At 36.7% G+C, this 71,325-nt stretch overlaps 6 protein-coding genes and 1 non-coding gene across 7 annotated transcripts; 5 read left to right on the top strand and 2 right to left on the bottom strand.

The window, feature by feature from the left end:
- Positions 1-14,762: 14,762 nt before the first annotated feature.
- Positions 14,763-22,195, bottom strand: LOC103945881 (cellulose synthase A catalytic subunit 3 [UDP-forming]). Its single transcript, XM_009356472.3, has 15 exons — positions 21,831-22,195; positions 21,398-21,551; positions 20,537-20,732; positions 20,032-20,252; positions 19,827-19,941; positions 19,537-19,735; positions 18,679-18,945; positions 18,198-18,543; positions 17,973-18,110; positions 17,697-17,822; positions 17,387-17,599; positions 17,017-17,281; positions 16,622-16,824; positions 15,900-16,250; positions 14,763-15,593 (listed from the first exon to the last, which is right to left on the bottom strand). Exons 2-15 carry the CDS (start codon positions 21,419-21,421, stop codon positions 15,009-15,011), a joined length of 3,249 nt encoding a protein of 1,082 aa, XP_009354747.1. The 5' UTR covers positions 21,422-21,551; positions 21,831-22,195; the 3' UTR covers positions 14,763-15,008.
- Positions 22,196-26,051: 3,856 nt separating this feature from the next.
- On the top strand, positions 26,052-37,906 carry LOC103945883 (protein FRA10AC1). Its single transcript, XM_009356474.3, has 11 exons — positions 26,052-26,333; positions 26,425-26,492; positions 27,427-27,508; positions 27,600-27,683; positions 27,802-27,841; positions 28,307-28,352; positions 29,102-29,160; positions 30,002-30,069; positions 36,875-36,958; positions 37,051-37,109; positions 37,404-37,906. The coding sequence occupies exons 1-11, from the start codon at positions 26,278-26,280 to the stop codon at positions 37,499-37,501; spliced, it is 744 nt and encodes a 247-aa protein (XP_009354749.2). The 5' UTR covers positions 26,052-26,277; the 3' UTR covers positions 37,502-37,906.
- Positions 29,529-29,664, top strand: LOC125478406. Its single transcript, XR_007259232.1, has one exon. It is a non-coding gene; the product is annotated as a small nucleolar RNA snoR137 (small nucleolar RNA).
- Positions 37,907-41,750: 3,844 nt separating the features above from the next.
- Positions 41,751-47,685, top strand: LOC103945884 (nuclear transcription factor Y subunit A-1). Its single transcript, XM_009356479.3, has 7 exons — positions 41,751-41,908; positions 44,385-44,641; positions 44,845-44,960; positions 45,141-45,212; positions 45,922-46,086; positions 46,776-47,173; positions 47,268-47,685. The coding sequence occupies exons 2-6, from the start codon at positions 44,398-44,400 to the stop codon at positions 47,157-47,159; spliced, it is 981 nt and encodes a 326-aa protein (XP_009354754.2). The 5' UTR covers positions 41,751-41,908; positions 44,385-44,397; the 3' UTR covers positions 47,160-47,173; positions 47,268-47,685.
- Positions 47,686-48,709: 1,024 nt separating this feature from the next.
- On the top strand, positions 48,710-51,332 carry LOC103945886 (UDP-galactose/UDP-glucose transporter 3). Its single transcript, XM_009356480.3, is given in 8 exon segments — positions 48,710-48,996; positions 49,146-49,243; positions 49,357-49,487; positions 49,945-49,975; positions 50,146-50,249; positions 50,416-50,537; positions 50,826-51,118; positions 51,121-51,332. Coding segments are annotated over 8 exon segments (996 nt in total). The 5' UTR covers positions 48,710-48,892; the 3' UTR covers positions 51,234-51,332.
- Positions 51,333-51,694: 362 nt separating this feature from the next.
- On the bottom strand, positions 51,695-57,927 carry LOC103945885 (carotenoid 9,10(9',10')-cleavage dioxygenase 1). Its single transcript, XM_018647118.2, is given in 15 exon segments — positions 51,695-51,931; positions 52,141-52,252; positions 52,562-52,813; positions 53,364-53,465; positions 53,541-53,658; positions 54,795-54,933; positions 55,331-55,515; positions 55,596-55,706; positions 56,080-56,142; positions 56,477-56,576; positions 56,653-56,729; positions 56,732-56,763; positions 57,399-57,413; positions 57,525-57,595; positions 57,676-57,927. Coding segments are annotated over 15 exon segments (1,644 nt in total). The 5' UTR covers positions 57,913-57,927; the 3' UTR covers positions 51,695-51,901.
- Positions 57,928-63,863: 5,936 nt separating this feature from the next.
- On the top strand, positions 63,864-67,802 carry LOC103945932 (polygalacturonase). Its single transcript, XM_009356531.3, has 9 exons — positions 63,864-64,109; positions 64,325-64,456; positions 64,857-65,021; positions 65,538-65,558; positions 65,733-65,940; positions 66,610-66,691; positions 66,787-66,895; positions 67,064-67,180; positions 67,421-67,802. The coding sequence occupies exons 1-9, from the start codon at positions 63,864-63,866 to the stop codon at positions 67,646-67,648; spliced, it is 1,308 nt and encodes a 435-aa protein (XP_009354806.3). The 3' UTR covers positions 67,649-67,802.
- Positions 67,803-71,325: the final 3,523 nt, after the last annotated feature.

Genomic DNA, 71,325 nt, shown 5'->3' with positions numbered 1-71,325 from the left:
ACAAAAACTAAAAACAATTTTAATTATTTTTTATAAGCCCAATATAATAATAAAATGAATATTCGACACATCCATTGAAAAAGAAGAAGATTTAACATTTGTATTCAATGGACCATATCAGCCATCAAATAAAATTTTAACATATTAGATTTCACATCTCATTTTGAAGATGCTCTATGTAACATCCGACATCGACCAAGGAGAGAGGGTGATGTGCCTTATATGTACTTGTCCACATCCATATAGCACGAGGTCTTTTGGGAGCTCACTGGCTTCGGGTTCCGTAGGAACTCCGAAGTTAAGCGAGTTTGCGTGAGAGCAATCCCAAGATGGGTGACCCTAGTTCGGGCTGGGATGTGACAAATTGGTATCAGAGCCTAACCTTGGCCGTGGCGTGCCGACGAGGACGTCGGGCCCCTAAAGGGGGTGGATTGTGACATCCCACATCGCCCAGGGGAGTGATCCTTAAATGTATATTCTCATCTCTACCTAACACGAGGCCTTTTGGGAGCTTACTGGCTTCGAATTCCGTAAGAACTTCGAAGTTAAGCAAGAAAGGGGCTAGAGAAATCCCATGATGAGTGACTCACTGGGAAGTTTCTCGTGAGTTCCCAAAAACAAAACCGTGAGGGAATGGTAAGCTCAAAGTGGACAATATTGTGCTATGGTGGTGGAACGGGTCTGGGAAGTGGTCCGTCTCGGGCTGGGATGTGACAGTGACCCACTAGGAAGTTCTCGTGTGAGTTCCCAGAAACAAAATCGTGAAGACGTGGTCTGGGCTCAAAGCGGACAATATCGTGCTACGGTGGAGTCAAGCTTGGAATGTGGTGGGACCCAGGCCAGGATGTGACAATTTGGTATTAGAGCCACTCTGCCATGTGGTGCGAGTGTGTCAACTAGGACGTCAGGCTCTAAGGGGGTGGATTGTAACATCCCACATCGACCAATGGAGAGGGGCTGATGTGCCTATATTTTCCCTCACGGTTTTGTGTTTGGGAACTCACGAGCAACTTCCCAGTGGGTCACCCATCATGGGATTACTCTAGCCCCCTTCTCGCTTAACTTCGGAGTTCCTACGGAACCCGAAGCCAGTGAGCTCCCAAAAGGCCTCGTGTTAGGTAGGGATGGGAATATACATTGAAGGATTACTCTCCTGGGCGATGTGGGATGTCACAATCCACCCCCCTTAGGGGCCCAACGTCCTCGTCGGCACACTTCTGGCCAGGGATTGGCTCTGATACCAAATTGTCACATCCCGGCCCGCGACGGATCACTTCCCGGGCCCGCTCCACCACCTAGCACAATATTGTCCGCTTTGGACCCCGACCACGCCCTCACGGTTTTGTTTCTGGGAACTCACACGAGAACTTCCCGATGGGTCACCCATCCTGGGAATGCTCTCGCGCGCTACTCGCTTAACTTTGGAGTTCTCATGGAACCCGAAGCTAGTGAGCTCCCAAAAAGCCTCGTGTTAGGTAGGGATGGGAATATACATATAAGGATCACTCCCCTGGGCGATGTGGGATGTCACAACCTCCATATAGCACGAGGCCTTTTGGGAGCTCACTAGCTTCGGGTTCCGTAGGAACTCCGAAGTTAAGCGAGTTCGCGCAAGAGCAATCCCAAGATGGGTGATCCACTGGGAAGTTCTCGTGTGAGTTCCTAGAAACAAAACCATGAGGGCGTGGTTGGGACCCAAAACGGACAATATCATGTTACGGTAAAATCGAGCCCGGTATATGGTGGGGGCTCGGATCGGGATGTGACACTCTAAGAGACTAAAAATATTGTGGGAAAATCACTTCCCAATAAATTAAATATGGGTGTGCATAAGAGCATATGTAATGAGAAGTGTAAAATGCCTTCAAATGCGTATTTTACATTTTTTTTTTGTTAGCCTTGGAAAACACTCCGATTGAGAAATGTAAATTATATGTTTTGAAAACTTCAATTTACATCTTTTATATCTTTTGATAGTGGGTTCAATCAATTAATGAGAGAAAATTAAATAGTATCTCAAATTTACAACTATTTCATTGATGTAGAACTCTTATTTACATATCATGAAATGTAAAATGAGATATAAACATGGTTTTTTCATCCCAAATTTGCATCTCCTAATTGGAGATGCTCTAAGAAGAAAAAAGTTGTGCACATATCATGTGTATTCAATCGAGATTTAAAGGTTCTTAAAGAGTTATAAATTCGCGAAGTTTGATAGAGCTCTAGTGGAGTTTTATAGACTCCATGTGAATTCAGTCAAAATCTTAGAGAAAGAGGCTTGATTTCCTAAATCCTTAAATACACTATAAAATTCTTCAAAATTCTTAATTTTTAAAATACTTTAACAATCAACTTATAGTTGAATACATATGGGGTTTAATAGACTTTTTTAAAATCTTGATTACATACATGCAAATTTCTACGTGGTTTTATGAACTCTTTTAAATTTTTAATTGAATACCTATGGACTTCCATTCATCCATCCATTTAAAATTTTGATTGAATCCCTTGACTTTGTAAACTCTTTTAAAACTTTTAAACTCCAAGTTGAATACAACCCCAAGTTATTTGGTTTAACTTAATAAATAATTTCATATATTGTGATAAGTTAATAAGCATTTAATTTTCTAGCATAGGTCAGTTGAAGCAACTCTTAGCTTCAATTAAGGTAAATAAAAACTATTTTTCTCTAAAACATAAGTCAATAACACTTGCTTAAATTTCTATTCATTGACCGCTTCTTGAAAAAACATAGGTCAACAACACTTGCAAAAGTTCCTATTCATTGACCGCTCCTTAAAAACACAAAATCTTAATTGATTCAAATTGTAATTGCATTTGACTCAATATTTGGGTCATTTTATCAATAATTCTTCAAACAAAAAAGAGTATTGCCACGCTAATAATTTATTTGTATTATCTTTCTAATATAGGTAGGGCAACTACCACATTTGAGTTCTATCTCTATTAAGAATATAGTACAAATGGTATTAATAGATAATATAAATAAAATGAGCATAAATGGTTTACTACTTAAAGTGGGTACAAACTTCCTTGTTAAGAAAATGATGGAAACTATATATAATTAACAAAATCAGATACAAACTCCACTACTTGCCACACACCCCAGATAACAATTCGTGTATTATATAAAGTGGGGACAAATTGCCTTGTTAAGAAAATGATAGAAACTATATATTATTAACAGAATCAGATACAATCTCCACTACTTGGGCACACCCCAGATACCAACTAATACACCTCCAAATCCAAAACAAACACATCTCTAATCGCCGCCCTTTCCACCTCACAATATTTAGCATTAATCATTTTCTACAACCAATTAAAAAAATGAAAAAAATTGCACCCTTGTTCTTCTTCTACATGGTTGAGGTAATTAAGCCAAAACCAACATGCCTGTCGACGCTGACGAAATATATGATGCCGCTGGAGTCTGCATTGGTGTCGTCGCCATAATCATACTCATATACTGGATCTCTTACTGCAAGCGGAGACAATCTCCGGTTGACCCGTCGGACCATGACGAGAGCTCCGCAACCATAGAACAAGGGCTTGATGAAGCTACAATATGCAGCTACCCGAAACTACCCTATTCCGAGGCCAAGCTTCAAATGGTTGGTTCAGTTTCATCACCTTCTTGCTGTTCTATATGCTTAGCAGATTTTGATGACACAGATACATTGAGAAGTGTGCCTAACTGTGGCCATTTTTTTCACCAAATTTGTGTGGATAAATGGTTGCAGCTCCACCCCACTTGCCCGATCTGCAGAACGTCGCCTCTGGATCCATCTGTGGGATCGATGAATACTTCCGAGGTGTAATTAGTTGCTGATTAGATGGATTTTGAAGTTTACGATTAGTTCATTTTCTTTGATGAGTCAATATACTCATGTATTTGTAAACAATTTCAAGAGTTATTTTGTATCAAGAAACACTGATAAAAATTTAATTGCCATTTGCCTTTTTTTTTTTTTTTTTTTTTTAATTTGTTATTTGAAATTATTACAATAATTAAAGAGAATAAGGAGTTTAGATACTCAATAATCTATACGCTAAGAGATGGACCACAAGCATTTACCGATTAATTTAGATCAAATTATGCACCTTTAATTTAGTCGCATCTCTCTTTTCTTGTTGATTCGATCACAATGTTGATTTGATATTCCATGAACTCGGGTATTTTTTTTAATAAAAGGCTAAAAAGATGGAGTGGAGAAGTAAAGGTTTTTTATTATTATTAAAATAAAATAAAAAAGATTTATGCATACATTTGTTTGTTTTTGTAAATTTATTCATTTTTTTGTTCATTCAATTCAAATGCCAAGTTGCCCAAAAGTAGACATGAATCAGGAACTCAGGAGTGTGCATGGGAAGGTATTTCTCTCCACGACTAAAAGGTTTTAAATTTGACTCTCATGACTCTTGAATTTGATACAAAATTATTATTGCTAAGCATGTTTTTGTTATACCAAATTATAATGAAAATTACTAAGTCAAGCGCAAACCATCTGTTGAAGATCAACACCAGACCAATTGGTGTTGAATGGTAATCTTACCTTAGCCCAAAACAAGTGATCCAACCCAAAATCAATGCATGCAAATGCTAGAAAATTCTAGCAATCTTTGTCGGCAAAAGTAGCTGGAAAATTCTAGCAATCTAAGTTGGTTATCCACCTAAATATCTAAGCTAAAGAATATACTAGAAGGTAGTGTATGAATATTGCAAAAGCCCATGTCAATGGGCTGATTGTAGAAAGCCTAGAACCATCACAAATGTGTGACTATTATGTAATGCCCATGTCGGTGGGCAATTGGAGTCAGCAAAACACCACCTATAAATAGGTGTGTGATGTTGTGAAATTAGTGTACCCAACCAAGTAAACTTGTAATCAAGCAAGCAAGCAAGCAACCAAGTAGCTAAGAAGATAGCTAAGTAAGAGAGTGAGAAGCAAGAGTAATCTTGTAGGAGTGTGAGTGCTCTAGGGTTTGTCTCTAGAAAGTGAGTGAGTGTCATTGCTTCTAGAGTGTCTTTGAGAGTTTGTATGTTGTAATATTTTGTTTGTGTAATACAAGTAATTTGTTTACTTGTATTGTCTCTCCAACACTTGTGTTAAAGTTGTGTACTCTAAAGTTTTTCCCAACACCATCGAGCCAAGCTGAAGCCTAATTCGAGCTAGTTTGTTCTAAAATTATAATTGCTCGACCATCTTAGAGCCTCTAGAGAGAGAAACGCAAGATCCTCATGTTAGTCATTAGGCATCAAATCTTCACCCATATCCTCCACATTCAGCTTTGGTGACATACCAAAATTAGAAGTAGAAAAATCTTCGATTGAATTATTTTCTCAAAATTGCTACCCAAATCGTCTGAATCACCTTCTACCACCTTATCTTTTTCCTGGAATACCGGTGCTCTCATAATTGAAGTGTGAAGTCTGGAAGTGAAATGCTTAATCCAGTTGGTGGTGTCTCGACCTAGTAATAAGATGTTGATAATTAAGCGAGTCCTAGAGGACTTGAAATATTATAAGATCAGATTGTGATGACAGTTCGGTGGAGTCCTGGATAAGTTAGGACTACTGAGGATTGAGGTGTTTTCTTATGAGGTTCAAAATACTCTAAGGATCAAAGAAAATGGCAGGTGGGATATGGAATGAATTAAAAGCATAATGGGACTAGATTCAAAATTCTGGCACACGTCAAACTTGGCCGTAGCAGTGTGTTGATCGAAGAAGGCTAACAAGGATAATATTGAGTGTAGTCGGATAAACCGGGGACTTTTTGTCCGAGTATGATTCTACTTTGGCAAACTTGGCCATCACAAAATTCACCTCTATAAATAGAAGTGTTTTGCAACGTAAAGAGGACATTTAACTCAAACACAAATTAACGTTTTATGCAAAACCTTCTCATACATAAGAAATGCTAACTGCTCCACTAACACATCAATACATATTCAGTTTGGTTGAACATCACTTGTTTAACTACCTACACAAGTTGAGTTTGGTTAAACATCATTGGAGCCATAGAATCAGCTTTGTCTAAGAGTTTCTTTAGTTGGTTAAACAAACACTTGCTCTTTTTTTTTTACTAGTTATCCATCTCAAGTCTCAATCGATGAAGAGTCTCTGGTTGTTTTGTCGAAAGAGGTCACTTCATCAACGTTCTCGGTAAAGTGAGGTGTTCTATGATCGATTATTCACAAGTATCATTCAGAGGTTAGGCATTCAGACTGCCGATTCAGTGCATCTATATTTTCACAAATATAGTTAAAGTTGCCAACTCTAGTGCAGAAGATTGAACTTCGTAGACAGAAGGCATAACCTTATATTTAGGTTTTAGAGCTCAAGGCCGATGGTGTTTCTTCCTTAGTCGAAGTCACTCAGTGTAGAAATTGGCAACGCGTTTCATAATCACACCACCACATCCATCTTATTTGCCTAACTGAGCTCGATAACGAATTGACACGTCGCATCAGCAATCATCCATAAAATGAGATAGTTAGCTAGTAGATCACTTCGGCCTAGTACGTGTAATTTTTAGGATCACAGATCCCTCACACTCTACATCTTGATGATCAAGTTTCCCACACATAGAACATGTGTTTGGCAACATTTCATACCTTAAATTCACCCATTCTCTATCCTCATTGCCACCTAAGAACTTTATCTTCATCCCTCGCAGTAGCTGTTTAGACACATCCAATCCACCCAATTTTGTAGCATACTTCCCAAACAATGTCATCCCATGCTACAATCAATAGTGATATATACCCAAAGATCTCCCAATCTCCTCCTCCATTGCTGGTATCATTAAAACCAGTGGCAGCCTTCCAGAATTCCTGCGTGACAAGTGGAATTTTGTTCGAATTTTCCAGGTTACTAGCCTCTGACCTAGAATAGGGGCAATGTGAAGAACAAATGGAATCAATTAACAAGACAACTTAAACATCTCTGACTAAAATCTAGAGGCTATTCTGGTATAATTCGACAATTTCTCATCCTTAATTTGATAAATGCATTACCATTAGTATGGGAACAAAAGGCTTTCCATAGGTTTAAAATTTAATACCTGGTACTAGAGTAAAGTGGTACTTCAGATATCGTGATCAGTACTAAGTTTGGGAGGTGACGTTGTTTCGAATCAACGTCACCAAGGGGCCTTTTGAGTTATGTCCTTAGCCTACAACCTTACTCATGTTTCGCCTTAGAACTCCTTACTTCGAAGTTAGCTTACATTGGAAAGAGTGATGGATTAATCTATATTCCATGATTAGTAAGCAAAGCATAAAAAGTTCCAAGTGTTTACCTCTAACAGGCTTAATGAATTCAGTAAAATAAACTTAGTAGTATATTTCTAAGGCATCTAAGTCTTTCCAGGAATATGCAGGTGTAATCCGCCTCGCATCTAGCTTTTGAGCTATGCATCCGGCACTCTAAGGTTTACAATATGGTTTGGACCTCAGAAAGATCAAACAGTTGAAAGACGAACAAGTGGGACTAGACGGACTTGGCCAGCTTTGGATCAACGAGAAGTTCGAAGGTCATTCCAATGTGTATTCTGAAGAAATTATTTTGGGATAATTCACTTATTGTAGGACCATGATTTTCTGAGCCCATATTGGTGGCAAGAAAAATCGAAATACACGAAACCCATTTAGCATAGTCCTATGAGTTAGGCTTAAGACCTATTAAATATTACTTATCTTTTAAGGAAACTCTAATTAAGGCAAAATTATGATATTTTAGGGATTAAGCAACGTAATCATGATTCTAGGAAGATCGGGTATCTTATCCTAGATTTCCTCCTAGATAGTCCCCTGATTTGATGAAGATTACTTTCCTTACAAGAACTCTCAAAGATCCTCATAAATACACTAGCATGGGTATTTATCGGGTGTACACATCTATCTCTCTCCAAACTTCTACACACATATTCTCTCTATGCCTAACAGAGATTCTTACGTCGCCATCTCTATTAGGGAAAAACTTAGAGTACACAAATCTAACACAAGTGTTGGAGAGACAACACAAGTAAACAAATTACTTGTATTAACTTACAAAATATTACAACACTCACAAGGACACAACTTTAGAAGCAATGATACTCACTCACTTTCTAGAGACAAATTCTCGATTACTCATACTCCTACAAGACTATTCTTGCTTCTCACTCTCACTTGGTTGCCTACTACTACTTCTTGATTTCTTGAATGGTTGGTTACAAATGGTGTGAATGCGTTCTCCTTTTATAGGCATGGATGGAACCTTGGAGAAGTATGGAAACATCATGCTAGAGATATCTAGATAATTCCACTAACTTCCTAAGCTAGAATTATCTACACAAATCTTGCATGTTGGTGGAAACCTCACCATTCGTCTAGATTCTTCCACCAACTTGAACTTTACTAGAATTCTCTAGCATGTGTATGAATCTTTCTTTGTCCATGGGCTGGATCCATCTTGGGCCAAGGCAAGATTACACTTCAACATAAACACCAATTGGGCTGGTGTTGATCTTCAACAGCCCTCTACTGCAGAGGTGCTTGAATTTAGTTCCAACAAGTTTGATTATGATGAGGCATTCAGTCTGATTGCTAGCCTGCCGCTATCCATCTTGTTCTCAATTTAACAGTCACTTATAGGGGTTCATTCACAAACTGGACGTCAAAAATGTCTTCCTACATGACTACTTACAGGAGGATGTCTTTATGGTCCAACCACAGGATTTTGTGGATCATCACCGCCTTCATCAAGTTTGTAAACTGCACAAGGCGTTTTATGGTCTGACATAAGCTCCCCGGGCTTGGTTTCAGCGCTTCGTTACATTCATCAGTCGTCAAGGCTTTGTACAGAGTCTTGCCGACCTCTGATTCTTCACTTTTCATCGTGGTATGACCCCTCATATTTTATTGCTTTATGTAGATAGTATTGTGTTAACTGGAAATAATTCGGTTTGCTCTTCGGCGTTTTATGGATCCCTTGCCACATGAATTTGAGATTAAAGATCTTGGTCTTTTTTCATTACTTTCTGGATCTTGAGATTCGTCCTACCTCAGTTGGCCTTCATATATCCCAAATCAAGTATGCTATTGATTTACTCAAGAGGACAAATATGACTGATTGTATGCCATGCAGCACTCCTATTGCCTCTCGTGCTCAGTTATCTAATCAGGATGGCACACCACCTTCTGATCCTGCGGAATTCCGTCACCTCTTGGGTTCTCTCCAATACCTTACTTTGACTCTCTCGGATATTGCCTATGCGGTTCATCGTATATCTTAGTTCATGTCTCGTCCCACAGACTTCGCTCATTACTCCTAAACGCTCTACGGTACGTTAAGGGTCCCTGGACCATGGGATTTCCTTCTGTCGCTACTCCGATCCTCCTTTTCACCGTGGCTATTATGATGCTGAATTTGATCTCCTAAAGCTCCACTAAACAGCTGACAGTCTCTCGATCTACTGAGGAATCCAAATACCGTGCATTGGCTCATACTTGTGCCGAATCCATTTGGTTGTCCTATGTTCTGCTCGAGCTTCGTTTTCCTGTTACTTCGCCCAGTTTCTTGCTTTGTGATGATCTCATTACGCATATGGCCTCATACGGAACGTATCGAGCTTGACTATCATTTTGTTCGTAAATAGGTGAAGTTGAGTACTCAGTACAAAGTCGAGTTTATTCCTTCTGTTGACAGGACCTACAGATGCTCTCACTAAGGACTTTCCAATCCTCGCTTTGAAATTCTACGGTCCGAACTTGTTGCTCTAGGATCGCCATCTGCTCGTGTAAGAAAATCCTTATTGGATTCTCATGGGCTAGATTTTGTAAATTCCTATGGGCTTAGAATTACTTGTTTTCCAAGTCACATGACTGTATATATTTGTAACTTTGTAAGATCAATTATATCAATACAATTATAATTCTACAAAAAGGCCATATGCTCATGGGTCTAATGCTTCAATTGATGTCAGGTCAGAAACTTCAATAGAAATTGAAGCATTTTATCAGAAAAAAAGTAAATTACATGTAGTCTACTTAAACACCAGCTGTGTTCTCGCTTGATTAATTACACACTCGTCAATCTCCAAAGAAGTTGGAGAACTAAAATAACTTTAAAAAACAAAAGTACTCAGAGAGAGAAAAAAAAAAAAACCTAATTACATCAAAGATTAGTTGATTTATTGGATTTTCCTTTTCCCATAACATACTGCTTAACAAGTTGCTTCGGTCCCTTCTTCTTATTCTTAATCACATCAATTTGAGTCCTCTCAATCTCACTGGTATCAATCTTCTCCTCTTTCTCACTCCTCCTGATCATCTCCTCACTCTCTTTCTCACTCCTCTTGATCATCTCCGCCTCGTCATCTCTCTTCTTTTCGGCACTACTCTCCATGAACTCCTCCTCCAGTTGCACGCACAGCTTCAGCACGCGGTCCTCAACGTGATCCAGCCGCTCGATCAGCGACCCCTTGGCGTCGGTCTCCATCATCACGTGCTCAATCGGACGGCAGTGCTTCTCTAGGCTCTCGGGAGAGATCAACTCCACGGATGAGGGCAAGTTCCCTCCCTCGCTCGTGAGCGTCCCGCTTGTCCTCGAGGGTGTGGACGTAAGCGAGCTACTCTTGGGCGTATGAGTATGTGAATGTGAATGCGACTGCGACTGCAAGCGGCGGATTTCCTCCAACTGCCTCAGAATTGTATCGAGTCGGTCCATCCTGAACAAAATTGGTTCCTCGGTCGTGTTGGCCATCGTCATTGCCACCATTATTTTCCCGGGAAACAAACACTCCTTTGATTCTTTTTTGTTATTTTTCTTCGCTGTTTGAAGATAGCAGACAAAGATAGAATCGAGATGACGAAGGTTGCAACCTGCTTATTTAACGAGACTGATACGTTGGACAGGTGTTAGAATTGCGATACATGTGTTGGATGACTGCTGATAAAATGTGTCGGCCGTATGAGCTACGAATAGTTGCGGCGCATGCAGAGACTAAGCTTAGCCACGTGTGCCGTTAGTGGTGCAGGGCCGTGTCGCGATCCTGCGCCGGCCATCGTCAGATGACGGTGTGGATTGGACTTATGTGGATTGGAGGACGACGGAGATAGATATATCATCATATCTCGGCCGATATTTCTTGAACGGACGTGTGACATTCGCATCCACTCCTCAACGACGTCAACGTCATAAAAATAAGGATTATCGTTATGAAAATCTAATTGTCTCCCACTTACAATTAATTTTGTCGTACAAATATTATAATTGGAAGTGTTAATGTTTTTAGCATATAAACGTTAAATTAAAACACTTTATTTTTGTTATCATCTAATTAAAGATCATATTTGTAAGGAGATCTTTCAATTTGAAAGTGGTATGGTTACGAATATGCATAAAACAATGAACAGATAATTGTGATGATGTTACTTGTATTTTTAATCACATTATTGCTAGTTCATTGTGAAACTAAACTCACACTTTCTCTCTTAATGTAGATAACATTATTTCTTAAAAAAAATGTTCATTTGGAGATAATTTTACAAATTATTTTTTGAACTAGAAATTTGTCATCTAAATGTAAACAAATCGACATTGTAAGTATAATTAACATATTTAAAATAAATTGTTTATTTATTTGATACACTTGATAAACAAATTACTCAATGTTATGATATACATTCTCATACATGTGTGATTGTGTAAATTCTTATTGAATTAAGGACTCAATTCTGATTAAACCTTTTGCTTTGTCTCCAAAAAAAAAAAAAGCATAATGGGCTAGGGGTTATATTAGGCATTCTATATGCCTGGGCGGCAGCGGATGAGAGAAAAAGGAGACAGCTCCAATTAGTGAGAAAAGGAGTTGCTGCTCCCCTTTTGTTAGTAATTACTCGGTCAAAGATATTGGTGTTGGATTTTGTGGCTTTTGGGAGAAAAGGGATTTTTTCCATCTTTTTCATTTGTTCTTTGCAAGGGATTTGATATATGTTTCCATCTTCTTTATTGTACGAGTGAGAGCTTTGGGTGTACGTGGGTTTAGGGATTTGAGAGTGAAACTGAATTTGTAATCTTCATTTTGATTATTAGTAGAATTTCCTCGTCGTCTCCGAATTAGACGTAGGCTTACACCGAATTAGTATAAATCCTTAAGATTTATACTAATTATTCACAAATCTCACATTTCTCCTTAAGATTTTGAATCTATCTCCTACTGTAGTCCTGCTAAACCGTAGAAACAACTTACCTACCTAACACTTCATTTTTAGCGTATAAACGTTAAATTAAAACACTTAATTTTTTGTTATCAGTCTAATTAAAGATCATATTTGTAAGGAGATCTTTCAATTTGAAAATGGTATGGTTATGAATATGTATAAAACAATGAACAGTTAATTGTGATGATGTTACTTGTATTTTTAATCACATTATTGCTAGTTTATTGTAAAACTAAACTCATTCTCTCCCTCTTAATGTAGATAACATTATTTGTTCAAAAAAATGTTCATTTGGAGATAATTTTACAAATTATTTTTTAAACTTGAAATTTGTCATCTAAATGTAAACAAATCGATATTGTAAGTATAATTAACATATTTAAAATAAACTGTTTATTTAGTTAATATTACTTAATAAAAAAAATTACTCAATAGTAAGATATACATTCTAATACATATGTGATTGTGTAAATTCTTATTGAATTAATGGCTCAATTCTGATTGAGCCTTTTTGCTTTGTCTAAAGCCCAATGTTTGGTTGTTTAATAGCCCAGAATGGGCATAAGAGGCATTCCCTATGCCTTTTGGTTTGGGCGGCAGCAGATAAGAGAAAAAGGAGCCGTCTGCCGACAGCTCCAATTAGTGAGAAAAGGAGCAGCTGCTCCCCTTTTGTTAGTAATCATTCGGTCAAAGATATTGGTGCTAAGTTTTGTGGCTTTTGGGAGAAAAGAGATTTGGTATATGTTTTCATCTTTTCTATTTGTTCTTTGTATAAGTGAGTTTTGGGTGTACGTGTGTTTAGGGATTTGAGAGTGAAACTAAATTTGTAATCTCCATTTTGATTATAGGCTTATGCTGAATCTGTATAAATCATTGTCATTTTGGGTTGTTTGTCTTGGCATATTTTACCGTATTAGTTTATTGGTTTCATATTTGACACTTCCGCACAACAATCCTAAGTAGATAGATTAAGAATCATTTTGGATCCAGAATATCTTTTCTATTAAACTTTGTATTACTTGAAGAGTAAGTTTCTCTCATCTTTATTCTTATAAATAAAGGAGGTCGGGGAATTAACACTCAGATGTTCTCAAGCCTATTCTCCATCTCTCTTTCTCTCTTCATGTGTTCCTTCTCCCTCTCCTCATTTAAATATAGGCTACAACACTCAAATTATTATAAAATAATAATTAAAATTTGAACGGTTACAATTATACATATATCTGTCAAGCTGGAGGCAAGTATAATCATATCGCCAAAACTTTTTGATCAAGCAAGTTGCTTGTAAACACAAAATTCTTGCAACAAATCAAACAAAAACACATGTACAAAATAAAGAATTTGTATTAGTGAGTGTTTAGTGTTACAATCTCTGTTTACAAAGTTGAATCCTCTGATTCGATCTCTGGGGTGTAGAGTATGTGGTTAATCCAGGTATCGTGATGACTTGATCTTGCATGAACAGATGTCGTGAGATTTATGCTCTTGGCAATGAAGGTATAGGCATGTGTAAGGTGCTTGGTGGTTCACGAGAGTGACGAAGAGCGCAATGAGTTTTTTGAGTCTTCTGGATGTTTAAGACTAGTTAAGGCTTGAGAGTTTGAGCGTCTGGGAGAGGATAAACTTTTGACTCTTTTTTGTCTTGGAGCCTCATATTTATATGCTCTCCAAGTCTTGCATACGGTTGAATTTGGTCTTGATATTGGACTTGATTAATTGACGAAAGGACCAGGACTTGAATTTAGGCTTGGTTCGTGATTTGACTTCATCAAATAATCAATCACATTAAATTTAAATCAACTAATTTTTATGATTTAAATCAAAATTAATCAAATATTAATAAAATTAATTCCTTATTCGCCAAATTTCAACATGTGTCACTCCGAATGACTTGTTTATGTGTACAATTTGTGAGACGCATAATGTATGTCATGTAAGCCCTGACATGTTGAAATTTAATATGTTGGTGAACATTTATTTCACCAAAATTTCGATGTCTACATTGCTCTTTCTTCGCTTCACACCTATTTTTTCTGGAATATAAGTTGAATTATTTTTCAAAAAAAGATGGGAATATAAGCAATTATATATTGACATATCTCAATCGAGTAACTAGGCAAGTTAATTGATTTGGTTCGAGTTCGCCAGTTAAAACCGTACACATGATTGCATGAGGATTGGTGAATCTGGTGATGCTGACCACCCTGTTAATTGCGGTCATTAATTTAACTTAATCGGTTCACCACACAAATTTCAAAATTCAAACTCGATCACACAATCATCTAACTTCAAAATTCAAACTCGATCACACAAATTTCAAAATTCAAACTCGATCATCTAACGCCAATCAATGAACTAGTTCATCATCATCACTTAATAGGTGACCAGCAAAACTATTCACATAACTGAAATAGTCGCTAGTTAGAAACTTAGAATATGATTGTACGAGTATAGGAGAAAGGTTTCCATGTAGGGTTTAAAAGTGTGATAAATTACTGTTTCAACTTTCAGTGACGGTTTTCAGCTCTCATAAATAAGTTGGCTATTTAATTTCAAATTTTACATGAAATTCAACCCTTATACATTACAACAAAACATATTCTTCTTTCACCTCGTACCATCTACAAACAGTGCATTCTTCGAAGGGACAAACCAGTTCACAGAAACAAACATCAGAACAAAGTATAATTAACTCCCACCTCTCGAGCTTTAGTTGGGCGAACGAACAAAGTAAATTTGAATGTGAATAAGTAACATTGTCGTTTCTCTGTCTAGCAGTTGATTCCACACTCCTCGATATCTGGACCGGTGACTGTCGTGGTGAAGGGATCGACCCTCACCCACAACAATGAGAAAATTGAAGCAAGGAGAATCGACCACACGATTACAATGGTGGGCGTACGGTTCTGGCGCCCCATGAGACCTTTGAGGAATGGATACAAATGGACAATCACCCAAAAGGCAAAGAAGAGCTTACCAAAGAGGGGACCCCATGATTGGTAACCACTGTTGATGGCATACGATATACCTGCAACAACCCCCACCAAGTTTATGACGAGGAGAGTTGTTGGTGGGATCAGAAGGGTTGTCCATTTAAACATGTAGAGTTCATTAAAGTCCCCGTCTTCGTCTGATGCCTTGGAGGTGACAGTGAAGTTGGTGTCAATACCAGCAAGTACTTTGAGGAGACCTTGGACAACCGCAAACAGATGGGCAGAAACACCACCAATAACCCAAAACTGTTCATTTCTCCACCACTCATCGATTCCAACGCCACTCCACCTCATCTCTAGAATACCAGTTGCAAAGATGGAAAGAAAGAGGGTGATAAACCATATACTCGCAAGGTTGCTAATCTGCAGCCAGAATGAGCCAACAAATTTAGTCTATACACAAATCTGCATGAACTAAGGGAAAAATTATATATTTTATCAATGTAAAGATATTCTATGTCATGGTTTACAGGTAAAGTATATTTATTATGGTGAATTGAGAGGCTCCTCAATTCATAAAACCAAGAAAATTTATCACTGCCTTCCGAAACTATTAAAACAGCAGGTTTTGCAAAACGATCAATAGAAGCAGTGCTCTATAAGGCCACAAGAAAATATTAAAGACACAGAAGAGTATGCACAAAGGGCAATTATTGTGATGTAACGAACCTGTGGAATGATAAATTTGTTGGTAAGAAGACAGACAGCCGGCAGTGTACAGTACATGAGAAGAGGTATGGAAGTGATTGGGTAAATTGTAGTGTTCACATACGCAAATCTCTCCAACCATTTTAGCCTCCCACTGTAACCATACCAGATGGGACAATGCCGACTAAGAAGAATTTCCACAGATCCCAAAGCCCATCGAAGCACTTGGTTCAGACGATCTGAAAGATTAATAGGAGCAGACCCTTTAAAGGCTGGGAGCTTAGGCATGCAGTATATAGACCTCCACCCACGGGCATGCATCTTGAATCCTGTAAGAATATCTTCTGTGACAGAACCATAGATCCATCCAATCTGTGGGAGACAAATAATCATCCTCTTAAGAGTGAAAAAAAATGACAACAGGGAACAGAAAATAAAAGTAGGCCACCTAAGTCCAATCTAAACCAATGACTGCTACTGAAAATCCTTGGAAAGTACATATAAAAGCAGGGGGGAGAATCAGAATTTATATGAAAGTTGATGAAATTTGAAGTGTCAAAGAGACTCACAGTCAGTGGCATATTTCAACCACACAAAATTACACTAGGTAGCTTAATTTTCTAAATGTCTAGACAAACGAATTTCAAGGTGATACTAAGCAACATTTGCTATTCTTTCCTCGTTGCATTGGAAATAAAAGGATACTGCATAAAGTAACAGAAGCATTAAAAATAATGGCATACCTCGTTTCCCCAATCAGATTTGTCTTCATATCCACAGCTGATAACATGAATAGCTTCTTTAAGTAGAGTTTCTGATGTCGCAGATTGAGGAACACCGCCATTCTCCATCAGTGTAGAGGCAACAAAAACAGAAGACTGGCCAAACCTCTTTTCTAGGCTCATTTGTGACATCAATAATGACTTCTCATCATCAAATCCAGCACCTGATGTTGAATAAAATGTACGTTGAGTGTTCCAACTTATAAAATTAATAACAGGAAGAGAAGAAAAATCTCCTGCATTGACTCATTATTCATGCCACCTGGAAGTAGGCATTATATGTATTGTACTCTGCCTCCATAATATACAAATGAAATATGAACAAACTAAAGATACAAAACGGAGATTCAAATTACCTTCCACCCCCTCTTCAATATCCTCTAGACTGAAAATTGGCACAGTAGGATCGACATTCTTATTTGATTTCTTTTTGTCAGATCCCTTTTTACTTGATTTTGAACCCTTCTTCCGTGATCCACCACAAAGTGAAGATAGAACTCCAGTTTTCTTATGCTTAGGTTTGACAGGAGGTTCGTAACCATACAAAGCTGTTCTATTGAAGACACATCCAGTACCCACATAAACAGGCCCTTGAATACCATCTAAACCTCTCAAGTTAATCTGAAATCCAGAAGGAAACGGACAACATATTAATCAGTCTATGCAAGCCCATGGTGAAATAAGTAACTGTCTGTTCTGTGGTTACTGCAAGGATAGAGAACTTACATCAAAGAAAACAGTGTTACGATTGGCATATCGATCGTTTCTATCAATACCATCAAACCTCTGTGGGAACTGAACATAACACACATTTTTCCCAAGGTTAGGATCCATTAGAAAGCACATAGCTTCCCTCAAGGCCTTACTGTTGTTGATGTAATGATCACAATCAAGATTCAACAGGAAAGGTCCATTGGTGAGGACTGCAGATACTCGAACCTGCAAGAGAGTCATTGGCATCAGACAGAAAAAAACCTAATTCTACAGAGATAAAGTGATAAACCAACTCTAGAACATAAAAATACTAAATACTCACAAGTGCATTCATAGCACCAGCCTTCTTGTGATGTTGGAAACCTGGACGCTTTTCACGAGAAACATAGACTAAACGTGGCAGTTCATTACCATCAGTATCGAGCCCTCCACTTTGGCCTAAGAAAACCTGAAAGTGGAAAGATAAATACAGTTCTTAGTACAAAAAGTAATATATTAACTCAGCTTCAGCATTCCAAACAAGCGTCAATTAGTCAGTATCAACTTCAATAACTATCTCCCATAGCTTAAATAGATCTGTCACGTAAGATATATCCACCTGAATCATTCCTGGATGGTCTCTAGTATTATTTCCAGGCCATGGGGTACCATCTTGCATGATCCATCCTTCTTCGGGTATTTTTGTGGCCTTTGCAACAAGCCCGTTAACACGAACTTTAAATTCTTCGTATTCTCTCTGAAACCAAAAAGGAAAGACTACGAGTGAGGAGGAGCACTTTTGTAATGGGGCAGAGTGTTTTAGATGTTTACGCTAAGGGCCTACCTTCATTGCTCTACGCTCTTTGACGAATGATGGTTGAACTTTATCCTTTAAGTAATCAATCTTCTGTGAAAAGTACCATTCAGGAGCCCGAGGCTCAATAGCATACTTCTTGCAGAAAGGGACCCATTTCCTAGCAAATTCTGAAGTTTCAGACAGAGCTTCGAACGTCAACATTGCAGCTCCATCATCAGAAACATAGCAAGAAACCTTGTCAACTGGGTAGTCAACTGCAAGAATAGATAGCACAGTATTTGCTGTCACCATAGGAGGCTCCTTCAATGGATCGACAGTACTGACAAAGATGTCAACAGCAGCTAAGTTTGACGGTTCTCCTTCTCGGTCATATCTGCAACTCAAATGAAATAGGAATTAAACTCAAAATACATGGGCAAACAAATCTGAAATGACACTGCTAATTGACATTTTCAAACGAATTTAATCATTTATGTAACGAAGGGTATTCGCAAAGAAATTTTCCCACCTCAAAGAAAGTCTGTCAAGATATGTTTCACGATTTACAGGGAGCCACTTTGGGAACTGATCGAGAATCCAGGAAATAGCAAACCAAATCTCACAAATGACTGATATCAGCCACAGAGCATAGGCATTGGGCACAGGATTTGTTATTCGATAGTGCAAGAAAATGCACAGAATAATAAGCCGCAGAACAATGACCATTCTGTAAGGATTTATTCTAGAAGATGGAATCGAGACCTTTCTGGAGAGAGGCTGCCTAGCTTCATCATTCCTGCAAAACAGAAAGAGCATCCACATGAAAATCAACTCTTGCTACAATGTAATTTGAAAACAAAGAAAAAAAATGTCAATCGAATTTAAGTGACAGAAAACAACAGTGCTACAGAGCAATACGTAGTATGTTCATAACTATTGCTATAACAAAGGTTTGCCTTATACCAGCCTAGCCTCACCATAGTTTTAGATTTTGACTTTTCTAGTAGCAGGAAAGCTTATGTAAACAAGATAAGTCGCAACTTTTAAGGTTCTAAGCCATGCTAAAAACTGTCAACAAAGAGTAAAAAGAAACTTTGCAGTTTAATCAAGAGAAAACCCACAATAATGAGTAGTTGACAACCAGATCATTGCTGGTGTTAATAAAGTGTTCGACTTTGAGCATTATGTGCACAAATACTGCTGTAGTGAAGGTTTTCCCAGCCTCTCCATATATTATTAGATTTTAAACTGTCTCGTGGCAGTAGCACTTATGCCACCAAGACAAGAAGCAAAGTTTAAATTTCTCTAATTTGACAATCAAACTATTAACAAAACCAGATACAAAAGCAGGCTAACTCAACCACAAAGAAAATGAGGCAGAACCTACAATAAAGAGTCATCCACAATCACATCAGATCTGGCATCAATATCTCCACCGCCTCTTTCTGAAGTGGCTTGGCCAGTGCTCATTGGAATGACATTCTTCTCTTGCTTCATTTTCCAGCCATCCACTCTCTCTTTCCATGCTACATTTCCTATCCCGGGAGAACCAAACTCCCTCACAGGATCCACAACCCTTATATTAGCTGCAGAAAGAATATAAATGACGTTGAGACAATACTGGCAGGAACACATATAGAGACTGAGAACATGTCACAAATGTGCAGAGAGACATACGGGATTGATTAACATCTGATCCATAAGAATGATGATGGGCACGCTTTCCAGGACCAACTCCAGGAGATGCCATTGAAAGGCGCTCTGGTGAAGCGGCAGACAGTTCTCCGGAAACCTAAAAATTGGCAATTTACAGAGGGTAAGTAATTCCAGAAACGCTCTTCATAAAGCATGAAAGTAGCTTTCCAAAAGTATTTTGGCCTACCTCTTGGCCACTAGCGAGTAGAGGGATGTGATTGTGAGAAACCTCTTTATCATAATTTGGAGCTGAAACATCCTCTCCCCGGCCATATGTCATATGCCAGCTCAGCATGCGTTCTGCAATCTTTTGCTTCTCGTTTTGATTTTCTGAAGTATAGTTGAAATCACTGGTACCATCATCAGCAACAGCATCCTCTTCTCTATCACCAAGAATTGCAGGGCTTCCTGAAAACAACCATGCAAAAATAAGAAGTGATTACATACATTAAGTGTTTGATAAAAACAATCAAGGTCTTGCAACATTGCACAAATTCAAGTTCTGATGAAAATTTCTTTCCCATAAACTAGCCAAAGAGAATTACCAACATTTTATAAAACTCAAGTAATGTGGCCTTTTTTAGACATACTTGTGATTGCAATATTTATAAGCAAATAAAGATTAGCTGACAACTTCACTAAATGATGATATTGAAAGTAATGAAATTAAAGTAATTACAAGTCTTAAAAACCTTTGTGCCTCTTGTATCTGGTTTTGCATTGAGGGCAAGACTGATTTCCATCCTTCCTCTCGTACTCATAGCATGGCCTGCAAACAGGAAAGGCACAGACATCGCAGGCAATGAATGGTTCCCCATCTGCAGTCTTCCCAACATTATCCCCACAGATCTGGCAGACCTTACCCCCGATGCTCTTCATGGGCTTTGCCTAAGTAGTTAATCATTCATATAGACATAGTTTAGTAATATGCATTGACAATGGCTGCAATGACAGGTGTTGTGGAGCACGTGCTAATCGTGATAGTGCAGTGAACAACCAAACTTAATTACAACATCAATTTGAAAAACTCAAAATCCCCCATCCTCCCCCCAAAAAAAGACAAGGTCACTGCCCAGGAAATAGTCAAAATCTTTAGGGTATGTTTGGGTGACGGACTCTCAAATTCTATGGGTTTTAGGTAAAGTGATGAAAAAATGGATCACAAAAGGTTAGATAAGATAGATTAGAAATGCATCACATGAGTATTACAAAAGCATGTGTGAGTGATCTAAGGGTTTCATGTTGTGCATTTCTAATCACTCCTATCTAACTTTTTGTGATCCATTTCTTCACCACTTTGCCTAAATCCATTAGAATTTGGAGGCCCCTCACGCAAACATACCCTTGATGAATCTAATGCCCCATTTGTTTGCTAGGAAAATGTGCTGAAGACAGACAGAAACTTTCAAAGCTTTCATCACTCGGGAACTGAAATTGCAACACTACCCACTCAAGTATTTCACTCAGAAAGGGAACATCTATCACTTTCGCCCAATTTCTTATCAAACAAAGGGAAAATTGTAAAAAACCAATAGAATGCTTATGATGCTTACCGCAGTTTCTCCTTCTGACTCCATTGCCACCTTCTCCTTTGCTCAGATGTGAACAATGGCTCAAAATTCTTGTTCAAGCTCAACAAGATCTATGCATGTCTAAGATCGCAGTAACTTTTTTCCACTCCAAAATCCCAAGATCTGGATTATGCACCTGGAAAAGGGAAGGTAAAGAAAAATCAGATTTTACCACCTTTCAGCAAGCATTTTCTACACCATAGATCACTGAATATATTATTCAACTGTGGCAAATTAAAATACGATTATTTTCCCCGGTTTTCTCGGTAACCAAACAGATTGAAATAAGCTGATATCCAGTGGAGAACAGCACAGTCAACATTTCCAAATCTAATCTTTTAATGTAAGAAACATAAGCCGAATAATAATGTAAAACAAAAAAGGACCAAAACTTAAATCCAACCAGAAACCATACCTTAAGATCAAAAGAATCGATCTTTATCGCCAATTCTTCAAATCCAGGACACCCAATTGAAAATAAACCAAAATCGATCCACTTCTCCAGCAGATCTCAGAAATTAGACAAACTGGAAAAAACCCAGATGAAAAGTTCACTGCTTGGATCCCAAAAATCAAAAGAGAGAGTGATCAATTAATAAACTGAAGCAGACAAAACCACAATTCCAATCACAGCTCTCTCTTTCTCTCTCTCTCTCTCTCTCTCTAAAAGGTGTCTCAGTCTGTGTATAACTGTAAATATTTATATAATGTGTGGGAGAGGAGAAAATGGCTTAAGACTTGAGAGGGGCGAAAGGGACAGAGGAACAACTCGAAGCCCTTTAGACTCTCTCACTCCCACCGACGCTGTTAGAGACAGAGGTGCATTAGTTGTAGAAGAAGACACATCAACTACCTCAATAATTTTATTTTATAAAATTACGTCAAAAAATTATGTGTTATAAAATTGTTTTAATAAGAAAAGTTGCAAAACATAATATAGAAAATGTAATTATGAAAGGTGAAAGCAAAACTTTACTGTTTGGCGTATTTGATGATTTGGTCTAAAAATTGTCATTTACATTGTGTTTGGATAAAGAAAATAAACTTGGAATTTAGATTAAACTCGGAATTTCTAAATTAATATTGATCAATTCTCTTGTTTAGATTCATAAACATGGAAATTTAGAATTTCTATATGTAAAAAAATTTGAAATTTAGGACCTCCAATTATTTAAATTTCATGTAAATATGTGTCATTTCCTAATTTATATGATTAAGAGTTTAAAAATAACATATTCCCTATTCAATTCTATTGTTTTTTTTAAGTTAACCAAACAATAAAATTTGCAAATACTAGGAAATAAAATCTCGTCATTCTAATTTCATCATTTTAAAATTTCTTAATAATCTTAAAATTTTTTAATCCAAACATAATGTTAAGTTAACCAAACAATAAAAATTCACAAATACTAAGAAATAAAATCCAGTCATTTTAAAATTCTTTAAGAATCTTAAATTTCTTCATCCAAATATAATGAACGTATGTTATGAAATTGATTTTATCTCATTTTGCCAATTAATTTCTCAAAATCTAACAATTTCATCTTTTATGTTTATGTTTATGTTTCAAATGGGTTTTAAATTAAATGTCAGCTAATGCTTTAAAATAATGGGGGAAAACAAATACGTCTTTGTGCCTTAACGTGGATTCGGTCTCACAGACTCCTCTCTCTTTCATGCAACTAATGGGGGGGGTCTAAGCCATTAACGATACTAAAAAAAGTATGAACATTTCATTTTTTATACAACTCTTTATCACCAACTTTGCTGCTAAAACAATCTCAATTACATTTGTTATGACTCTAATGCAAATCCAAGGATTTTTCTCCATAATTACCTCCCCCAATAGTTTACCATCCTCTCATTTGTCGGGAGGTAACTAAGTGGAAGGGTCCTGCGTTTGAACTAAAGTTGTTAAAGATGAAATTGAGATTGTTTTAAACAGGCAAGTTGGAGGTCAAGAGTTGTCGTAAAAAGTAAAATGTCCTTAGTGCCTTTTAATTTAGGGAATTTTAACAAAAAGCTCTATATACTGTTCATTTTAACGAACAACCACTTTTTTATATTAAAAAATCAATCATGGTACTATTCACTTTACCCTTTATTTTGTCATTGTCGTTAAAACTCAAAGTTTTCAAGCTTTTTTTATTAGATTTCCTTTTAATTTAACGTCCATTTGACAAAATGCGGAGAAAATGCCTTGATTTTGAAAAACAAAATGATTTGAGAGGATATAATGAGACTAAATGCAGTTTTAAGCTAGGAAATCAATATGATCCCCAACCGAACATGCTTCCACGTCTTGCGGAGCAAGAAATGGTTGAGCTCAGCAAGGTATGCATGTCTTACCTACTATTTTAGAGGGTGTGGTGGCACCATTGATCCATTTAGACAGCTTAGTCCGATTCGAAGATGTTGAGTTCATGAGTGAACTTCCAATAAGGTGCTTGTATTATGATCGTCTTACTTCAACTTAGAAAAAACTCATAATCCAACAAATGTCTCTAACTATGATTTGAAGTGGAATTCCCTTTAAGGATGAATAGTTACCAAAAGACTATGCATTTCGAAGTAGATCAGAATAGTGTGTTCTCCCAAATTCTTTATGGAGTGAGGTAAGAGAGGGACGAATAGAGCAAATGAGCTTAGCTTTATGAATTGATCGCAAAAACTACTTTTAATTTAGGGAAAACTTGATATAAGTCCAATATTTTTAGCCAATAGTAGGAATAGTCCAATTTATTAAAATAAGTTCAATTCCTTAAATTTAATTATTTTATAATCAATAATTATCTACTCAATGATAAGATTTATTATAAAAATCAAATTTCTTCCTAATTATCTCTTTGATTATTTCTTTTTATTTTTTGTTATTTTTTGTTCTTCCTCCTGCTTTAAACCCTATTTATAGATTTTATTTTTAATTTTTATAATCAACCTATATCAGGTTAATTTATTTTTATATATCTATATGACATATTCTTTTTTATAATCAACGTATCACAAATTCATGTGTCTTGCTTATAAGTATATTATGTTTTTTCCTACCCTTTAGTTAGGTTTCATATCTTGCTTACATGTATAATATATACTCATATATTTGTTACTTGAGTTAAGGTACAATGTTTTATAGATAATTTATGTTAGTATATTAGTTTTTTTTTTTTTTTTTTGGTAAGATTGTTGACCCTAAAAATTACAAAGCCTACGCGATGCGCAGACCGAATAATTAATAAGCTAACTAAGTCCTTTGGTTGAATGCGGGGCGTGCCAACTCGTCGGCCGAGCTCGACCGATGAGTAAAATTCGTTGTTATCACGTTGAGTGCGTTGTTGACTTCTTAATCTTGTGACTGCGACCGAGGAAGGAACACTCTCGGTCTTTGGGTTCTAGAGCCTAAAGACGAGGCTGCTAGTTTTGTGAAGTTCACAAATTGTTGGTGCCCAATTCGGTCACCGTGATTATATTCGTAAGAGTATAAGCACATTGAATCAACACCAGGTTATACGGACACAAATATTCAAAGGTGATGTAGGTCTTGATGGTGAATGTGATTTGGCCGTCAGAATGCCGAACTCTAAAACTCACTTGTGAATATCTAATCATAAAATCACTCAGCGTCCAATACGACGAATGTCGTAACTTGTAACACCTTATTTCGCCGAGAAGGCTGATAAGATGACCCCTACCACCAAGGATTCGAAAACCCTCCTCGGCCGAGACTTGGATAGATAACTAGTCGACCTCGACACAGTGCTGTTTATCCAAACTGAAGATGCTCCTCGGTCGGCTGATTCTACTGCAACAGTGCTGTTTATCCAAACTGAAGATTTTAGCTGGTTGCCTCCACAGTGCTGTTTATCCAAACTGAAGGTGTGTTGGCGGAAAAAGAAAAGGAAAAATCTCAAGGCGTTTGAGAGGTTTTGCGCATGGCAATTGTATGTTGAATTGAAGGTCCTTTCTTTGTTGCATGACTTCTTGTATTTATAGTACCAACTCCTTGAGACCGAATTAAACCCCTATCTGGATTGGGAGTCCTTGCCATGTTCCAACTTTGCTTCGAACAACCCTACTCCCATTAGGACTTTGAACTCACCCCCCTTCGGGGCTTTATTCATTGCTGGTCGAGATTCCTAGTTGCACCAGGACTTCCCCGACCCTCTTTGTTTAACTGGAACTACTCCTTGCGATAGGACTTGACCATCCCTGCTAAACGGCCCGGGATCATGAGGCGGCCCATAGTATTTTGACCCAGCTTTGGACCAAGCACAAACCTACACTCGCCCCAATAATATTATTTTGGGCCCAAACAAAGATATTAATTAGATTTTTTGGAGTTGAAAAATGCATAATATTAGAATATTTTAATTGATTTTTAATATTTAAAAAAAATATAAAATGAGTATAAAAAAATAAAAACATGTAATTAGATAATTAGACTCACTCCTAAAAACCATCTATGTTCTTAGATCTAGATCTAAAAGCCCCTTTAATTTATGCAATCACATTCCTAAATAATAATTTTTTTTTTCAATATTTTTAAATAATATTAACTACAACAAAATTGAATGACGAAATTCAAGAATTTAAAGAAAAAAAAGAAAAAACCCTGAAAATATTGTTAATTGTCACGAAATATGTAATGAGGCGAAAGGTATTTTCCAAAGAGAAAAAAGGAGAAGCATTCAACGCTGGTAGGAGTGCAAAAGGACAGGCTTCGTAGAGTGTCCCTCCTGCATAAGCGCCTCGGCGATCCAAACGCCGTAAATCTTCTTCCGCCGCCTCAGCTCGGTTTGGGATCCATTCAGTCAGGGTTCCACTGCAGCAAAAGAAAGAAACTTTGAAGCGGAAAATTGAAATCGATGGCGTCGTTTGGGTCTTTAAAATCTGCAATCTTCGACAGAGAAGAGAGAAAACAGTACTTTTCTCCCCTCTTTTGTGACTTTCTCTCTGTCCAATTGTCCTTTAAATTTTCAATTTAATCTCTTGTTTTTTTGGGAGGATTTCAGGCAGTACCAGGCTCACATTCTCGGCCTCAACGCTTACGACCGCCACAAAAAGTTCGTCCAAGATTACGGTGCGATTATGCAATTCACACACACATATATATGGGGTCAAATATAGAATTTGGGTTTCTACTCTGAAGAAATGGCAAAGTTTGGAACTAATTGGAGCTAATTAGTGTTAAGAAAGGACCAAAAGGAAGCATTCACAAATAGTGAGCTCTTTATTTGTTGAATCCTAACGTCCTAGAGCGAATGGATGATGAACAGTCTCCTCCAATTAGAAGGAAGGGAGGCTACAGTTGTCCATACAAATATGCACAAATAATAAATTCCTTTTTTCGGTTTTTTTTTATTTTTTATTTTTTATTTTTTATTTTTTTTTTTTTATTTTTTATGCGGGGGTGTGGGGTGGTTAATTTTGTTTTAATATAACCGTGAAACATATTAATATCTGTTACCGTTGATGGGGGAGCTCCTCCGTTGATGGTTGGTGCCATATCCTATCAACTTGTGGATTAGTGTCACTGCTTTTTACCATTTGGGATTGTTCATGACACTGCATTTCTCCGTTTGTTATAAAACTGAGCTATGTAAGCTACTAGATCTATGGGAAGGTAGCTATAATACTAGTCATATGCTTAGTGGTACACTTTGGCGTTATTAGACGCGTTGTAGCCATGTTGGATGCTTCATTATGATTGCCATCTGAGTGTTAAGGTTTTGTTGTGTGAGCTTTTTTGTCCATGTGCACGTATAAGTTTTTACCTTTTAAGCTTTCCAATTCATCAATGTGAACATTTTTCTCTCTAAATCCTAATTCCATGGTGTTGTTTCATTAATAGGATTTTGTTGTCAGCTGTTTCTTGTATTTTGGTACTTTGGTATATGTACAACTTTGTTTCTTGTTCAATATTTTGTACCCCTTTTGCTTTTGTCATTAATCTTGGTGGTTTTTTTCTTTATAATTCAGCTTTGGCAACTCTTGATGAATGCCTTGTGTTGCAGTTAACTTTTATGGTAGACAAGAATCTTCACATGTCAAGCTCCCGGTTAAAACAGATCAAGACACCCTAAGGGAAGGGTATCGGTACGGAAGCTGTAGTCCTTGTTCTCTAATGTGGTAGATTGCACCCGCATTTCTGACGTAAATATTTGTTGGAATCATTTAATTATGATAGGTTCATAAGATCCGAGGAAGATGATATGGACCGATCTTGGGAGCAAAGGCTGGTAAAGCGATACTATGACAAGCTGTTTAAAGAGTATCCTTTGCCAATTGCTGCTGTTTTTCTTCAATTGGGTTGAATATTGAAATTTATTGTTATCAACTTGTTTAGCCTATTGATGCTTGTGACATTGATTGCCTTAAACTCGTTCAAGATACTGCATAGCGGACATGTCACATTACAAGAGTGGTAAGGTAAGTAGTTAAACGAGATACAAAATTGTTAAGGTAATGTCTTTGTTTTTTTGTAGTTGGAGTATAGAATCTGCATAAATGTGTTATCAATAGAAAAGGTAAAAAATTTGACTGCTATATGCTAGATTTTGCATGTCCAATTGAAATTGTCAGAGTTTATCAATTTTACTTGAATAATAAGGAAACTGAAGGTTTAGTTTGGTCAAGAAAGAAATTGAAGTTAAGTTATGATGATTTTACTCTAACGAAATGGTTACAAAAACAAAAGGTCTGTTTAAATGCTAGATAATACGTTGTAGTTCATTTTTTTTTAATGGTATACAGTTGTATATTATGACTCTAATGTGGTGCTTGGAGGTATAGCCTTTAAGTCATTGTTTACACATGATTATTCTTTTCCATGATGTAAATAACAAGCCAGCATGTTAAATAATGTTCTCTGGTTTGTTAAAATTCTCCCTGTAGATTGGTCTAAGGTGGAGGACAGAGAAGGAAGTCGTATCTGGTAAAGGTAATTTTATTCTCTTCATTGACTGCAAAGGTACCCCTCATCTGGACACTTAAAAACCTGTCTTTTTACCTTCCTCTTGAGTCTCAAGATTTTTGTTCTTTGAGTGTGCATTTAAAATTGATATTGTTTTCCAAGGTATTGGAAGAATGTTTGTAGTGTGTGAATCTTCTACTTTCTAATATAAGTAGAATGTCACACATCTACAGAATTAAATTTTGGCTTAACTCGTGTAGTAGCATGTGTCCTTCAAAATTTTAATGTATTTGCTTTCCCCTGTTTGGAAAACTGTGGTTTCTGAGCTTTTCAAAACTAAAATTTGGGCTTAACTCGTGGTAGCATGCATCCTTCAAAATTTCAATGTATTTCTTTTTCCCTTGTTTGGAAAACTGTGGTTTCTGAGTTTTTCAAATTTATTTCTCTTGCATGGTAGTTAAAATGCCACTATACTGTTGCCTTTTAGAAAAACAATAGCCAATTTGGTCACAATAGGGGTTGGGATGTTAAGCTCTCTGTGTTTCTTTTATCTTCCTTCTTCCACCTAACTCTGATTATTTCCCTACTCTCGAGAAAGGAAAGGAAGAAGAGGCCCATCCACTTCCAAGAGAAAAAAGTTCCACATTCAAACCAAAAACTCCTTGGTTGACCCTGTTTGCGTAGATTTTTACCGACAGCATTCTATGATGTATTATTTTATTCAAATGGTGAATGGAGCTGGAGTTTAGAATTGACTTGATACTGTTTTCTGACAGGGCAGTTCATATGTGGTAACAAACATTGTGATGTAAAAGATGGCTTAGCAAGCTATGAGGCAAGTTTCTGCACTAGCTAGTCATGACTAATTGATCGTTAAGTATTTGATGGGATGTGAAATTCATTGAATCGTTTGAAAAGGCGATCTGGTAATTGTGCATTTAATGTTTGTGTAGAAGGAACGTTGTGGTGAAACCGATGTAGCATTCCATGTGAATAATTTTCTCTAATGTTGCTTTTCCTTCCTGTAAACATTAATTATGATTATTTTCATTAGAACCAGAACTATTTTCGACGTTTATATGTCTAGAGGGATAAAGGAACAGAATAACAGAGTAGCTTCTATTCACAAATTAAAACAGCTACGCATTTATCTCAAATGGTTGTGGTCTGGTTATAGGGTTAGATTCTACAGCAGTTGAATTGATTGATTCTTATGGTGATCTCCCTGTAAATTTCATTGGTTGGGGATGATCAAGTTTTTGAAGAATAGACAGAATTTCCAGTACTAAACAGCACTGTGCATTTTTGCTTGCACTATTTTACGTCTCCTGATACATGTTTTATTCTATTCACGTGAATAGTAATCTTTGTAGGGGTCCCTCTCTTTGGTTTTTCTTTATGACTTAGGTTGTGTAGACAAGAAGTGCCCTAAGGGAGTTGGTGTGTCGTGGTCTACATCAATAGTTTTGGTAAAATGCACTTTTTGTGGCGTCAAGACCAAAACTTTTCTCCCCTGCTCTGAACTTCTTTCTTTAATGCGGAAAAGATTTTATTTTCTTTGGTATTTAAGCTTCTGGATTAGGAGTCCCAAAGATCACTTTTCCGGCATCTTTTATCCATATTTACATCACTTAGAATGTTTTTGCATCTTAATTGTTTTGGATATTATTTTGCAGGTGAACTTTTCTTATTTTGAAGCTGGAGAAAACAAACAAGCCCTTGTCAAATTGGTAACTTGTCAGAGGTTAGTGTTTATTGATACTCTTTAAGGCTCCTTCTGTATTTTTGGTCATTTCTTTTTGCATAAGTTTGCTACTACCCCTAAAGCAAACGTGCCACGCTCCTGGCCCGCAAGAGCATAAACTGTGTACGGCAAAATCATCATCAAAACCATCACTCATTTGAACTACGTTATGACTTGATCTTTTCTTTGGAAGAGTACGTAGGCAACTTGAAACTTCAAAACTTCAAGTACAGTCACATCAAAATAAATAAATAAATGTTTCATTAAAGAAAGTCAATTTTATTACAAAAAAAAAAAAAATACATATGTTACTATGTATTAGAAAAAATATATATATTCTCTAACACTTTGAAGAATAAAGAGCAAACTCAAGAAAGCAAACATTTTATTTCTTTAAAGGAAAAAAAAAGTCTGATTACAAAAGAAAAAGGGCAGAAGACACTACTCGAAAACTATGTCCCTAAAACTAAGAAGGCGGTCTTCAAGCAAGCCTTCCAAAGCCTTCAAAGTCTCTACCTCGGTGAGAGACAGGATGGGCAACTCTATAGCCATGTCTTTCTCATGTTCTAGGCGTGAAATCTCCTCTTGGCATTGAGAAAGTGTAGCTCCCTGCTCCCTGAGAACACTTTCAAGTTTTGATGCCTCGATGCCCAGCTGTTCTTGTTCTCGCATCAACATATCTAGACGTACCCGAACGAACGCTTTATCTGAAAAGCCGAGAGACCTCTACGCGTCTTCAACTTTGTCAGAGATCTTTTGACAAAGTTGAACGCTTTATCTGGAAAGCCGAGATTGTGTCTGAAGAGTTGACGAACTTTATGCAGGAAAATCCGGCTTTGAAGAGCGGTGTCTCTTCAATTTGAATCGGTGGTTGTGTCGCCTCTCCTTTTATAGAGGTGATCGATCACCTCTAACATGCACACTTTGAAGATTGCCCATTCGTGAAAATCGTCTCCGGTGTATTTTGTTTTAACGGCCCTTTGAAATTTTACTCCATCCAACCCTTCTCTTTTAACACCTTCGAAAATGGCTAACCCATCTAACATTTGCTTAGATTTGAGTCTCAGTAGTGATACGGGCGTGCCGCGTCAAGGTAATGTATGACGCCCGTCTTTTTTATCTTCTAGTGGCCCTCTTACATGTGAAGATTCCGTGATGAAGGATGCAACAACAACTACAATAGTAGCTATGAACCTCCTCACTCCTAGAGATAGTAGGCTGCTTTCAGGACGGTCTGATGAGTTGGCCGTTCAAGAGTCCCTAGCTTTCAGTATTCAGTGTGCGGGCTCCGTGTCCAACATGGGCCAACGCCTACTTGCTCGATCCCGTCAAGTTGAATCATTGACGGCGGAGGTGGAAAATCTTAAACAAGAGATCCAACAGCTTAAGCGCGAGAATAGAGGTTTGCACGTGCTTGCAAATAATTATTCGACGAGCATGAAGAGGAAGCTTGATGAGCTGCAAGAATCTGAAGGTCGAATTCAAAGTGACCGTCACAGGCTTGCGGCTTTCTTCCAGAGGCACCTTTTTCCTGCGTCATCTAGCGTTCCACCAAGTATTGAGGCCTCGAGTGATCTATCTTCGATGCCTCTCGCTCCTGGAGTTTGGCCAAGTAGTGAGGCTTCACGTGAACAACCTTTGTGAAAGCTCCATCTTTTTTTTATTTTTTTTATGTTTGATAGTGGCCAACTTGGCTATGCTTTTGGCTAGACAGCTGCTTCCAAATGCTTTTGGCTATAAAAAAAAATTATAAAGAAAGAAAGGGAGAAACACCTTTCCTTGTTTTGGAGAGGAAAAAAAGGAAAATGTTTTTGTTTTTTTTTTATTTTTTATTTTTATTTATTTTTATTTTTATTTTTTTTTATGTTTGATAGTAGCCAACTTGGCTATGCTTTCAGCTAGACAGCTGCTTGCAAATGCTTTTGGCTATAAAAAAAAATTATAAAGAAAGAAAGGGAGAAACATCTTTCCTTGTTTTGGGGAGGAAAAAAAGGAAAATGTTTTTGTTTTTGTTTTTTTTTTTTTTTCAACACCCGTGAGTTGGTTCAAGTGAAGTTAAATAGCCTTTGAAGCAAAGGGAAAAGTGAAGATAGCTCATTTCGGTTTTGGAGAAAATAGAGAAGAAGAGAGAGCTCAATACTCTGCTAAGAAAAAGAAAGAAGCTGCAAATAGAGAAGAGAAGCTACTGCTTCATTCGTTTAGTAATCATCTACCAAAGTAGTTGTAATAGCTTTGAGCTATATGTATAGAGAAGAAATTATTCATTATATTTCTTCCTCTATTTGTTTCTTTGGTGTGTGAGAGCTTTTGGGTTAGTAATCCTCTATTTGTATAGAGAAGAAATTAGTCATTTCGGTTAGTAATCCTCTATTTGTATTCCTCTATTTGTTTCTTTGGTGTGTGAGAGCTTTTGGGTTAGTAATCCTCTATTTGTATAGAGGAGAAATTAGTCATTTCGGTTAGTAATCCTCTATTTGTATAGAGGAAGAAATATAATGAATAATTTCTTCTCTATACATATGGCTCAAAGTTATTACAACAACTACTTTGGTAGATGATTACTAACCGAATGAAGCAGCAGCTTCTCTTCTCTATTTGCAGCTTCTTTTTTTTTCTTAGCAGAGTATTGAGCTCTCTCTTCTTCTCTATTTTCTCCAAAACCGAAATGAGCTATCTTCACTTTTCCCTTTGCTTCAAAGGCTATTTAACTTCACTTGAACCAACTCACGGGTGTTGAAAAAAAAAAAAAAAAACAAAAACAAAAACATTTTCCTTTTTTTTCCTCCCCAAAACAAGGAAAGGTGTTTCTCCCTTTCTTTCTTTATAATTTTTTTTTATAGCCAAAAGCATTTGCAAGCAGCTGTCTAGCCGAAAGCATAGCCAAGTTGGCCACTATCAAACATAAAAAAAAATAAAAAGAAAAAAAAAACAAAAACATTTTTCTTTTTTTCCTCCCCAAAACAAGGAAAGGTGTTTCTCCCTTTCTTTCTTTATAATTTTTTTTTATAGCCAAAAGTATTTGCAAGCAGCTGTCTAGCCGAAAACATAGCCAAGTTGGCCATTATCAAACATAAAAAAAAAAAAAAAAAATCTTAGTGATGTATATGTTTTATCTGTATTTAGCACAATACACTGAATAAAATAAAGTATGTCCATTAATTTCCGATAAATTACAAGTGCGTACAAAAAAAAAAAAAAAAAAAAGATGGAGCTTTCACAAAAATTGTTCACGTGAAGCCTCACTACTTGGCCAAACTCCAGGAGCGGGAGGCATCGAAGATAGATCATTCGAGGCCTCAATACTTGGTGGAACGCTAGATGACGCAGGAAAAAGGTGCCTCTGGAAGAAAGCCGCAAGCCTGTGACGGTCACTTTGAATTCGACCTTCAGATTCTTGCAGCTCATCAAGTTTCCTCTTCATGCTCGTCGAATAATTATTTGCAAGCACGTGCAAATCTCTATTCTCACGCTTAAGTTGTTGGATCTCTTGTTTAAGATTTTCCACCTCCGCCGTCAATGATTCAACTTGACGGGATCGAGCAAGTAGGCGTTGGCCCATGTTGGACACGGAGCCCGCACACTGAACACTGAAAGCTAGGGACTCTTGAACGGCCAACTCATCAGACCGTCCTGAAAGCAGCCTACTATCTCTAGGAGTGAGGAGGTTCATAACTACTATTGTAGCTGTTGTTGCATCCTTCATCACGGAATCTTTACCTGTAAGAGGGCCATTAGAAGATAAGAAAGAAGGGCGCCATACATTACCTTGACGCGGCACGCCCGTATCACTGCTGAGACTCAAATCTAAGCAAATGTTAGATGGGTTAGCCATTTTCGAAGGTGTTAAAAGAGAAGGGTTGGATGGAGTAAAATCTCAAAGGGCCGTTAAAACAAAATACACCGGAGACGATTTTCACGAATGGGCAATCTTCAAAGTGTGCATGTTAGAGGTGATCGATCACCTCTATAAAGGGAGAGGCGACACAACCACCGATTCAAATTGAAGAGACACCGCTTTTCAAAGCCGGATTTTCCTGCGTAAAGTTCGCTAACTATTCAGACACAATTTCGGCTTTCCAGATAAAGCGTTCAACTTTGTCAAAAGATCTCTGACAAAGTTGAAGACGCGTGGAGGTCTCTCGGCTTTTCAGATAAAGCGTTCAACTTTGTCAAAAGATCTCTGACAAAGTTAAAGACGCGTGGAGGTCTCTCGGCTTTTCAGATAAAGCGTTCAACTTTGTCAAAAGATCTCTGACAAAGTTGAAGACGCGTGGAGGTCTCTCGGCTTTTCAGATAAAGCGTTCAACTTTGTCAAAAGATCTCTGACAAAGTTAAAGACGCGTGGAGGTCTCTCGGCTTTTCAGATAAAGCGTTCAACTTTGTCAAAAGATCTCTGACAAAGTTGAAGACGCGTGGAGGTTGCCGACAAGCGTGGGTGATAAAGCCGCAATCTCGGCTTTTCAGATAACGCGTGCAACTTTGTCAAAAGATCTCTGACAAAGTTGAAGACGCGTGGAGGTCATTGCCGCATCCGCACTACCACTTGCTATTGGGAAATCCCTATATATGTCGACCTTCATCTTTTATGGCAAGGCAGACCTGCAAAAAAAAAAATGCCCAACTCTTCCTCACCTCCGAGAGTACACTCCCAACAAAGCATCTCAAAATGCTCAGTTTTCTTCCTCTCCAGGAATACCCTTGCAAACAAATGACACCAAGGCAAAAAAGTATCTCATATCATGCTTTTTCCCTGTCTTTTCCTTTACCCTTGCTCTTACCTGCAGGACAAGGGGAAATAGAGTTACCAGTCGGAACCTGAAATCAAACTTCCGACCTGGAACTGATTGCCTGGAACCTTTGCCTGGTTGCTTACCTTGCATTGCTCTCGAGTACTCATCGTCGTGGAGAAGTAATGTTTTGAAGCACCATTTAAATGCAAAGGTTGCATTCCACTCCTGCATTAGAGGACAAATACTACACGAGAAGATGCTAAACCTGCATAAGGAAATACCACTTCTGCAAAGGGAGCAAGTAAGGCAAGTGAAAATGATACATCGAAGCATGTGGAGACAAGCACAACAAATATATGTGCTGATTCATTCGCTGCTTCTTCAAAAGCAAAGGTATCTTATATCGTGCTTTCTCCATGTCCTTTCCTTTGTCCTTGTTATTACTCGCATGGCAAAGTGAAAAGAGCAATCAACCGGCACTTGGAGTCAGTCTTCCGATCTGGAACCGACTACCTGGAATCTATTCCCTGGTTGCTTACCTAGCGTTGCTCTCGAGTAGTCATCTTCAACGGTTGATACACTTCCAGAGAAGGGACCACATCTGCTTGAAGAACATCTAAGATGAGTGACAATGAAACATCAATCTGGTGGATCGTCAGCAAACGCAATAACTGCATATGCTAAGTCATCCTCTAAGCCTCTTCAAATATGAATTGGACAGATTGAACAAAGAAACAGGTCATCACTTCCACCTCGTGCTTGCCTGCCATGTGTCTGAATCCCGAAATCATTCATGGTCTTATTTCCAATTCAAGATCAAGCCTCGATGACCCTCGAAGAAATCACAAGTTCGATTCAAAATCAAGTGTTCACCATCCTTGAATCAAATTCAACTCCAGATAAAAGGAGTAAGTTCAGACCTTCGGAGGAGATCCAAAGAATCCTCCAGCCCAATTCAAGATTAAGCCTGTGGAAAATCAACGATTGGAGGAAACCAGAAAATCTTCCAGTCGAACTCAAGATCAAGCCTCGATGGCCCTTGAAGAAATTTCCAGCCCAATTCAAGATCAAGCCTCGACGGCCCTTGGGTTGACATCTACATTAAGGGACTTCAAAACGCATCTTCTACACGTGACAAGCACATGTATACGACGCGCCTTGAAGTGGGGGCATTTGTAGACATCAAAATTTCGGTGAAATGAATGTTGATCAATAATTAAAATTTCAATGCTCACGTGTTACATAAATTTTACATGTAGCGTGTGACTCAACGAAAAATCGAAATAAATTGGAAAAGTCATCAAATAGGACACGCGTCAATACCTGGCAGAAATGATTTATTTCATCTGATTATTTAAATCTAAAAATCAAGTTTTGGAATTCTATAAATAGAAGCCAAGGCATTCATTGGAGAAAAAAAGAAGGAAGAGAAATTTACATTACACCAAAATTTTGAAGCTTTGAAACTCTAAAGCTCTCAAGCAAATCCCGAAGGATCAAGAAATCACTCTTCGTTCTTCGTCAAATCCTCCTTCAAGATCGAGCCCCAACGGCCCTTGAAGAACTCCCACCAACTCAAGATCAAGCCCCGACGGCCCCTTGAAAAAAGTGTTCATCATTCATCATCCGTTCATCCTAAGATCAAGCCCCAACGGCCCTTTGGATCAACAACCTCAACAAACTCATACATCCATTCTTCAAGATTAAGCCCAACGCCCCTTGAAGATCCATTTATCAACTGTTCATCCTTAGATCAAGCCCCGACGGCCCTTTGGATCAACAACTCATCCACAAACCTACACCCTACGAAGATAGAATCAGAGGACCAAATTACAAAGAGATTGTAACCCCAAAATCATTAATACAAAAATATATTTTGTACACGTATTCTTGTCTCTTGTTTCAGGAATTTTTCGTGTTTACAGTTACGCTGGCATTTAATTTGCTAATTAATTTTTGTTAGCCTGCTGTTAATTTCTTTGCTGGTGACCTGTCACTAGATGTCACTCTGTTCTGTTTGGATCTTGATCAATTGTCTTCCTTTTGACGTTTGGATTAAACTGTTCTCTTAACAGATGTTCTGAAAAGCTTCATTACAAAAGATTGAAAGAGAAAGAGCAAATGGAAAAAGAAAAGAAGGAAGAGAACAGAAGAAAGAGGTCTCAAGTTGATTTGCATCCTTTTCCACATAGGACTTTTCCTTTTTGTGTGGTATTTTTGGTATGCATAATAACCAAAACCTCACTTGCAGGAATCGATCAGGTGATAGTGATGATACTGATAGTGAGGGGAGCAAAGAAAGGAGAAAAGGTTTGCATTTATATCATTTTATGGTTTACAAATACTGGTTGTTTTACATGCTGAGATGGCGTCGTTTATATTAAGATTGCAAATGTATGAATATCTTTCTTTAAATTACATTTTTTTTAAAGAAAATACGTGCCTATCATGTCCCCTGGTTCTGCATTTTTTGTTCAAGGAGAATGGCATTCTTTTAATGGGCGCATTCAGCCCCAACCTGGCTATAACGATGAGACATCATTCTTGTTATGTCATTTCATACTCAAAATCTTCAGCTTATGCCATTTCAAATAAAATTTTCAGGGAAAAAGGCTTCAATCTCCACTAGAGAAGATAGAGTTGATGATGAAGACGATGATACAGATAAGTTTGAAGAGTATCTCGAGGGAATGTTTCCTTGATACTTGCTAATTGAGGGCCATCATATCTGCAGTTAATCTCTGCCCCACTTAGTGAATGAAGGCGAAGTGAAATCTATACCAGAGGTGGGCCGAAGCATGTCTTGATGAAACATCCTTGCCTTCAGTTGAAGGGGCCATGAGTTGCTGAAATTCCTTTGCCTTTTGCCTTTTGCATCGAAGGGCTGTTTGCGTATTCATTTTTCGTGGTAACCCAGTTTCGAAGCCAACTGCAAGGGGCACGGGGACAATGGAACAGCCATGCCTGACGTTGTTTGTAATTTGAATACAGTAACGATCGAATTGTGTTGTAAGCTAATATTAGAGGAAAATCATTCTGTCTTTCAAGTAAATATAACTTGTCAGAAAAACCAATGAGGTTTTATAATTTTGTTTCGGATTGATTTACATTGTTTCTTTGTTTAAATATTCTTGTCGGTATAAATAGTACAGTATGTGATTTCTACATTCCGGAGTTTTTAACTTAGTGATGGAATACGAGGGAATGTTCTTCCTCAATTAACGTAAGAAACAAATTGTCGTTGTCGGCTGCCCAAAGCACATTTCAGTTCCATTTGGGTTTTTGGTACAAGCCATTGATGTGTTGACTTGATCAGTTGATCCAGACCATTTATGCGTTGTCACGCTACACGCTCTTAGACGCAAAGAACTAGTATGGAACGGGATGTTAAAATTGATTCTAGCTCGAGACACCATTGATTCTAGCTTTTTTTGTCAAGGAACAAAAACAGAAATGAAATTTATGGCATTTTCCTTTTTCTCTGACTTGTCCAAGGGGACAAAAAGAAAGTACAAAATTCTTGAGGAGAACAAAGTTGAAGATGTACCACGACAAGGAACAAGTTAAAAAGGACGGTACAATATATTTGGTGAAGCCTTCAGTTTGTGTGTTGGTTCAAGCCCTTAAAACACAAATCCAACTTCTTCTACCTTACACATTTTGCATTTAGGCAAACTTTCAAAGATACCAAGAAGTCATTTCGGATGTTCTAAATGAGGAGAGACTTTTCAATGCGTGCGGAATACAGAGCAGAACATCACATGTCATTGTACAATTGGAGTAAAGTTATTTTTTAAGCGTCGCTCCATTGACATAATGACATGTGATGTTCTGCCACGTGATTAAGACACACTAAAAAATCTCTCATAAATGAAGTACAACAACAATTTTTTCAAGCGTTGCATGTTTTTCGGACTCAAAAAAATTTCTTGGTTCGCATTTTGTTCAGTAAACCAGCACCGAACGGATAGGGGAAGCTTAGGTAGTGCACAGTCGAACAAAAAATTCAAAAAGCAAACGGGAAGACATTTGGCAACTCCCTAGCCAACGTCAAGAAGAATGTTTGACAGCCCCTTCTGAACGTGCATATTCGGCAATTTTCCACGGAACGACAAGGATAATGTTTGATGCACTAGGGACGAGCGTTTTGCTCGACTGTCCATGTTTTTCTCGTCCAAAACCCGTTAGCTTTGCAATTCTGTCTTTTATCATATTAGTCGCGCATTTGTAATTCAATCTCAAAACATAAGACTATGAATTTTTCTTATTAACAAACGGTATTTTCTACCATTTAGTACTACAGTTTAGTGATATTCATTTTCATTTGTAAATGAGAGGTTTTAGGTTTGATTCTCACCAAAGGCGAATTTGGACATACGATATTATCTATACTAAGGGGAAGAAGATGAACTCAATCTCACAATGAGTTAGTCATAATTTAGTTCAAATTCGTTTTAATGAGAATCGAACCTAAGCATATAGTAATGGTGATGACTGCTGAAGGTTCAACCAGGCACCTCTAACAATTAATCTTCTAAAAACAATTTTAGGGCTAAAATTTTCCCACTCCAACCATGTAAGTAAGGCTATGTTTATTTCCCTTCATATTTTATCACTTTTTGAGGCCAAGTTTAACATGTTGTGGGACTACATATTGTCTTAGGGCCAAACTTAGCCCTACTCTTTTAGCCTGATTCTCCTTAGCCTTTTTCCGAGACTAATTTTGTCAAGTTTTTTGCTAAATATGGGCTATAGTCATTGGATGGAGATGATCTTATGACCAAACTCAACCATCATACACAAACAATCACTTTAGTGCTCTACTTAATTACAAGCATAAGCTACTAGATTCGGCAGAATAAGATCTATCTCTTCTAACATTGCTTTATCATTACATTTGAATCCTTGAAGAATATTTACCTAAGATCAGGTGTGTTTATGAAACAATTTCACAAATCAATAAGAGTCTAAAAGAAATGTATCTCAATATCACATATGACATTGTGTTGTTGATTTCAGATATCGAATGGTCATGCTCGGTGTGTTGCTATGTCTCGTTTCTCTCAATTGAGAGTTTGAAAGATAATAAACCCGTATCATAAAAATTGTTCTCGTCTAATTTGAAAACAAAATCTCTCCAAACAGAAAATGCCATACCTACCAACACAACACGTTCTACAAGACACCTGGGTGCCCATCAGATTCCCAAGTCCATTGCGTGGCACCGGTAGCACATGTTTTTGGCTGCTACCCTGGTTCGTTGGGTAAATGCTCAAGGCCTTTGGTGGACGAATATAATTAAAAGGGACCCAACGTGGCCGGTTTGTATAGTGAGACCCATGGGACACGCTGCTAGCCCGACACGTTGCGGTATTCATATAGGTACAAAAGAATGCGGATTCTAGCTGGATTTTTTGCGAAGATTCTAAAAATCTATGAATCATATCTATTCATCATACATTATAAGGTCAAATTTTTTTTAATTTTTTTACTTAAAATTAAACATTATTAATATTCAATAAAAACTTATTATATAATGTATGATGAACAAATACGATTTAAAGATCCTCAAAATCCTCACAAAAAAGATCCGAACATGTTGGGTTACAAAATCCTCGCTGGCCAAGCTTCCATACTTCTCTAAAAATGAAAAATGTTAGGGGAAAATCATCTATTTGGACTACATTATTATAATGCGTCACAAACATATAAAATAAACTTGTTAATCAAGTATTTAAATAATAATTTAATCATTAACATTTATATCCTAGTGTTTATAAAAAATCTAAAGAAATGATCTTTTTAAGATTACTAAAGTTAACTCATCATCCTCAATGATAGTAGTGTTTACCATTTTATTTATTATTGTTGGATAAGTTAAATTTTAAGATTTGTAAAAAAAAAATACTTCTTGTTTAAATTTTTTTCAGAGTGGAAAAATAGAATATCGAAAAAAACTTTACCTGCCTTTGCCTACTAGTTGGAGAGCAATTGGTGTATTGCCCAAATTACCCCTGCACTTATTTTAATCATCTTTTTTTCTTGTATATGTAATTGCAAAAATTAAAAAGTAAAGAAAAATTGAGAAGCAACAATTATCCTATTTTTTTTTTTTCATACAAGTAACATTTCTATTCTGAAATAATTAAGAGGATGAGACGTTTGAACCTGATACACAATAAATTTAAAAAAAAAATTCTAATTAACATAACAATTCACCACTTGTAAGTTGCAACAACAATCCTAAAAATTATGAAAAACTTAAGAATTTTTTTTTGAGACAAATAAAGAGTTTGCTATATATTCGCACCATTCATTTTATTAATTTCTCACTAATAGGAAAAGAGGGATTTGAACTCGCAAAGTTAGCTATTCAAGACAAATTAAAAAGAAATAAAATAATTGTTATAACCAATAAAAAAGTTGATTCAACATCGCTGTTTCCATTATTTATTTATTTTTTATCAAGTAAATAAAAAAAACCATTAAAGACAATGATATATTTACATTAAGAGATGAAGGCAACGACGCAACTATACCAGACTGTTATATATGCAATGCTTGTTTGGATAATTCTAACAAAGGTGTCACAATCACAATTAGCCTAAAACATAGTTAACTTATAATTATAAATAGTAAAACAAAGTCTATTGTGACAAAAATTAAAGATTGTTGATGCATTATGAGAATTAGTCATTTATAATAATTTGATATTCAATTCGTTATTCCAATAATTAATTTTATATATATAACAAAGGGTAAATTACAAGGAAGGAAAGGGGGAATTGTAAGGCTAATTTGGTCTAGTCACCCAAACTTCTCCCTTCTTTATTGTCTTTTGCCTTGTCAAACTTTTCTGTATAGTTTAAACTAATAAATATTAAATTTATTTCCAAGAATAATATTTTTTAAAAATATATCATATTTTTAAACTGTCTCTGTCTGCGTGACCTTCCACTGTCTCTCTTAAGGTTGCAGAGAGAAGGAAGAGAGAGAGAGACAGATAGCGAGAAGAAAGGAGAGAGAAAATGAGACTTGCATCGACGACTTCCAATCCCTGAAATCAAAGTTTCTTCTTCGGCTTCCTATCTGCTACTTGGCTCACCACTGTAAGATTTTCCCTCCCAATTTTCCTCAAATCAATGTTTCTGCATGCTTGAATTCTTGTTTTTGTTAGAAAACTCCTTCTAATCTCTGTTTGGTCAGCGGGAAAATTGTGGAATCACAAAGAAAATTATATGAAGTTTCGAGCTTGGGGTTTGGATAATGAAAAGGGCTTTCAAGTTTCCACCTTTTTCCTTTTTTTTTTTTTTTCTGTTTAGTTGCATTTTTGTTTAATTGAAACAAGGGGGATTGCATGTATTGAAATTCCGGTCCCTAGATGTAAAAGGTTTTGAAAGTTTAGTCAGTTTAATGGAGTGAGACAGAATAGTGTATTTAACATTTGTAAATTCGAAGCTGAGTTTAGAACGCTCTTTAAAATATCGGTATTAGTAGAAATATCGATACTAAACATTGATTTTAGACGAAATATAAGAGTTTCTCTAATATTTAACCGATATGTCGAAAATACCGACAAAAACAATTAGCCGAAATTTAAAAGTTTATCTGATACGAGATGAAGTTTAAACTTCATCTCCTTTTCATATCTTTCTATGATTTTTTCTATATTTCCAAATATCTACCGTATCAAAGAAAGTTTAAACTTCACCCTCTTTTCATATCATTCCCTGATTTGTTCGATATTTCCAAATATCGACCATATCAAAGAAAGTTCAAAAACTGGTTTAGAATACATTTGAAGCTGTAAATTGCATTTGATTGAAGTTATAATTGCATGTTAAGGACAGACTTCCTTGCACTCGCAGTCCCGAGTTCGAATTTCTTCCATACGGTTTTTCGACTCAAGTCTTTTAACCGCTGTTTTTTTTTTTTGGGGGGGGGGGGGGGTGCGCGGCATAGGACCTCCAACGTAGCATGGCCTACGTACGGTATCACAACTTTGATATCTAGTATATATAAAAAGAAGAAGAAGATATAATTGTATGTATGTTAAAGATACCAAAATTGATTGATCAGGTGCTTTTTGTTTGGTATGTACTTATTTATATGTTTTGAGATTGAGAGAGAATTGAACTGTTTAGAGGGTTGGACAACAAGTGTGGAATTTTGTTGGGTTTTCATGAGGACTTACAGAGTACTGTCGAGGCATTAAATTTCTTTCCGTTGTTTCCTTTTGGCTTTAATATTCATTATCTTTGGGATATCCAAGTTTGTGATTCATGATTTGAATAGGCGACGATATACATGCGAATGTTGCATGTGCTTTAATATTTGTTTATGCATTACGTCTTTTACAGTAACTATATTTGCACAATTTTCGTGTTTGTGCGTTAGTGTCTATATTTCTCAAGTTCATGATCGGAACTTTATGATAACCTTAAAAGAAGGGCTGGTTGCGATACCTCATCATGCCGCATCAACTCTGTGCTACTAATATTTAGAGAGTATTTAAGAACCGGGAGTCTAAATTTTACTAGAGTTAGTACTTTCAGAAGAGGCCTGGGGTCATCAGAAATAGAGTCAGTCTGTCAGAGCGTCCCAGCCCATTTCCTATGAGTCAATTGGGGGAAATAGTTATAACAACTGATCCCTGCCAATGAGGGAAAAAGTGCGAACCCTCTATGCTATGGGTTAATGGATGTGCGACGCCAGAGGTAAGCCTCCTCGATTGGATAAGCTAAGATTACCTATGATGGACATAGCCAAGATTGTTGTGGTGATTGGAAGACTGGTGAGAGGAACACAACGTCATGTGTTATGCCCCTTGTTGCCTAGTAAAGTTGAAGGGGAAGTGCCATGCATGTAGCTTAGTATCTCAAATAGTTAGAGACCGTGTGGACCTGTTTGGGTTGGGTTAAGTTCAGAGGGAACAACTTCTAACCATGTGGATTGAACTGTTGTTCATGGGAAGTAAATGGTTACATCTCAATTCACAAAGACCCACCAATTGTTATGCATGTGGTTTTCTTCCTGGTGCAAGTGCCAATGCCAAAGAAGGGAGGTTGTGATACCCAGAGGGAGAATCATGATATCTGTGAAGTAGGGAGGATTGTGAATCCCCTGAATCACATTGGGTATGCAGTAGGAAGATCTACAGTGTGCAAGTGACGCTTAGGAATCCAAATGTGAATTGGAGTTGACATTTTTGGGAGACGCCTCCGGCTGTTACAACATTTGATTGATGTACTTATGCCTAGCTTTGTCCTCAAGAAATTTCTTAAAAAGCTTATCAACTAGGAATAATATGATTTAAATGGAACATCAATCTTTACCATTCTGTTCGAGTTGTTTTGCTGAATTATTTTGTGATCCATTTATGTATTTTTCAATTACTGAATGTCAGCGGTTTTGGTTTCTTGCTTCAGATATGATTTCTTGAATGTGCCCCAAGTGGATTTATGAATTGTAGGAGTTGTCGTTTCCTTTCTGCCATGACAGTTGATCAGTACTTTCTTTTGGTTTCTGTCCTCATCTTCCTTACTTTTGTTATATTTGTTAAACCCATGCTTATATTCTTCTCAGGAGAAAGTGGTGAATGATGCCAGCCAAATCTAAAGATGAAGATCCGCATATAAAACATGGTGCTCAGACTGTGTTGCAACCTATCTACTCCCAACCTTGGTGGCGTGGAGGGGGGAATGGTTCAGCATCATCTTTGGTGGATCACAGTAATAGTATGGTCATGAATGGAGCAATGCAGGCACAACCTAACGCTAGGCTGGACGGTGGTGGTGCCAACTTCCACAAAGAATTGCGGACAACAGTAGGATTACAGCCTGGTAGTTACTTTTTTTAAATTATCATATCCCACGGGAAATTTCATGTGAACTTAGTTATCTGGTGGATAAATAATTATCATCACGACTATGGACTACGTCTGCTTCACATCTTTCCCTATAACATTTATAGCATTCTATCTTCTTTCATATGTTCAGTCGACTGCTATAGACTTACGTGTTAATGTGAGTTTCGTTTTACTCAGATGGGAATAATGGAAGTGAAAACCAACATATCAAAAGCGTTTCGTCGTCAGTGGTTCCTGCATTGGGTGAACACGTGGATCCAAATTCACAAATGGAACTTGTTGGCCACTCAATTGTAAGTTCTTTTTCTTTTCTTCTCACATTCTATGCATACAAACCTTACAACACACAGGAAAGAATCACAGACATACGAAGAACAGGAATCTGCATCCATTACCACTATAGGCGTTCAAATTTCTTCTGGAAAAATGTCTGCTGTTCAATGAGAAGGTTTAGAAGTTTATTAAACTTGCAGGTTATGTCATCATATCCGTATTCAGATCCACAATATGGTGGGATGTTGACTCCTTATGGGCCACAAGCTGTGGTATGCAATCCGCAACTGTTGATATTGTTTTAGTAGCATAAGTTGTATCTAAGTCGGCAGGAAGTCTTCACTCGTCAATGATCTATGCCAGTTAATCGTAAATGTAGGATTTCCGTACTGCTTGTTTAAATGTGTTCAGAATGCAGGAGGAAATGAGATACATTTTCATATCAGTAGGGTTCGATTAGACTACTAGCCTAAACCGAACTCAAACTGCTATCTGAATTTGATAAATTCGTCAATGAAAAACCGACATCCAATCATCAATTAGGGAGCAACCAAACAATTTCCTTGTGAGGACCACGATTAATAACGTAGATATATGATGATAAATTATAATGAGAGACAATGAACCATCACTGTCTTGAGTGACGAATAATAATCAGACCATTCAACTAGAGAGAAAGGATGAATGAAAAAGGACGCTGGGTAACAATATGATAACATGGTGTCGGATAACTTGCAGTCCCACAGAAAGAACAATTTTCTTTAGAAGACTAGGTGATGCTCTGGATACTAAGTTATTTTCTGTCGGGTATGGTACTATTATATACATGTTTGGTCTTCATTGTTGTAGTCAAACAATAGATGCAACACTTTCACTTTCTCGTCTTGGATAAGCAATAGGATGAGTATATTTGTAATGCATTGAATTTAATGTTGAGAAAAGTTCTGGTTTCTTGTCTGATGGTTTTTAGTGTGATGCCAGTTGCCTCCCCACTTCTATGGTATGCATCCTGGTAGAATGCTTTTGCCCCTTGATATGGAAGAGGAGCCTGTGTATGTAAATGCAAAGCAGTACCATGGTATTTTGAGACGAAGACAGTCACGTGCTAAAGCTGAGCTTGAAAAGAAACTTATAAAAGCTCGAAAGGTAAATGATTTCAATTTTTCGTTCTTTCAAACTGCAGTAGAATTTGGTAGCATTAGACATGCACATATGTGTGGCCATTCTTACCATTAGACATGCACATATGTGTGGCCATTCTTACATTCATGGGGAGTTGGGTACAAGAAACCATCTAAGATGATGAAGTTTAATGAATATGTAGGTGGTCTGGATTTTATGGAAATAATCTAATGTCTTTAAGGTGCAAACAAATATCTTCTTCTCCCTTCAATAAATTATCAATTGATTTGATAATATTTACAGCCCCGGAAGTTGGAAATGCAGAAATATCTATAGAACACTGGTAAATTTGGAGATGTATTAGTGGAAATATTGGTAAATGTTGGTACGTAGCAATCATATCTGACTCATTTTCACAGATGTGGATTTGTCCATGCATGTGAATTGGTGATATCAGACTAATATCAGCGATACTCTGAATGAATGTCTTTCATTCCATTTTCATATTATCGCCTACTTTTTAGAAACATATTGGTGGGTATATAGATTTCGTCACTCCAGGCACGTGCTTTAGGATTTGGGCTGTAAAGCCTTGACGGTACGTGGTGGTTCCTTTAGGTCTTAAGTTCATACAGCCACTTGATTTGATTCTTCTGCTTGGTAATTGATCCTTTATGGCTTGATTGACATATGATTTTATGTTCGTTGTACAGCCTTATCTTCACGAGTCTCGACACCTACATGCATTAAGGAGAGCAAGGGGCTGTGGAGGCCGCTTCCTGAATACAAAGAAACAAGATGCCAATAATGAGAATTCCTCGTTAGAAAAGGGCATGAATTTGGATGGAAACCATTCAGGCCAATCCGCCAAATCTGGTTTTGATTGCTTTCCAAATACCAGCAATGCGGATGTTGATTCCTCAAATGTCCAGCAAGACGGATCAGGTCCATGGTTCAGGACACACAACCACCACACACGCTCTAATGGTAATGGCACCGATCGTGGCCCATCATCAGCATACCCTTCTGCGTTTGGTGACAGCAGGGAAAACATGCAGTTGAAAGGGTCATCTCGTGGGGCCATCCCCAGTAAATGAGATCCCTCTACGAGGTTTGATACTCCTCCTGGCGTAGGTTTCAGTTTGTATGACAAACCGTGTTATTATTTGTTCAACATCTTGTAAATAGAGGCTTATATCTTGCAGGTGAAGCTCAAGGCGTGCACGGTCTCTCTTGGGGGAAACCCGGCTGTGCAATGTCTCTATCAGGCAAATCATTCTTGGCTTTGGTTACTCTGTAACTATTGGAGTGGTGCGCAAGTCGATAGGCGGTCGTCTTCAGACTGCCATCACTTGTGCACTCATTCCTGTTGTAGAAACAGTAAAGAAAGGCATCAGTTGGGAACTTAAAACCAGAAAATTAGTTATGAATGTGTAGATTCTAAACAGTGCCGTTGTGTTTCGATTTTCGAATGTGTGTAGTGACTTCGGTTTCGGACAAAATTTAGGGTTGTGGTACCTCTTGAAAAGACTTTTCCCCATCCCTGGAGGGGAGAATTTGATCTGTGTTTCTAAGTGTAGCTATTGTTCTATTTTATGCTTGATTACTATCTGATTTTGTCAAGGGTCCAACTACTTAGGCAGTATTGGTCTTGATTATTGTCTAATTAAGTATTTAATTGTGCAAAACCAAACTACTTTCCACACTTGTGAATAGAGGGAGCTGGGGTGTTTTGAGTAAATTTAGTTTTAGCATGGGTGTTGTGAGTAAATTAAGTAGAGCTTTCTATTTTATAGAGTGATATTTCAAACTATTCTGATTTACAGAAATATAAAAGGTCAAACAACTCAAACTTGGTGCAAGATAATAGATACATTGGTCTGATATAATTTATTCAAAAATATTGAAAACGTAAATTCTTGGAAAATTTTTAATGGTACATAGTATTGAATAAAAAATTTAATGGTTGTGAAAATTCAAATTTAAATGCTAAAACGCTCGTACGATCTAAATCTTAATAAATGCCAGCCCAAAGTGAAGGATCTCCAATGCATTGGAGCACGTGAGCCCAAGTCCAACCAGAACAAAAACCCTAACATGAACACCATTGTAATGTAAAGCCTCCCTCCGCCTCTATGTCTCTCTGTCTCTCGAAAACCATGTTTCTGTCTGTAAAAGCTTTGTGTCTTTCGACGTTTCGAATGAAGTTGTCTGGTTTAAGGATAATAATCGCACACGGAAATGTCCCAATGATGAAAGATTTAGTAATCTGAGGAGGATGCATGCAATTTGAATAAAAAAGAATGGCTGGTGCTCCCTTTCTGCAGAGAGGTTGAGGAGCCCACTCTTTTACTCCTTTCATGCTCTCCAGGTTGAAACCAGGCTTTCCTGAGGGATTTTCTTTCTTTCTTCTTTTTTTTTCCTCAAATTTTTTCTTCAATGGTAATGCTTAAATGTTAGATATTTTGGTTTCTTAAAAAATTGAATCATTTTTGTTTGAGGTCTTTTAGTTTTTTATTTCAATATTTTCCTGTTTTTATTTTGACCTTATTGTTAAAATTTAAAATTTTTAAATATTTTTCATTATTTTTTTAAATAAAAATTATATACTATTCAATAATTACATGAACACATTTGTTAAAAAAAAAAAAAAAAAACTAGATTAACAACTTTTACTGTTTTAAAGTAAATCTCAGAGACAACCAATAATAACAGCCCTATTTAAAATTCAAAAAAATAAAAATAAAAAATTTGTTACGCAACTTCGCCATCCAGTTCATTATAGCAACTGCGATTGAAGTGATTGCGGCAGGGGATTTGGTGGGCTGAAATGGAAGCTCACGGGTCGGGGCTGCGGCGCGTGTTGGTGTTCGGCTTCTGTGTCGTCGGAATTTGGGCTGCGTATATTTACCAAGGCGTTCTTCAGGAGACTCTGTAAGTCTTCTCTTTCTCTGCACTTGGGAATTTCCCAGATCGCGCACCCCCCTTTTGGGATTCTTCAGCTCCTTAAATCGTCTTCGAAATTTGCAGACTTGGTTGTCGACATTAATCGAAATTGGTGATGTCTTGATCTTTGGTTTTAGGTCCACGAAGCGATTCGGGCGAGATGGACATAGGTTCGAACACCTTGCAGTCTTGAACTTGGCTCAGAATGTGGTCTGTCTAATCTGGTCGTATATAAGTAAGCTTCAATCTTTCTCTGAAAACCTTGAATTTCTTGTAATGTTGATTGATTTGAGCTGAAAAATGCAATTGGGAGGATGGTAATATTGTCTATTTGGTTCTTTTGAACAGTGATAAAGCTTTGTTCTAGCAGCAATACTGGAGGCGCTCCTATGTGGACGTTCTGGAGTGCAGGGATTACTAATACGATTGGACCCGCTATGGGGATCGAAGCGTTGAAGTACATCAGTTACCCGGCTCAGGTTTGCGTTCCAATTTTCGATTTGATCATGTACCTGTAACTCAAATGGGCAGCATTAGAGAATATGGTTATGAACTTATGGTCATAGGAAGAATTGATGATTATGTGCTTAGTTCTAGTTAACTGGATCAGATTTTCTTACCGGTCTAGTGAGCTAGGAAACTTACGATTGTCATAGATGTAATGGAGTAGTTTGATTTCCTCTGGATAAACTTCATTGGCAAAAAAAAAATGTTTAAGGACCCATTAGCCGAACTTCCATGCAGCCAATAACATTATTATTTTTTGGATAAATTCTTAGTTGAGTTTGATAGGATGTTGAATTGGTTGTTTAAGGGATGATAAGAATAGATTTTCGTGAAAAGTTTCGTTTTTTATTTATACTTTTGGAGTAAATTCCAAATAATGGATCTATAGTTTTCGAATATTAAAGCTGTTTTTTTTTCTTCTACTTGCAGGTCTTGGCAAAGTCCTCAAAAATGATTCCAGGTCATTATTTACCATTATTTTCCGTATCTTACATATGCAAGAATGTTACTCATATAAGTTCAATTAAGATTGTGAACTATCATACTGATTAGATTGCCTTTGAATTTCAATAAGAAAAAGGAAGCATATTATTGTAATGGGGACGATATATGGTTTTTACATGTATGCAGTGATGCTGATGGGTACTCTAGTCTACGGCAAAAGATACAGCTTTCCTGAATATGTTTGTACTCTTCTTGTCGCCGGAGGAGTATCCATATTTGCACTCTTGAAGGTGAGGGATGGTGTGGGCGTGTGTGCTTATTGAGAATGAAACAAGAATGAAATAATTCTTATCTTTTGTCTTTCAATTTTCCTTATAAATTGTACTTGATAAATTTCATGCTACCCATACTTATTTTGTTGCTTTTCTTATGTTATTCCGTTTGGGTCGATTTCAGACTAGTTCAAAGACTATTAGCAAGTTGGCACACCCAAATGCGCCTCTTGGATATGGACTATGTTTCCTCAACCTCGCTTTTGATGGATTCACAAATGCTACCCAGGACTCAATAACTGCGAGGTATACTTCAGAAAATCATCATCCTTTTTCTACCATTTAAATACTGGTTGATTTTCTGCTATTCACTCACAGGAATCTTAACATTATTTAAACCACTTGTCAACATTTTGCAAATCCCACCCCAAATTGTCTGTTGTTGACTGTGTATGAAAATCAGCTTGGACTTTAAGTTCGCTGGAGGGAATTTGTGCTGATAGGAATAAAATTTATGAAAGATGTCAATCCATCTATACATGTGAAACGATATACGGTTCAGTCTTAAATGTTATGGCTTTTGATTTTGCTTAGGTATCCAAAGACGAGCGCTTGGGACATAATGTTAGGCATGAATTTGTGGGGTACCATATACAACATGATCTACATGTTTGGCTGGCCTCGTGGCAGCGGATTTGAGGCAGTACAATTCTGCAAGCAGCATCCAGAAGCGGCTTGGGACATTTTTCGCTATTGTCTGTGTGGTGCTGTTGGACAGAACTTCATTTTCCTAACCATAAGTCGATTTGGTTCCTTAGCTAACACCACCATTACCACAACCCGCAAGTTTGTAAGCATCGTGGTGTCTTCGGTGCTGAGCGGCAATCCCTGTCAACGAAGCAATGGGGATCAGTTGTCATGGTATTTTCCGGGCTGTCGTATCATATACACCACAAGTGGAGGAAATTGCAGAGAGCTCCACAAAAGAGAAAGCCAATGTAACCACAATTAATTTTCAACTTATATTCAAACGCCTTGCAACTTTTGTAATGTAATTGAATAGACCCTTCACATCTATAGATAACCCACGATTTTTCCTCATTTATGAAGACTTGGTACCCTTTTAGGCTTTTTGCCATCTCTTGTTGTATACCCTCTTTTAATACGGTAAAAAAGAGATGCGTATACAACAAGAGGTGGATAATTAAGAGTTGTAAGCAACAATCACAAGAGGAGAGACTCAAATTAATCACTTAAACATGTTGCTAACAAATTCGACTGCCATCGACATTGCAATCATTAAAACTGACAGAGGACGGAGTTGGTGTTATTTTAGGTGCGGTAGAGTTATAGTTCTCCAATCACTTTTCTTAATTCTCCCTCATCTAATATAATACCAATTCCGTCCTCCAGAAAAAAAGGAACCCTATGCGAATGAGAAAAGGAAAATGCTTCCAAGTATGTAATCAACATAATTAAGATGGTATAGGTATTGCTATGTAACCCACTGATTCTTTTGGTTCAAAGTAATTAAAACACCATCCGGTAGTTTAAATACAGAGGTGTATACATTATTTATTGGTGTAGATGTGGAGTAGACTGCCTACACGACAACAGGTTCAGTTGACGCTGGCGTGCCTTCACTTGTAGGTTCTTCCAATGATGAACAATTAGAGCTTTGCTTGTTCTTGCAATTGCTCCTGTTCAAGAAACCATAATTTAGATCAGAAGCGCGCTACCAAGAAAAGGAATACTAGAGTAGGAGAAAGAAACATAAGAAGGCGGTTTTGAGTCAAATTAAATCAAATAAAACTGATCTGCATCCCAATCTGTGTGTGAATTAAGTGCATTGATGCAGAATGAAGTAAAGATTAAAGTGCATCTTTGGAACAACTGAAGTGGCGCTGACCTCTGTCACGAAGAAGGCATGGAAACCGTAAGGAACTCTGTGTGGCAATTCCACAACTGCAACAGGCTCTGATGACATTGTCTTTGCATCAACTACATGAATTGCTGATTTTCTGCATGATTAAAATGCAAGTTTAGATTGCAGTCCTGTCCTCAGAGAAGATTGAACTTCACATACACGTCACTGCATAACTGCTGGTAACACCGGTTTACTCAGCTTCAAAAGCATGAGCAGAGAGAACTATAAAGAAACTAATGATTTGGTTTATAAGGAATAAAGCACTTTGACTTTCCCAAAACTGAGGACACGCCATTATATTAAACAAGAGATAGATGTTGGAAACCGTAAGTCTATAACTTAATTAACAGTGTAAGAGATATTCGGCGGAAAAAAAAAAAAAAGTCAGGGAAATGAATAATACCCAGTGTTCTCGTCATGAACAAAGAGTATTAAGTAGCCATCATCTTCTTCAGAAGTAACGCCAGGAATACGAGGGACAAAAATAGCCTCAGAACCAAATCTGCCAGGTCCCAGGTCATAGAGGCCTTGGACATTTCCTCCAACCTCAATTTGTGTTTTTCCGACCTCTGGTTCAGCATGCAGATCAAACTTGGCTACCCCTGTAACCTTGGCAATGCTGTCCAGTAAGGTTCCGTACACATAACGCTGCTTCCTGATTTCACATAAGTTAGTTGATCAAAATAAGTAAACACGAATGTTACAGTAGCTTTCGAAAATGATGGTAACGGTACCAAATGGCAAAAGCAAAGATAAGGTGCCGTGCCACAATAGAGAGAGAGAGAGAGAGAGAGAGAGAGAGAGCATGATAGCTAAAGGCCCATTTGATAACAATTTCGCTTTTAGTGTTTTTTATTTTATTTTATTTTATTTTATTTTTTTGAGCTAGAGGTAGAGGAGAAATATGTGAGAGAAATTAGGGATATAGAAGAGCGGAAGAAGGATGGCAGGAGAGATGTATAAAGAAAAGTACACAATGAAAACTAAAAATAAAAAAACAAAAACAATTTCAAGACTTTGTTTTTGTTCATTCTTCTTTGTTTCTTCAGCTCCCTCCAACCATCCTTCTTCATCTCTCCTTTCCCTCATATACTTTTCCCATACCTTAAGCACTAAAAGTGAAAACTAAAAACTAAAAGCAAAATGATTATCGAACATGCCCTAAAAGAACATTAGGCAGCTCCCAGGGAAAGGAATATGCATACCTGCCGGTGTAGCTCTCATTCACCCTGGGAAAATCTACAGCCGATTCTGATAGCTTCTTTTGGGATGCTAGACCAGTTTTCAAGTTGAATCTCATCTCGTACCTGCAAATAATTAAAACAGTCAGAAGCACCATCTCTCAAGAAATCAAGTTAGCAACATCTGTCAAAATCTCTTACAGCTCATTTTTGAAGTTTTCAAGCTTTTCTTTGACAGACCCATTGACCATGTCCAAATCAAGATTATCAAGCCGGCATGTGATTAAAACAACTTCGTCCCCCTCCTCCCAAGCATTAGCTACATAAAAGGAGAAAAAAAAATGGCAAGCCTTCAGAATTTAGACAAGAAAAAACTTTAAGCATGGCTTACTCACAAACCATGCAAGATCATAGATATTAATTGTTGAAACAATCGACATTAACTATAAGTTACACATTTGAACAAATATCCTGTCATTAGTTGGTTAAGTTCCGGGACTGAACGGGACTAACACACACAACCATTTCACAGTACATGAACAGACGGGCAACCACTTTGCAGACTGGTGAATCTACAAATTATGATTTGCAGAAATCAACACGGAGTTACAATTGTGCTATATCAACTAATCTTCCAAGTCAGTCAAGTATAAACCAGAATTTCGGCATATTGGTTAATCCAGAAAGGTCCTAAATATTAAAGTAAAATTTACCAAAAAGAATAACAGACGTAATGGTTGATCAGTAATTCTTCAGTAGACAGGAATCGGAGAAGAACAATTCCCTCCTAGTCAGCATTTGATGTGAGTCAGTGATGAAGACAAAATAGAACTTAATCAAAGGGGGCTAAAATAACTTCCGTAAGCCTTGATAAGTTCAGAAGGTCTGAAACTTTAGATAGAGGAATTCAAGGATAATCTGCAACTGGGAGTTAGATCAGTACTACTCTGTGAAACCAAGAAGAAAAACTGAAGCAACAAAAAGATCAATGGAATAGAAAGAAAAATAATAAAAGTTATAGGTAGCTGGTAGGATTTTTGCGGCCTGAATCAGACAGGCGGTATGCATAAGAAAGAGCTGGTAGGCATAAAACTACCAAGAGCATATTGGTTTGAACCCAACTGCAAGTAGCAAGGAAAAAGAACTGCCAAAGCAGCAAGGATACAGAGCTCAATAGATATCACCATAAACAAATTTAAGATTTTCAGAAAAAAGGATTAAAAGTCGCAACATTTTTTAGCAGAAAGTGATCGGGCTCCTCAGACGATAATTCGTAGTAATGCCTCAAAAGAAGGATAAAGCATAGGAACTTATTTAAGAGTGTCTGCTGTGCTTCACCAATTAAATTTTAATAGCATGCAGGTATTTTTAATATATATTTAACTGATTGAAAAACAAATACTTGTTTCAAAGACACTGTTTTCTTGCACTAAGATTGGAAGCAAACACGCTCACCATTATGGAAAATGAAGCAATTTGGAAGCTCGAACCATCTGATTAACGACTCATTCTTTGCATACCGTGGAAGTAAACCAAAGCGAGCTATTTTTGTTTGATCAAATGTGAATATAAACTTTTTTTCCTTCACCATTTCCTGAAAAAATGAAAAATAATAACATGTTCAATTTCATTATAATGTGATTGTTTAATGCTCAATAATTATTGTTAAGTTATCCATTGATCTAAAACTTCAGTGGAATGGAAGTGGATAATGCCACTCAATGTCCGTGAACCATTGCAGACTTATATGTATGAAACCCAAATCCGAGGAACAACACACTCGAACACAGTACCATATTACGTAATGTTGATCTAAAACCAAGAATGCATAGAAAACCAAGAATTGCTCCTCCTTATTTGCCACTCCAACCTCTTTTTCTTTGCCTGTGACTGGTTGGAGAATACTTGGTCGGTAAGTGTCTCATACTTTATGGTAAAATTAACCATTTATATAGCGGGTGTTCTATAACTGGTTGAAAATAATTTCATACCTTTGGTTTGAAGATCAGGGGGAGATCCATGAAAATTGCATAGTTCTCAGTAATTGCAAAATCATGCATCATGACGGGGTCTGCTATTGTTATCGGTATAGGGTCATGCATGAAACCATCCTTCGAAATAACTCTATAAGTGACATATGGCGGTGTATGTGAGTAGCCAAAGGTAAACATCTCACCTGCATTATGTACTTCATAAGTTGACAGGAAAATTTCCTTATAAGGCCGAATAAGTACCTTTTTATGAGAATGTACTTACCAGTGACTGGGTCAACCTTTGGATGAGCAGTGAAGGAATGTGTCAGTCTCTTGTCATAATCCAGCAAGCCAACTGTTTGCAGATCTCCATCTTCCAAAACTTTGAGGACATCTGCATAATGCAAAATAAACAATTCCGTTTACAAACTAGGAATAAACAAGAGTACCAATATGTTTGAGTCGCACAAAGATATACAGGCAACACAAATTGTTCCTATTTCATTGCCAATGCAACATAAGTAATTTCAGTTCCGCTCTAGAAACAGAAAAAAGTACCAATATGTCTTCGTCCCGCAAAAGATATAGGAGGCAATAAAAGGTTGCCATTTCAACCTTTTCTTTTTCTCAACCGCAAAAACCATACATCTATATGGCATCAAAAGAAGTTGTGCAGTCCAAGAACAAGTAATCTTTTCATCCCAATAGATTCTCGAATAGATTGAAATTGAAAAGTAGATGCAAGAAAATGGGTGAGTTCTGCTTACAAGGTTTATCTGCCTCTGAAAGAGCTAGAAGCTTCCCATGGTGATATACGAGAGCCGTGTTACCTGGAAATGCAGAAAACAGTTAGTTACGATCACTGCTTCCTTGGGCAAGTAAAAGGACATGCTTTCCTCATTCGCCAGGATTTCAAGGATAAATTTAAGAACCATGTGCCCAATTTTCACATCTGGACGTGTCCATGCATCTACAGTGTGGTGTAGGGATCATAAGAATTATAATCGTATACAAAGATCAGTGACCAAAGGCATTAAAGCCAATGAGTTGTTGCAGTTCCGACATTAACTTTAAAACAGGATAATGCATGAAAAACTTCTTTCAAAATTGTACGTAAAATAAAAGTTGTTGCAGTTAAAAAACATACTGCGAAGAACACCTTACCTGTCCCATTTCCATAAGACATATCTAATATTTTCAGTTTTGCTCTTAGCATTTGTAAGTTCACCATGAGTAAGCCGAGAAACCCCTTAAGGTCTCCAATCTGGAAATGACACATTGAGGAATGTAAGAATGGAACGTGTATGGCACAAACTTAAAACTAAATTGCAATGACATACCTTCATAAATTTAGCACCTCTAAAATATTCTTCTTGCTTAAGACGTGACGTCCTAATGTAGCGGGAGACATAAGTTGCTTGCCATCTTTGATGCGCATACCATGAACCATACTGCAAAATGTTAACAATTACATGTATAGCGTTACGGTTTTACCTGCTTTGTCCAATTTATATTATCCTAGACACAATTATTGGAACCAAGAAATTGTGTAACTTTTACAATTTAAAAGGCAGGATAGTTGAAAAACTTAATGCTGAGTCGTAAAATAAATCAATGAATGTAGTATCAGAAACGAAGGTGTATAGACAATCAACTAGTACATGCTGAAAAACAGTTGCATATTTCACCAAATGCACCGAGAAACAGTTCTCCGAAAAGAATACCTCATGAAAGCAAGCAAATAATACCTAAACCATACCGATGCAGAACACGACGGAGATAAGGAGAAATTAGGGAGTTCTGAAGCACAATTAGCCACATTTCACAATAGCAAGAAAAAGAAAAGTCTTATACTGAATCCTATAATAGAAAATACTCCTTCAATATTCCCCAGACTGATTCAATCGATTTACAAATTCAGCCAACGACACGAATATTGGAGAGAAGCTATTTAAGCTATTTATGATTTATCTCAATTTTAGCATGGAAATTGAATTCAACAACATAATCACCTTACAAACAAATAGTTCAGAACTTGAATTCAGAATTCGAATAAAGATGTAATAAAAACTGGGGAATCACTCACCCATCTCCATCAAACCTGCAAAGATAGCAATAAAGAACATCAACACAAAACCAGATGACTATTCTCTGAAACATTATTTCCAAAATGTAACAGAGACCCAAAAAGGGAGATGGAAAATAGACATACCAGTGATATCCAGCAACTGGTGCAAACTTTGGGTTGGGCCCCACCCTGACAAACTCTCCATTCAAGCACTCCTGCAATTCATATATGGCATAGAACATGACAATTGGCAATTTTGAGAGAGAGAGAGAGAGAGAGAGAGAGAGAGAGTTACAGGAAGATGGCCGATGACGGGGAGGTTGGTGGTGGGAGGAGTTTCATCAACCACCGGAGCAAAGTTGCCGGCGAGGTAGTGGTGAGGCTGAGAAGAGTCGTACATCCACTTCACAATCAGCTTCTCTATCAAGTCCACAACTTTTGAAGCATAACCCTTGTTGGGTTTTGGGTTGGGGATCACTGTGCCGCTGCCCTTGAGCTGCTGCTTCTCGTCGCTAACCTCGACATCCACCATTGCTGTCTGGTTTCTGGTCCTTGGTCGGAGTTTGTGGGTGAGTCAGTCTGTGTGGTGGAAACAGAAATGAAGCAAATAATGAAGTGGTAGGGGGATTTTTCATCGCATGTTGTTGTCATATTTCGATTGGAGGAATTTTTTTTGGCAGTGGCAGTGCCACGTTTAACGTTTTGTTGTGGAATGTGGGAAAAAACCAACATTGCAGAGTCTGAGATAACTTAGTAATAATCAGTTAGTATCTTCGTGTCCTCAAACTCTAATGATGCTGCCGCTACAAGACAGTACAATAGTAAAATGTGGCAGCTAATCGAGTTCGCGTGAGAGATCCGAACATAAGCTTTCTCACTTTTATTGAGTGACGTCAACTTTTTATTTATATATATGAGAAATGCTAAGGTGACTTTCTCAAAAACGGACTCTTCCTGAACTCTCCACGACACAATTTTCTTATCAACATTGTAAAATATTATGCTAAAAACATATGGTGGTGGAGAATCCACGGAGAGATTCACTTTGAAAAATCCCCTTAGCATTTTTCTATATATGTGTATATGTATTCTGTTGTGCCCAAAATTCATCAGCCCACCGTCGGACAAAAGAAAAAAAAAATTCATCAGCCTGGAGTGTGCTCTAAAATGAATTATATGGTACGGGTTTACTGTTATTGTGACGTCACGTGCTATGAGATAAAGATACGTAATGCATTAAAAATTATAGATTAAAAGGATATCACTCTTGAACAGGTTTTTGAGACACCAAAGAATTTGAGAAAAGCTCTCGAATTTGATTAATGATATGGTAAGATTAATAAAATACAACACTAAATGTTGTTTGAATAATCTTAACAAATCCTAGCTCTAAACATGGAAGGAATTAAACAAATAACAAATTATAAAAAAAAAAAAAATCCTAAAATATTAAAATGTCGCTTGATCTAAACATTGAAACTCGGCCAAACTACGTATACAACAAGTCTTGTAAATCTTGTCATATTCTTCGAATTCATATGTAATGGTCCAAAAATTGACACGTTAAACGAAAGTTACATTAATCTAAACAATTTAAAAAGTCCAAAGCATCCACTCTCGGGATACGCTAGCAGCAAATAATCTTTTAACTCTTGAATCACCATTTCTCCAATCACTTTTCCTGATTAAATGCCACTTTATTCTTTTAATTTTTCCGAACCTAAAATAACATCAATTCTATCATCCGTCAATATCTGTCATTTTTTTGTACACATATTTTTATTTTATTGATACGAAATATCACGTAACGGTGTACTGATGTTATATAAGTTGTTTTCCTTTTGCTCAACAGCTCAAGTATCCATGACTAAACCCTCACATAAGCCTGTTAACTTGAGAAGAAAAGTTAAAACTTTAACGTAAAACATTAGGAAAACCCAACGTACGAACCAATGCTTCTCCAAACATTCCCAAGTCGTCAGCCACCCCATCCCGCCGATAGCAAGCAATTTTTCTTGTTGCCGGAAAAACCTCCTCTCTCTCATTCCTTTCATTCTTTTAGACCAAATTCAGATCTAAGAAACCACGAACTTACTTGCATCCATGGACGTCATTAATTATCGGATCAATATCTTGTTAGTACTTTCAAGTTTGAGCTTGTCTTTGGTTCATCCAGGAAATTGTATCTTTAAGACTTTTCCATAGTTCGTTTATTGAATTCTTCCGTTTCTAACAAATAAATATTTGGAATATCTAAATCTTGTCCAGCCACGAAGAACATGTTCTTCAGCCACTGTCGCAAAATGAAAGTTCTTCACATGAATCTTCATCTAATTCACAATATCAGCCAGCTGCTTGATGGAAATATGAATTGAAAAGATCCATACCAATGAAATTAATCTACTTAGGTATGCATGTGGCAGATTGCTTAGGGCTTCTCTCTTTAATCCACTGTGTTTTGGGTTCCAACCTCGCCCTTTCCATTAATCTAAATTAGAATAAAATGTCGTTGTAATAAAAAAAATGTATACATAGACATGCAGAAGAGAGAAAATTATAAAATTATGACAAGGGTATTATGATGATCATAAGCAAATGCCCTTACTAATGGAGGAGAGAGAGTTCGAAACTAATACAATAATTTAGAAAGAAGAGAGTTTCGAAACCGAAATGCATGAGTAGAAACCCAACACCCCTTCTACTAGTATATTGGACCAAATACATAAGCAAATGCAGTTAGTGACATAAGAGAACTTTGCGGCCTTTTATGTGGATAAGAGACAAAGCCTTGTTCGAATGGCAAGTAACGCCATATTTTACCAATTTTTTTCACTCCAAAACCAAACGAACCTCCCCATCCCTCTATTTGTACCCAAACACACCACGCCAATTATTAGGTGATGCCAATTACAAGTACTCATACTTGTTCTTCACCCCCACAACTCTTACTTGTACTTCATCCCACAAACCTAAATACACGCAAATCCCACATCTCTTAGACTCTTACCACCACAACCCATGCATCTTACTTGCTCTCCTTTCCTGTTTTCTTACCCAAACTCCTAATTAACCTAATTGCCTCCTAACTTCCCTAACTTTCTTTACTCTTTGCCTCTCCTCTCCTCTCTCTTTGACATCATGCTTATGCTTTAGTGCTTATGCCCATAATCATATTCATTGGGGTCTTGGACAACATGATGTATTAGTGATGTTGGTGGAAATTAAAGTTCGAGAAATTATCAAGGGGAGAATGACACGTGCAATTAACAACCTTCATATTTAATCTAGGATGCTTTTCTCATGAAGAGATTTTTCAGTGTGCTCGAAATATTAACACTTACGTCATATGTCATTATACAAGTCGAGGAACACTAACAAAAAAAAAAGAAAAAAAAAACTTCCTTTGACTTGCATAATAACATATAATGTATTACCCTGTATTCCAGCACATTAAAAAATCTATCCTCGTCGTGAATGGTATGTTTTCATAACGTTTTCTAGTAAATGATCACTATCGCATTTCATTTGACTCATTTCTTTTGGTGACAATATTATTATATTTTAAAAGCCTTGTTGGATGGCAACTACCGCCATATTTCCACGATGGTCATGTATAAATGGCACAACGTATCAGCACAAATTAAAAATTATTTATACAATTCAAATGATTCAGACTTGAAAAAAAATAATAACTGGTTAGAATTTGGAGTCAAATCCAGTTTCATATGGACAATGAGAGTTCCAATATAAATATAGGTTTTGGGGAAGAAAAGGAGAATAAGAAGATTGAGTGCGTTCTAAGATGGGTGCTATTATGACTGAATTTCAGGAAGGCTGAATGTGACTTCATTCGGTCCAAAGTGAGATTAATTAATTAATATTAGATGACTTTTATAATTTGGTTAAATTGTAGGACCAAGAGGAAACAGAAGAGGAGGAAAGGAAAAAAACAACAGAGAGAGTATGGAAGGAATAGATCAAAGATTGAAGAAAGAAGGGATTAAATAATTTAATAGTGTCGAAATCTTAAAGCTTTTTAGCTAAAATGGTCACTGAGATTTATATAACACATCATTTTGGTCCTTGAAATTTGAAATCAATAGAAATGATCAATGAGATTGTCCACTATCAATCATTTTGGTCATTCTGTGCAAAATTATGTTAAGTAAGGATCAAAATGATAAATATAACCTCAATTTAATAAACAATAGGCCAAAATGATTTGACAAAAATTAAGAGTATTTTGGTTATTTTATTCTTATTTAATGGAAGTTTTTCACAAAATGACCAAAATGATTGATGGTAGACAATCTCAAGAACCAATTCTATTGATTTCAAATTTTAAGGACCAAAGTGAAGAGTTATGCAAATTTCATGAATCATTTTGACTAAAAAAACCAAATCTTAAATAGTGCGTAGCCTCCTCCCCTCCCCTCCATTTGCTTCGACCATAATGGTGGTGATGAAGAGATTTGCGCACAACGTATGGGAAAATGGTTTGAAAACATTTTCAAAGGCTTGCCAAAGCTCTTAATTCAGATGAATTTCATAATTTCTTTGAATGCCAATGCTGCAGTTTTGGCACTCAAAGTGGGAGCTGAATTAGATTTCCAAGTCAATATATATCATAATTTAGTTGAATGTCAACGGAGTTCCAAAACAGGCAAATATAGTAGTGGATCAACACCTGTTAGCATAATTCAACAATGGGAAATGCCAGATTATACCTAACGCAGCTATCAACGGAAGATCACTATAACTTCCTGTCGTTTACACGTTGGCGGCTTCGGTTTTTATCCAATTTTTCTTTCTGATAATCATGGTTTTTATTAATTTTACTAGCATTTGCCTACACACTTTTGGTGTATGAACATATTCTTTTAGAAAATGAGAAGAATAGAGGGAGAGAGAGAACTTGGGGGAGTGGGAAGTTTTTGGTTATGGTTTTTTTTTTTTTTTTTTTTTTTTAATATTAGAGGTTTTTAACATCACCTATAGGTGAGGCTACCAAAACAGTAAAATTGGACCTGTAAATTATTGCCTATCATTTTTTTTGTGTGATAGAAGATTAATTTGTCTTTTCACACTCTTTTAGTTGACAAAGAAAGTTTTATTAATTAGTAAAAATTAATTAGTTATGATTTGTAATCAGTTATTTCTATTCGGACCGCTTTGTTTGGAATTAGTTTGGAAAGCCATATATTTTCCACATTTGTTTTGGAAGTTTACTACTGATTATCGATCGTGGAAGTTTACTAGTCTATGATTTACACATTTAGAATGTATCTCAAACTCTTAAATGGGTTCGAGTAATTTCTTATTTGGGTTTTCATTACCTAATCTTTAAATGGTGTATATTGGTTTTACGGAAACTTTTTAATTGTAGGATTTATATTCCCAAATATATGTTGGTATTTAAGGAGATTTGTTTGGTGAATTGGGAACATCATCACGTAGTGTTATGATTCCATTCAAATGGTAAATTAGGATGTATTCAATTGGGAATTTGAGAGATTTTAATGAATTTATAAGTCCAAGGATTTTGATAGAGTTTAATTGATTTCTAAAGAGTCTATGTAAAACTTTGAATGAATTCCCTCAAAGGAGAGTTGAGATTTAAGAATGCTTAAAATACACAATGAATTTTCTCGAATTCCCCAACTGTTTAAAATCTTTAAAAATCAATTTGTAATTGAATATACCTGAAATATTATAAATTCTTTTAAAATCCTGATTGAATACCCTTAGTTAACCTAAAAGAACAACGGAATTGAATACGGAATTTATTATTTTTAAACTCTCAATCATAGAAATTAAGAAATGACACCTATTTACATGGAATTTGAACTTGGGATTTGGAGGTCCCAAATTCCAAGTTTTTTTTCCACGCTGGAATTCTAAAATTTCTAGTTTATGAATCTAAACAAGAGAATTGGTGCTTGTCAATTTATAAATTCTGACTTTTACCAAAATTCCATGTTTATTTCCCTCATCCAAACATAGTGTTAAACTTAGAAAATTATTTAAAATTATAATTGAATACTCCTGAATTTATAAAAAAAATAATAAATAAAATCTTTCAAAATCTCAATTGAATATAAAATACATAAAAATTTCTCGCGTGTTGGTAAACCAGCACCGGTAACCAAACTAAACTCGGCCATTCCATTCATATTTCGTCATATATATGTTTCTTTAGTGGATAGAAAACTAATTGTATGAAACCAGAGTCGGCTACCTGCCAACTAAATCCTTTCGTCTCAACCTCCTGCTGCTCAATCTCCATACCTCTCTGACTCGTGAAGATTCTCTCTAAGTCTCAGCCGTCATTGCTTCTAATTCTCAAAGTGCCTACCTTTCTCTCTCTCTCTCTCTCTCTAGAAAGCTTTGACTACGCTTCTATAAATATGCATTAGGCCTTCACGATTACATCCCACATATATATCATCCAAACGTCTGTCTTGAACATCTGGAATTGTGGACATGCAATTGTGTCTGTGTCAAAAAGTGAAAGTTACAATGTTTTCACAAAACCAGTTTCTCTCAGTACTTCTCATAATATTAGCCTCATTTCCCTTCTCTTTTAGTAGTGACCTAGGGAACCCACTAGTTGTACTTGATCTTCATCGTCACCATCGAACAAGAAGGCTTCAATCAACTTCAGCAGAGAATGTTACTGTAAATGTGGATCATTTTGGAGCAAAAGGAGATGGAGGGGATGATACCCAGGTAACCCAGTTGTACGAGGAAAGCCGTAGTCGTAATAACCCTCGAGCTCTTCTCAAGAAGATTATTTCTTTATTTTCTTCTTTTAATGACGCTATTCGATCACATTGTTGATGATATCTCTAACAACTAACATGCATGAGAGTTTAATCATGAGTAGAATGAGGGTTCTTAACTGGTTGTGGTTTGATAATTATAATTGTACGTGTTTTATACAGGCATTTATGAACGCCTGGGAGAAGGCTTGTTCTTCTAAAAGAGGTGTTGAGCTTGTGGTTCCTAAGAATAGGGTCTATCATCTGAAGCCAATGAATTTCTCCGGCCCTTGCCAATCTGATGTCACGCTCAAGGTGAGTCACATATACCATATTAAATGCACATACATAACATGCAAACTGTATAACTGTATATCCATCTACAATCGACCTAATATACTTGTTTGGGTAGAATCATATAGTTGAATGGTGGGGATGAATATAAAATATAAATACTAGTATAAAGAGTATATATGTACTATACGTTTCGTAGGCCAAAACTCAGAGAGAGAAAAGAGAGATGGACGAAAAGAGAGAGGAAGAAAGGTTAGAGGATTTTAGAGAGAGTTACTTGCTTCCTAGGTAATATAATTACAATATAAACAATTGTGCGCGGCATAGTGAATACGTAACATTACTTGTATATTTTACTATTTAGATTTTATATAAAAAAAAAAAACGTATCTGCTCTTATTAATTGGATTCATTTTACTAGATCTATGGAACCATCAAAGCCTCTACCAAACGATCAGATTATACGGACTTACGGCATTGGATTTTGTTTACAAATTTGACTAACTTCAGAGTTGAAGGTGGTGGCACCATCAATGGCAATGGAAGGAAATGGTGGCTAAACTCATGCAAAGTTAACGAATCCCTTGTAAGTTATGCCATTACTAATGGAATTACTTGTTGTGCATGACTTAGAAACCCTTTTGGTAACTATTTGCTCTTATTCAATTGTTCATAATCATTTTAGTTTTTATATTTTAAAAAATTAAAATTTATTTGTTAACGATTTTTTTATTTTAAGATTCAAAAAATTGAAAATTGAAAACAAAAATCAAGCCAAATTTTAAAACCTAAAAATAAATTCAATCATCTTTAAAAGTCCTTATTATAAAATCACGATACATAAATATCTTTTTTGCAACAAATAATAAAATATAAGATATTTTAGTTGTTAAACTGTTTGTAATTGGTAAAAGTATTACGAATTGCCTATTTGTTTGCTAAAGTTAATTCTAAATGACAATTGTGTTAGTTAATTTTTTTAATAAACTTGTCAAAAATCTTTTTTTTTTTTTTTTTTAATTTAAACTTTGAATACCCATTTCTATATGCAAAGACTAACAATATTTTGTTTTCTTTTGTGGAACCTTCCATTATCTTACAGCCTTGCACGCTCGCACCAAATGTAAGTTTTTGGGACCTATTTATTTCCAAGTACTAATGATTATATCAAACAAAGATTACATTTCAAGAAGAGAAACACTCTTAGGGTATTGAATTTTCGTTTCCATTAATTAAATACTGAAATCTGTATCGCTGTCTTCTTTTTCTTTTCCTTTCTTGTTCTTGTTCATGAAAGGCCGTGACTTTCTTCGGGTGCAACACTTTGGAAGTAGACAATGTGAGGTTCCGAAATGCCCAGAGAATGCATCTATCTTTTCAGTCGTGTGTGAATGTAAAAGCTTCGAATCTTATAGTGACCGCACCAGGCGATAGCCCAAACACAGATGGAATCCATGTCACAGCAACACAAAATATTCGGATAAGCAATGTCCTCATTAGAACAGGTATATTTAAACTCTTATTTTACTAGACTGTCAATTTACACTATAACTAGTAAAGTGACCTCTTATTTGAATGTGTCTTTGAATTAGTAATCTAATCTAAGCATGGACGGAGGCAACATATGCTTACTGGGGACAATGGCCCCTACTCAACTCTTTTTACCATAAAAAAATACTCTAAGTACAAGTATAAATTATCTGTATACACATAAATTATCAGTCAAAACACTCAACTTAAAATACCCTCTCGCATTTATACTTTTCTTACTCTCTCTCCATTTCGTGCCATGTAATTTTCCATTAACTAATGGTTACAATTTTACTGTTCTAAACACCAGATACCCAAAATCATATTGCTGGACAATAAGTTGATAGTATGGTATCAAAATATTAATTTAATTTCATCATTCAAAGTTTGCCTCACTAAAAAATAATTCTGGCTCCGTTCATGCTGTTAATTTACACTATAAATGGTAAAGTAACCTCTCCTTTGAATATGTCTTCTAATTCGGTAGTCTAAATTAAGTCCAACAAAAAAAATTAGTTAAGGATGTTCTAATAACGTAATATCTCAAACTGTTATAAAGCACCAATTATAAATTTTGAAAGAAATATTAATCCACCAAAACTAATATTACTTATGTTTTCTTTTATGTTATTAATGAATTGAAGGTGATGACTGTATTTCGATAGTAAGTGGGTCAAAAAATGTTCGAGCTGATGATATAACCTGCGGACCAGGTCATGGAATTAGGTAATATTCCATCAGATACATTAAACATGATATTAATTTTTCGATTATCTTGTACAAAATAATTTCATACTTATTCTGGTGATGTCATATTGCAGCATTGGAAGCTTAGGAGCTGGAAATTCACAAGCAGAGGTTTCAGATGTGGTGGTTTCTAAAGCCAAAATTATTGGCACCACTAACGGATTAAGAATAAAGACTTGGCAGGTAAGACTTAATTTTCAACCATATATGTGTAAGACCGGGAATGCAGACACACATTACACATACAATGCAGTCAATTAACTTTTTGACACAGAAAAGGGTTTTCGTTTTATTTCATGTACATGTGTATAAATCAAATGACACATATTGGTCAATTTGTTTGATAAATAGGGCGGGTCTGGGTATGCAACAAACATCAGATTCAAAAATGTTATGATGGCCAATGTGAGCAATCCAATTATCATCGACCAATACTATTGCGATCAGGATTCACCATGCCAAGAACAGGTAATGCACGGTCTAATTTTACATTTTATCCACAAGATTCTATTAAACTATCTAACAGTAAAACATAATTTGTAAGTTATTGTATGGTGGAAAAGTTAGGTTAAAATATCATCATTCACTCAAGACATACATAAATATTACGACGAAATGCATTTTGAGAAGTGTTAAATGACTTTTTTTTTACGTACTAATAATAACGCCTGTAGTAGTACACATTGTAATAGCAATCATTTTGTGCAGGCTTCAGCTGTGAAAATAAGCAATGTGGTATATGAGAATGTGAAAGGCACAAGTGCTTCAAAAGTGGCAGTGAAATTTGACTGCAGCAAGAGTTTCGGATGTCAAGACATTTTGTTAAAAGACGTAAACCTAAGATCTTTAGCCAATGAAATTGCCCAAGCTTCGTGTGAGCATGTCGATTTAAGCCATAGAGGAACGGTTTCTCCAAAATGCTCTTCGTTAATTTAATGAGTAAATTATAAAATTGGTTCATGAACTTTCACCATATATAGTTTAGACTTCGTCTTTAAGAATGTGAAAAATTGGTCCTTCCATCCGAAATATGGTGAAAATTCAGGGATTAATTTTATAATTTACACTTAGTTTAATTGATGTTGTGGGGAGGTGGGGATTTGCATTTGTCTTTATTTGCACAGTTATTATAGTATTGCCAGAATTGAAACAAATTTATTGTAGGCTTACTTGTAATTAGTAATGAAAAATAAAGTTATCCCATTCAAGGTGAGGATCCCAACGTGTTCTCGTTATCTAATTACAACAACGAGAAATAGACTAATACGGTGTTGCTAAAGAATAATTTGTGATGACTAAATCAATTGCTGAAAAGATAACAATTGCGAAATCCACCCTAAAGGTTCGTTAGACCTCACATGTTGGGAAACAGTTGTGAAATTTGTGATGACTAAATCAACTGCTGAAAAGATAATAGTTGAGAAATCCACCCTGCCAATTGACGTAATAGAAAACCACACCCAACGCATATTGATGCAAAATCCGCTTGGTACCCAGTGTTTTATAACCTGGATTTCTTATCACAAGGCACTGTTGTTCACGATGTGAGAAACCCGAGCCATATTGCTATTGGAATAGTTGAGGGGTAATGTCAACGTGTTGCAAGAGTTATACGAAAAATGGTTCAAGCTGATAGAATTAACGTCCTACGTGATTACAAGGCTGTTGTGTTGGGCAAAATTGCAGTTAATTCAATTATTGACATGAAATACAGCATGTTGACAATGATATCGGAACTGTTTGAGTTAGTTCATACCAACTTTGAAGATGTGCAAGAGGTCATTAGAATGAACAGGAGGGTTGGACCTCACATTGATTTGAATCTCGGAATTGGAGGGCCGGGTCCTACCAAAGACTTGTACTACAACAAATATATTCTCCACATATTCTCCACCATTAGGACTTGAAGGAAGACTCGGAAGTAGTTCACAAAATCATTAAATTGAATGGTGAAAGTATAAGTTTATTGCTACGATGATTAAGAGGATGGGGACAATAAGAAATAAGAAGATTCCTATATTTGAAGTTTTCTACAAAAAGAATACAAACGATGTGCGAAATTCAATAGCAATAAAGATTTGCAAATGTTTGTTGAAAGAAAGATTCAATAAATTAGCGATTTATGATGCTAAAGCAAGAAGAGAAGACATAGTACGATCCTTGCTCTTCTTGCTTTAGCATCATAAATCGCCAATTCAGTCGTATCCTTCTTTCAACAGACATTTGCAAATTTGTATTGTCATTGAATTTCGCACATCGTTTGTATTCTTTTTGAAGGAAACTCCGAATACAACAATCTTCTTATTTCTTATTGTCCCTATCCTCCTAATCATTGTAGCAATAAACTTGTACTTAATCTCACCATTCAATTTAATGATTTTGTGAACTACTTATGAGTCTTCCTCCAAGCCATAATGGTGGAGAATATATTTGCAGTAGTACAAGTCTTTGGTAAGACCCGGCCCTCCAATTCCGAGATTCGAATCAATGTGAGGTCCATCCCTCCTATCCGTTCTAATGACTTCTTGCACATCTTCAAAGTTGGTATAAACTAACTCAGACAGTTCCGATTCCGATATCGTTCTTAACATGATGTATTTCATTGCAAGAATTGAATTAACTGCAATTTTGCCCAACACAATAGCCTTGTAAGCATGTAGGACGTTATTTCTATCAGCTTGAACTCATTTTTAGTCTAACTCTTGCAACACGTTGACATTACCCCCTCAACCATTCCAATAGCAATATGGCTCGGGTTTCTCATGTCGTGAACAGTAGTGCCTTGTGATAAGAAATCCGGGTTATAAAACACTGAAAATTGGGTACCAAGCAGAATTTGCGCAATACGCGTTGGGTGTGGTTTTCTATTACATCAATTGGCAGGGTGGATTTCTCAACTATTGTCTTTTCAACAGTTGATTCACAAGGAAGAGAAGGTTAAGAGACGAACTGTACGTACATAGCAGACTCAGAATTCCGGCAATCTTTACAAGAATTGACAGCCGAAAGGCCACCGAAGATCTTTAACAGTGAAGAAAGCACAGATGATATCACAAGGAAGAGAAGGTTAAGAGATGAACTGTACGTACATAGCTCGGGGCCCATTTTAGTTGTCCATAGCCTGTTTCAGCCGGCCCACCAAGCGGGCTCTTAAGGTAACGGCACCAGAAGCCCAAAGACTAAAGTATTTTGAACTAATTCATGTTTGGGGAAACAATTATTAGGAATTTGTTACTGACATTTTAAAATTTTAATTGTGTACTCTAAGCTTTTATATTTATATATAAAAAAAAAAGTATTAAGAGGAATGCACAATTAAAATTTTAAACTGCCAACAATAATTTCAAAAATTATTATTGCTTTCGTGATTGTTACCTATTTCTCAAAAGGAAATAAACCATTTTTCTTAGTGCACAATGATTTAGGTTAACTTAATTGTAAAGTACAAATTAAAAGGTTGTTTTGCTTGATCAGGATCTTATTCGTATCCTCTTTGTAAGGATTCCAGAGATCAATGCATCATAACCGTTTATCATACATTCTGCAGCTAGTTTTTCGTTAGGACTGTTTGTGTTTAATTTTAAATAAAAAACTTAAAATAATTTCTGGCCGGTTTCAAGCGGGTGTGTCTTCAACAGCTGGCCCTCGCAACCTCCTCCCTGTCTGGTTTTGGTTGTCAAGAGACGGGCTGTCATGTCCACCAAGGAATATAAATCAAGGTTAGGCAGAGCTTAACTCTTCCTACTGTTTTTTGGGTGCCTTCGTAGCTACGTTAATGATGCTTCGGTGTTCCAGGCTCTGTGAGGGGACCTGTTGTATAACGCTGTATTGTTCTATTGTTCATTTATTTTGCCTTATCCGTGGTAAAATAAAACATCTTCCCAATTCCTGTAAAATCTCTTTTGCCATTTTGTTTTACCATAGATAGTTGCTTGGAAGTCAATCCATTGTGTAAGGTGTTCACTCTAGATGACAAAGATGTTTTGATCTGATCTTCCATGGCTGCAACCTCTCCCTGATTGTCAGTAGCTACAAAGTGATTGCCGGAGAGTTGAACGCTTGGGCTGCCAATCACCGAGAACGCAACCAAACCGTCGTCAAACAAATTCAAGATTCAAGAAGCATGATTATTTCTAATGTTTTGAGAAAGAACACAGAAAGATTGGACGAGTCTCGTGTCCAAGGGAACACTGGACTATGATGATATGATCCTCTCTGATTTAGTCCACACACCCAGGCTTAAAGTTGCCTGAAAAACAAAAAAAATAATAATCAAGAAGCTTGATAATTTAACAAGATTATTTATACGACACATGATGCAGAAAATTAAAATTCCTATCATTTCAAAAACTGAAAAAATAAGCAACTGAAATCTCGTTAGGAAATGCTTTTAAAATGACTGAAAGCTCTTATAAAGAAATCGTTTTTGAGTTCCAAAAGCACTTGAAATGTTTTCTGCAATGTTTGGAAGTATTTTCAAAATTGGTTTCAAAAACATTTTCACCAATTTTAAAGACACTTCCAAACGAACTTAAAAAAGTTGTGAAAGTGAAGATACATACAGATAAGAAATTAAATGAACAGAAAAGTGCTAACCCCAAAATCCCATTGTT

Source organism: the organism of the source record quoted next, unplaced genomic scaffold, assembly GCF_019419815.1.
Source record: "Pyrus x bretschneideri cultivar Hongxiangsu unplaced genomic scaffold, Pyrus_bretschneideri_v1 Contig24, whole genome shotgun sequence".
Lineage (NCBI taxonomy): Eukaryota > Viridiplantae > Streptophyta > Magnoliopsida > Rosales > Rosaceae > Pyrus > Pyrus x bretschneideri.
The sequence above is the reverse complement of the archived record's forward strand: the minus strand, read 5'-3'. Positions and strand labels throughout refer to the sequence as shown.

Bases quoted from the DNA above. Each gene is read 5' to 3' on its own strand.
- LOC103945881 (XM_009356472.3), bottom strand. From the start codon at position 21,421: ATGGAGTCAGAAGGAGAAACTGCG. The intron at 17,600-17,696 runs GTGAGTATTTAG...ACTCTCTTGCAG, and splicing joins CTGGTGCTATGAATGCACTT to GTTCGAGTATCTGCAGTCCT. The intron at 16,251-16,621 runs GTATGCCATTAT...TGTCTCCCACAG, and splicing joins AATCTGATTGGGGAAACGAG to ATTGGATGGATCTATGGTTC.
- LOC103945883 (XM_009356474.3), top strand. From the start codon at position 26,278: ATGGCGTCGTTTGGGTCTTTAAAATCTGCAATCTTCGACAGAGAAGAG. The intron at 27,842-28,306 runs GTAAGTAGTTAA...TTCTCCCTGTAG, and splicing joins CACATTACAAGAGTGGTAAG to ATTGGTCTAAGGTGGAGGAC. The intron at 37,110-37,403 runs GTTTGCATTTAT...TAAAATTTTCAG, and splicing joins GAGCAAAGAAAGGAGAAAAG to GGAAAAAGGCTTCAATCTCC.
- LOC103945884 (XM_009356479.3), top strand. From the start codon at position 44,398: ATGATGCCAGCCAAATCTAAAGATGAAGATCCGCATATAAAACATGGT. The intron at 44,642-44,844 runs GTAGTTACTTTT...CGTTTTACTCAG, and splicing joins AACAGTAGGATTACAGCCTG to ATGGGAATAATGGAAGTGAA. The intron at 46,087-46,775 runs GTAAATGATTTC...TTCGTTGTACAG, and splicing joins AACTTATAAAAGCTCGAAAG to CCTTATCTTCACGAGTCTCG.
- LOC103945932 (XM_009356531.3), top strand. From the start codon at position 63,864: ATGCAATTGTGTCTGTGTCAAAAAGTGAAAGTTACAATGTTTTCACAA. The intron at 64,110-64,324 runs GTAACCCAGTTG...TGTTTTATACAG, and splicing joins ATGGAGGGGATGATACCCAG to GCATTTATGAACGCCTGGGA. The intron at 65,941-66,609 runs GTATATTTAAAC...AATGAATTGAAG, and splicing joins CAATGTCCTCATTAGAACAG to GTGATGACTGTATTTCGATA.